Source organism: Centroberyx affinis, unplaced genomic scaffold, assembly GCF_046629955.1.
Source record: "Centroberyx affinis isolate AG114_WGS23_722 - 3 ecotype Tasmania unplaced genomic scaffold, CSIRO-AGI_Caff_v1 ptg003294l_1, whole genome shotgun sequence".
Classification (NCBI taxonomy): Eukaryota; Metazoa; Chordata; class Actinopteri; order Beryciformes; family Berycidae; genus Centroberyx; species Centroberyx affinis.
Genome location: NW_027281305.1, coordinates 1 through 62,644, shown reverse-complemented (window position 1 = coordinate 62,644; position 62,644 = coordinate 1). Strand labels below are relative to the sequence as shown.

Below are 62,644 nucleotides of genomic sequence, written 5' to 3'. Positions count from 1 at the left end.
TGAAAATATTGTGGAATATTACTTTAATCTAGGCTAAACAGTTATTCAAATAAAAATTTAATGCCATAACTTTAATGGCATAATTTACATTAAAAGCAAGGGTTAAGTGACATTGCGACATCATATCCTATGTATAGCGAAGTGTTTGGACACAGTCACTGTTTCTCTCTCTCTCTCTCTCTCTCTCTCTCTCTCTCTCTCTCTCTCTCTCTCTCTCTCTCTCTCTGTGGAAATGTGCCATCCAACCAACATCACAAAAACTAAAATCTAAAGTTTAGGGGGCAGAGAATGTCACAGTCTCAGAGCGATAGAGATAGGCCTCCTTTAATGAACACAGACTTCATAAATGAACTTCATATAAAAGTGACGAGGCGTCTGAATGTGGAATGAAATGTTAACAGTAAAGACACATCAGTGTTGCCGGTTGTTTGAAGTCGCCCTACAAAATTAATAACGACTCTGAACGCCCAGGCTTTGTCTTTGGAAGATAAGGAAATGCAGCTGAGAGTATGCGTGTCTGTGTCTGTGTGTGGTGTGTGTGAGAGAGAGAGGGGAGAGAGAGAGAGAGAGAGAGGGAAAAAGAGACAAGGGAAGAGAGAGAATTAGGGAGGGGCAAAAGAAAGACACAGACATTGTGAGTTAATGGTAATGTGCTGATGACCCTTTCAAAGACTTGTTGATTAGACAGGGCTACGTGTGTGTGTGTGTGTCTGTTTGTGAGTGTGTGTGGTGTGTGCTGGTACTGGAAACAAGTGAAAACAGAAAACACATATTCCCTAAATAAAAACATCAGAAAAGCATGCCATTATTTGCTTTGTAACTTAGAGTACATCACTATCAAGGGTTGCTTGAGTGCTGAAGTGCCCCTGAAAAAGGGCACCAAACACCATGTATATGCACCCAGTGTATATGAATGCTGGGCTTGAACCAGCCTGCTCCGAGGACAGGCACTGAGACATCTAACATCAGCTAAAGACTGTGATGCAGTGCAACAGGTGGCTGCTTACAGTATGTCACTGTGGTTGCAAAAGTCTTTTTGTAGTTAATTGTGCTGATTTGTGTGTTTAATTACATAACTTACTCACACATACAAAACAAATGCACACAAGCGTGCATATGCACACACACACACACACACACACACACACACACACACCTGCAAGTATACACACACAACATACATGTATTGATAGATACATACACCAAATTGCATATACAAATAAATTCATTACTAGATGTTCGGGAGGAGCACTTGTTTGTTCCATCTTCACTTGTTTGCTTGTTCATGTGTAACGCATTTTGCAATGCACAGTGCTTAAGGGACAATATATCCAACAGGCTGACATACAGATATCTTATATGAGCTGCTGAATATGTACTAATGCTGCACTGCCCTGACCACATTAGGACAAACTTGAAAAAAATAAAAATAAATAAATACTACTGGCCAGAAATCTGTTCAATTCCACTGGTGCATGATTCCATATAAACGCTTAAAATTACTTTGCAGGCTTTTGCACCGTCATAACTGTGCCATGCTGACAGCCTGGAGAGGAAGTATTTGCCATGATTGTTTTTACAGAACTATGATTATCATCTGAACGCTCCAAGCCAATCAAAGATGTCTGATTTCAGCTCACTGCTCATGCCATCCCCGGCTAAAATAGTGCCAGATTTGCAAGACTTGATGAGAACGCCTGGGTTGTAATGGAGCTGAACACCGTCTGTTTAGCAGATTAAAAAGCACAATCTAACATGGGTCAATACACCACCATAGCGATCGATATGAGACATGGATAACTAACCTCCCATGTGGTCCACCACAATCATGTTCCAATCTGATCTTTTGCTATTTATTAGTGAGCAATTTACACTTGCATATGAAAAGGAAAGCCAGTAGGCATGAAATAACTAGACTAATCATGCACAAGGTCAAAGTGGCTTTCAGGGGGTGGATATAAGAGGAATGTTTTTGTAGTGTAAAAAAGAGCAGAAGTCCAAAGCATTAGAGCAGTTGGGACCCAGAGTGCTGCTGATTTTCAAAACCACAGGAACGAAGTTGTGAACCACTGCATTAGGGAGAAGGTTTATGATGGTGTTTTGGCCCTTTAAGAGGGTCGTGTTCAGCTGCTTGTCTGAATTCAAGGAAACTATGGGGGTGAGAGTGGTATGCATGCAGAGAGAGCACAGCAAAAAAAAGCATGTTATTTGACAACAAGCAACACTTTCTTGAGATGCTGAGGTTGAGGTGTTGTTGTTTTGGACTAGACCCTCGGCTGACTGAATGTGTACATGCAGTGCTTGTTGTAATGTGCTAAGTGGATTTTATTTTGAAGCACAACTCCATGCTGGAGCCGTCACGTGTCCAGAATTCTTGTTGTGACTTTGCTTTGTTTGAGGATATGACACATTGGCTTATTCAGACAATTTTGATGCGTGTAGTGAGTCAAAGTGGAATTTAGTTGATTCCTGACAAACAGTGTTTTCTCCTAACGTTATCCCAATGCAGCTGGGCTAGTATATAGCCTTTCTGAGTATTACGTATACATTGGAAGCACTTGTGAATCCAGCAAGCTGACTTGCTGATATCATCCATAGTGGCAGTGTACTGGCATTCAGTTTGAGACATAATGAAGACTCCACAGGGCAGAAACATTGTCTGTTTTTAATATATAATAAAGTGTGAGGGGACTTCTATGCTTTTCAAGAGTTGAAAGACAAAGAATGTAAGTTGAAGTCAATCTTGTTTCCATGGTGTTTTTGATGATGTAATTGACCGTAATCCCCATTTCCTGGAAAGTATTCCAAAACATTTTTGTGATTTCTTTCCGTGAACAAACCTCTTCACCATGTCTTGGTGCACACTATGGCCATTTTGATTTTTTTTCACTCTTCTGGACAGTTTTTTCCCCATCTTTCATATCACCTTAGCTAAATTAGACTAAACTAGAAGGGCCCTGTGAAGGTCCCCACTGGGCTGGACTAATGGGCCATGTGCATAGAGCATGACAGCCTCCTAGATTAAACCCTTTGTCCAAAGCATGTCAGCCTCAGAGGTTAGACCATGTGCCTAAAACATGTCAACCTGCTGGACTGATGTCTTTCAGTCTTCTCAGCCTGAAGAAAGCTTAGACTCTTTTGAAGTTTGATTCCGAGGAAGAATATTACCAAAATGATTTGCATCCAAAAGCAACCAATAAGTGTAGTTGAGCTAATTTTGGTCTTGGCATGTCTATTTGTTGAGTGAAATTCCAACTGAGATGCACTGTAATTTACTGTATTTTGGTGTGGAATTGTCAAGACATTGTACCAGTAATATTAAACCCCTTATTTTCCACATTCCTGTGTCAGCTACTTCCTGTTTTGCCATAGTCTAGACTCTAGAGTAAACTAATCACATACACAATAACATGGGTTGGATGTTAGAGGAAAAGGGGAGGATTGAGTGTGGATATCTTTCCAGGAGGCATCTCTCAGCACATATGTTGAGCCCATGACACCCCCAGAAGGCTCAACAGTAATTTCCAGCATCCTGAAACCTCCCCTCTATACCTGCTCTCAGGACTGACCAGACCTGCCCTCACCCACACTACCCCTTCACTACCCTGCACCTAATGCCCACATCGGCTTACATTTACACTCCAAGCCTGGTCGAACAAAGTTTTGTGAAATGAGCATGGTGTCTTAAAATGCAAATATGTTCTATGTGCATGAAAAGTGAGGAAAAATATGTTTTCCCACCACCAAAGGATTACATGGAGGAGACAAGAATAGAAACAGGTGGTAGTTTGACATTGAAATAGCATGTGGGAAGTGAGAGTGTTGTGGCTGGTGTGGTGGATGAGTGTAAACATTTGCCTTCAGTGACAACCTGGGTTCTACTGGGTTTTCTACTGTGAGTGAACTTCTTCTGAATTTCCTAACCTTAAAAACCCTAACCTTAATCAAATTGTTTAAGTTGCCTAACCTTAACCAAAGTTTTAGTTGCCTAAACCTAACCTTAGCCCAAGTTGTTTTACTTGACTAAACCTAACCATTTGCTAACTTTTTAACGTGGCAAATGGAGGAATGTAATGTTCTCGTAATTCGTGTCCACAATATTTAATCTGTGTTTCAGAGTTTGTGATTTTTTGAGACTGTTGTATACTCCATATCCTCTTTCCTTACAGCTCAAAGCCCCAGGTGGCTCCTAAGCCCTTTTTTTATATCTCTCCAAAATTACAAAATAGATTACCAAGTGCAGTTGGTAACAACAGTTAATGAAATATAATGTAGCACAGCACAGATATCACCATCCCTGATAAATTTACAGGATCTCCAATATCTTTTTCATGCTCAGTGGAATCCACAATGAGCCGTTCTCATATTGGCACATGCATGTCTGACTGAAACTGGTACAAGCTACGCTGTCTCACTCTCTGTTTCTCTGCTCCACGCTCTGTCTCTCTTTACTTTTTCCCTTCCCTCTCTCTTTCTGCCTCTTTGTCCCCCAATCCCAAATGGTGTACACAATATTTCAATATAAGCAAGTATAATAATATGAGTAATCTAAGATAATAAAAAGCCACCCTTAGAATGTTGACTGACTCCTGATTGGATGCTGCAGTTCTGTGCCTTAGATGAAGCTCAAACAGCAGAATCAAATGTTGTAAATTAAACTTTGCAGACTCTCTCTCTCTCTCTCTCTCTCTCTACGTCTGAGGAATGAGGCGTGTGTTCAGAGATGTGGGAAGATGTGTGTGAGTGGGTGGGTGTGTGGGTGTGTGTGTGTGGAAGGGGGGTTATTGCATCACTCATATCTGCAAGTTACGTTTTTCAAAGTAAGTTGAACTACAAAGTAACTCTATCCTTTTTCTTTCCTTCCTCTCATGATTCCAGGCAAGGCTGCTTTGCTGATAAAGTGCATGAACCTATTCACTATCTTATGTATAGTGAAAACAACTGATAACCAACTGGTTATATTTTATATTCTCATGATCATGTCTGTATAATGATGGAAATGTACCCTTGTTTATTGTTGACACCAATTGTCCCGAAAAGGTTTATTTAAATGCCAAAAATCTGATTTAATATTGAAACACCACATTCTGCTTGATTCAACTATTGGATGATTATAACTTTAGACTGACAAATCAGATTCCACACTACACTCAGCTGTTTTTTTTCCCTTTTCCAATGCACTCAATTAGATTGTATTCTATTTCATATTATTTTAACTATTTAATCTATTTTACTCTTGCCTACAATACTTTACATTGTTTAATTCTGATCTGTTCACTATTTTATCAGCCTCTATTCAATGCTATTGTATTCTACTTTGGTCATTTCTACTCTGCTCTTCCCTACTCTACTCAACGATACTCTAGCCTACTGTACTCTAGTCTCTCAAAAAGTTTAAACAGCCCTGTACTAAATCCTTTCTTACATAGGTTAGCCGCCCTTTCTGTGTTTCTTCCCAGCTTCACACCACAAAGGAAAGCCTGGTGAGCGAGTCTGCCAGCAAATGGGCCGGTAGAAGATTGGCGTGGTGAGGCTGTGTCAACACCAGGACTGCAGGGGGAGAGGAGGAGAGATTTGTTCGTGATATCACCTCCACTCAGGCCCCGAGGAGGAGAGCGAGAGAGACTGCCGAGTGCTAGACAGAGAGAGCTGGAGGTTGCAGGGGAGAGAAAGTGAGGGAAAGAAAAAAACAAGACAGAGAAAATGGGTGGGGTGTGGGGGGGGGGGGGAGGTGTAGAGAGACAGAAAAATAGAGAGAGGGAGAGGGAAGAGACAGAGCGAGAGAGGTAAATTGACTTTGAAGAGGTTAAACTCTGAGTCTATGCCCAGAAGAGACTGATTATGATAAGGAGAAGAGTGGAGAGAGAGGAGACACAGATTTCATTAAGAGGAATGGGAGGAGAGAGGCATGGGGAGGGGAGCTCGTTGTTTTGTTTTTTTTTCTTTCTTTCTTTTTTTTTACCTGCGTTGTTAGACACGCTAATTAGGTTAGCAGCTAATTAGTTTGTTTTGATTCACCAAGTCACCTTGACCAAGTCACCTTGACCTAAGGTTTGGCCTATTGGCTACTAACTGAATAGACACACACTGTCAGGCAGACAAACACACACAAAGACAGACATGCACACACACTCACACAAACGCGCGTACACACACACACACAGACAAAGACACGCAAAGAAAAACACACATGTGCATGCACACACACACAAATGCATGCATATTCACACACACCATAGGGACTGCTGTATAAGTAGCTAGCAGACAGTTATATTGGATTTGTAGGGGGTCAGGTCCAATGAAATTAATCAAGTTCTCATCCACAAGTATAAAAACTCTCTCTCTCTCCCTGTATGTCTGTGTTTTGGTCGCTCTCTCTCTACCCCTCCCTCACTGTCTCTCTCACCCTGTCTACCTGTCTGTGTGTGTATGTCTGTCTCTCTGTCTTTGTAAGTCTCTCTCTCTCTCTCTCTCTCTCTCTCTCTCACACACATACACACACACACATGCCTTAGAGTCTTACAGGTGTTACATTACTGTAATAATAAGTTTATAACTTTTTAAGTATAATCAGATTATGCCATATTGTAATTGAAATCAGATTACACATTATTGTAACTGAACTGCAACCAGATTGTATTACACTGTGAAAGACAGTTAGCAGCCTGCCGCTCAATTAGTTTATGACTTTATCCTGGAGGAAGAGAAGGAGAGGCAGAGAGAGAGACAAAAAGTACATGGATGTTTTGGGTTGTTTTTTTTTACATTTATTTAAAGGAATAATTCACCCAAAAATGAAAATTCAGTCATTATCTACTCACCCCCATGCCGATGGAAAGTCGGGTGAAGTTTCTTAGTCCACAAAACAGTCCTGGAGCTTCACAGCAAAACAGCGTTGCAGCATTCTCCTAAACAACTGAAGCTGTTCTTAAAAGCAGGTCTTAAAATGTAAAAAAAAACAACCAAAAAAAAAAAGTAAAATGGCTCCACAGCTCGTCCGGCGTAATCCAAGTCTCCAGAAGCCGTCATTTACACCCATTTTTTTGCCAAAATCTTCATTGTAGCCGCTGTGCCCAAAGCCGCGTTCACGTTACCATGCACCCCATCTGAAGTGGGTGCACGAGCTCAAAGGTGCGTACATGCGCCCGGACTGCACGGAGGGATTCAACAGAGGAGTTGAGATCCATACGAAGAGCGATTAGCCACAGCCGTCTTTCTGGGTCATGTAGTGGTAGTTTGTGAAAAGTCACCGATGCGTCCCGCGATGAAGAACGCACACAAAATCTCACACACTTCTCTCTGTTGAAACATCCAGGAAAAGAACACACTCGAACCATTGTTTTATACATTGGCGCTATAGAGACAGTGCATAAAATAGGCCACGTGGGGGAAATCACTGCACCGCTCCCCATTCACTTTGTGTGACTGAGTGCACATCATTGTCATTATTGCCCAAATTAAACATGCCTAAAAGCAGTTGTGTGGTGGGCTTCACATCCAACAAACTTAAAAACCACGAATTACAGTTTTTTGTGTTCCCGAGCAAAACAAGGAGCCGTTAAGAAGAAAAATGTGGATCCAGACCGTAAGGAGAGAGGCGCTGACAGTGGCTCATGGTAGAAGAGGGGGAAACTTTGGGACCCCAAGAGTAAATACACTTATAATGTGGCCAGTATTTTGTCACTGGTAAGTAAGTTACCAGTAATTATCTAATTATATTCTTGTAAGATAACCTGTATGTTAAAATGTGTTTAAAAGCTACCATGCTGTCCTAACATTAGGTTGCTATTAAGCTAACATTACTGAGCCAGTTCCTCTCTATAAAACAGATGAGTTGTGTTCATGTGTGGGTCTCAGGATATTTTGCTCTGTATTGACTGTCAGTCCAGGGTGCAAAAGTAATGAGAAATCTCACTGACTTGTTAGCTAACATAAGATAGTTAACTTAGCAACAATCCACTTTAACAACCAATGTCACGTCAGCTTCGCTCAAACGTATAGTCTGAAAAGCATAGCTGTATTTCAGATTTTTAAATATTAAGTGAAATTATTCAAGGTCAATTTATTATTATTTATTATTAGGTAAATCTCGAAGTATTTCACTTCAGGTCACTGTGTGGGATAATTTATCCAGCTTTATTGGAGTAATGAAAAAGGACATTGATTAAGTTAATTTTTTCAATGTACATTTCCCTCTCTGTTGGAGGCAGTGTGCCGAAATAATTCTTTGACATACTTGTCTACTCGAAAACAGGAAAAACCTTGTCAGGCTGTCCATATCTGAAAAGATTTCCTCCCGATCGCCGCTTTTGCCGGTTCGTTAGCGATTGTTTTCCCCCACAGTGGGCGTGGCTTTCGAAGTATGAAGCGCTCCACAGTGTCTCTATTGAAAGACAACGGTTAGGCAACAGATCAAAGACCGAAAATGTAACGTTAGATCTGACAGAGGCACTTGTTGCTGCAACTTTAGCTGAGCTCTCTCTGTTGTGTGCGACACTAGCTTCTGGGTAGCAGTGTAAACACAGAGGTATGGAGAGATCGCGAGTTCTCGTTGATCTTGTCTAACGGCGCATGTACGTGCCTTCGAGCTTGTGGACCCACTTCAGACAGGGTGCGCGTTAACGCGGAACGTGGCTTTGAGCTCAGCAGCTACAGTGAAGATTTCAGCTAAAAAAAGGGTGTAAATGACGTCTGTTCAAGTCAACTTGGCATCTCTGGGATTCCGGAGACTTGGATTACGCTGGACGAGCTGTATGGAGGTATTTTATGATTTTTTTTTCGGTCGTTTTTTTTACGTTTTAAGACAAGTCCCCAGCAGGTTTGGTTGTAGGAGAATGCTCCAATGCTGTTTTGCTGTGAAGCTCCAGGACTGTTTTGTAGACTAAGAAATTTCACCCGACTTTCCGGCATGGGGATGAGTAGATAATGACTGAATTTTCATTTTTGGGTGAACTATTCCTTTAAACACCACATTCTGGTTGATTCAACTATTGGATGATTATATCTTTAGACTGACAAATCAGATTCAACACTACACACAATCGGTCAATCACAATCTTTGTTGCCTAATACTCTTCATTGATCAATTCTAATCTGTTTCACTATTTTATCAGGCTCTATTCTATTGCATTCAACTCTCTGCTCTTTTGCAGGGGAAGTCGACTGACACCCTGCTTCACATTCTTACAGTCCCAAACATTCAACATCACCATTCACTTTCCCCACCCACCTAAGGAAGAAAAAGAAAGAAAGAAGAAAGAAAGAACCATTCTATCTCTTTCCTATTTCACACACCATGTCTAACTGTTTAGGCGTTGACTTTAGAAGAGGCCGATCCTGAGCATACTGTTGCCTCCAATCATTAAGGCAAAGTGCTACATCAGCCATCTTGGACTCTTAACAAGGAAGCTGGTTGGTCGAGGCCTCTATAACCCTTACAGCACAAAAACACATAAATATACACCCACAGCTCTCTCTCTCTCTCTCTCTCTCTCTCTCTCCTTCTCTCTCTCTCACACACACACACACACACACACACACACACACACACAGTGTACTCTCTCTCTCACACACACACAAGTGAAGGTGCACACATGCATGCATATACATACAACATCATTTTGATATTGTGTCTGATAGATAATATATAAAAACATACATACACCGCATACATAACAGAACATAAATATACATCAGCACACACACACACACACACACACTAAGACTCATACATATACACAGCATTTTTAACACACAAATACACAGATCCATGCCTGCATGCACATAAACATGCATACATAACAAGCTAGCAAAATCACATGTGCATGTTTCACACACACATTCATACAAACACTTACAGACACACCCAGACTGGTGTAATGGTGCATGCTGTGTACAAGTGAAGGCTAGCTTGATGATTCAGAGGAACAGCCGGGATGAAGATGCTGGAGTTGTTGACTGCAGGGTTGTGTGTGTGTGTGTGTGTGTGTGTGTATGTGAGGCTGGGGACTGATGCTCTTTACCACTGAACTATGGCATTAGATCATTACATAGCTCCCTAACAGCATTTCAGAACATCAAACATATTTACTAGGGTGAAAAAACCTCTGAAACAGTATTTAGATCATATGAAACTTAAAGTAAATCTAATACAAATCACATTCTCTGAGAACATGTAGGCCATGTAACACAAACTCTTTATTGACAGTGAAAGAGAGATCATCCCTTTCACCTTCAGACACTTTTCTCTTTCAGATAGATCGACTGAGCTTTGGTTACAAGGACGGAGGCCTGCAAGTGCAAAACAAAACCACATTTCACAAATCAAATTACCAAATCAGAAAACAGAATAACATTTCACAAAACAAAATTACAAATCAAAGAACAAATTAACAAATCAGAAAACACATTAACATGTCATGAAACAAATTTAGATCTCAAAAAAACAATTTAACAAATCAGGAAACATAACTGCATTTCACAAAACCAGTTAACAAATTAGAAAATTATTCCAGAAAACAAAGGGTACAAGCTTTATCATCGCTGCTTGTTTCAAGTGCATTTTCAGTGTACACAGACATATTAATGTTGTGAAAAGTCAAAAGCATATGACTAATGACATCATATAACTGTCCATCATACAAATATCCTTGAGTTATTGCCATCTCATCAGTTGTTGTCACGCTCATTTTGACTACAGGCATCTGGCAGCAATGGACCAAAAATTGTAAACAAAGCAAGACATGACAACATGGCTGCATGACACTTATTTTCTGCCCAGTCAGCAATGGCAAAGCTTGCACCTTCCCTTTCCATTTTCTGAAACGTTAAATTGTTTTGTGATTTTTTTGTAAAATGTTTTGTAAAATTCCAGGCCACCGTACAGCTTAACAAGGGTTTTTATTGTATATGGGTTTTGAGTGTGTAAAATGTTTGTTTTATACCATCAATGTTTTCAAATACTGAAGCCAGACAGACCCATTTTTTGGAGAGATGCCAAAAGCTGTTTTCCAAGCCAATTTCTTCAAAACATGCACATGTACCTAAAATTCATAAGGCCAAATTATATCTGGAATTGGGTATGGGGCTTTAACTAAACACTAACACAGTTATCAAGCTACGTATTGGTGCCACTGCTGTGTCAAGATATGCACAGACCTGCACATATGGTATAATGCTCCTTTTCCTGTATTATTGCCTAATTAAAACACAAACACACACACAAACACAGCTGTATGAAGCCAGCAGCTCGCAGACTGCGAATCAACTTTCAGCCTGGATGGACGACAAGAGAGACCATTCCTTCTGATTTCACTCTTTAATTCCCTTACTCTTTCTCTCACTCCATCCCTCCCTTTTTACTCTCCTCTGTCTTAATTTGTTTTGCTAACAAACTCTCTCTCACACACACACACACACACACACACACACTGTTTCTCCTCTTTTCTCCAACACCTCTTCCATCAGCTCTCCCTCCCTCTCCAAGTCCATACCTCTCTCCCTCTCCACAATATTACTCCCCTTGTCTCTCTCTCCCTCACCATCCCTCCCACTCTTGTTCTGTGATCTCTCTCCCTCGCTAATCATTCTTTCCATCCCTAAATCCTTCCCTCCTTTCTCTCCTTCCTTCCTACCTTCCTACCTTCCTAATTTGTATTGCTGGGAGAATTCCTCTCTCTCGTCTCATTCTCTTTACCTCATTATCCCTTTCTCTCTACCCTATCTACCTCCTTCCCTTCCTCACACCTTTTTCATTCCTCTCTACTTCTTCCCACCCCCCTCTGTTTTCACTTACCACCCTTCTCACATCATTGCTCCCTCCATCCAACTATCCCTTTCTTCTTTCTTTCTTTTGTTCATTCTCTCTGATCTACTAAGACGGCAGACAGGGCATTTGTGCCTGAAATCATGGGTTGATCTGTGTGCGCCGTTTTTGCGGTTTGGTCCCTTACAAAAAAGACACATGTGAAATCTTCCATTTCACATGTCACCCTTACAAAAAAGTCACATGTGAAATCTTCCATTTCACATGTGGTTTTTTCCACATATATAGAAGTGAATCACATGTGAAACACCAACATGTAAAACACACGTGTCCAAAAACCACATGTGGTTCAAGATCACATGTGGACAAGCACATGCTGAATCACATGCTTTTAAGATTACATGTGGGAATATTCACATATGGTTTGAATCACATGTGAAAAACCAAAACACGTGTCCAAAAACCACATGTGGTTCAAGATCACATGTGGGAACACTCACATGTGGTTTTCCACATGTGATTTCCACGTGGTTTTTCTGCATATGCATTTGTGGGTGTTCCAAGGCTGGGGCGCAAAATAAAGGGAGGGATTTATGGAAATTGGCAGTGGACGTGATTTATCAAGAGGCGGTGGCCGTTAACACCTGCTGATTGCGCACGGAATTTAAGACCTAGAAAAAGCATGTCTTATCATTTCGCGCATAGGATAGCTCTGCTGAAACTGTCTCTGGAGCCGGCTCTAAGATCAAAGTGACACAGTCATCTACACAGCATAACATGCAGTCATTAGATCGCAGGGTTTAAACGAGTATGCTGACTTAAAAATGTACAATTTCAGCCTCATTGACAGACAACATGCAGACTATTACCTAAATATATAAAAAAACAAAGTTGCATGCTCTTCTCTGGATTTGCTGACACTTATTATGAGCCAATATCTCTGCGACATTGCCTTGATGAAAACATTGCAGCTAAAACAATTGCACCCGCAATTGTTTTTGCGCTGCGCCGGGAATTGCGACATGTTAGTAGATCCGGGCCTAAGTGCTTTATAAACATGCAACAGAATTTTAAACTCAATTCTTTGGCACACAGGAAGCCAATGAAGTGATCTCAGCACTGGAGTGATGTGGTCTATTTCTTAGTCCTTGTTAGAACCCTGGCAGCAGCATTCTGGATGAGCTGCAGTTGTCTAATATCTTTTTTAGAGAGACCTGTAAAGACACTGTTACAGTAGTCAAGCCTAGTAAAAATAAATGCATGAACAAGTTTTTCAAAGTCCTGCTTGGACATGAATTTTTTAATTCTTGCAATATTTTTAAGGTGATAGTAAGCAGATTTTGTAATTGTCTTGATGTGGCTATTGAAGTTTAGGTCAGAGTCCATAATTACACCAAGATTTCTGACTTGGTTTTTAGTCTACAGTGAGAGGGATTCAAGGTGAGCAGTGACTTTAAGTCTCTCCTCTTTGGCACCAAAAACAATTATTTCAGTTTTATCTTTATTTAGTTGCGGAAGTTGTGGCACATCCAGTCATTGATTTGTTCAATGCACTTATTTAGTGAGTCTATTGGACCATAGTCATCTGTTGATAAAGCTATGTAGATATGAGTGTCATCTGCGTAATTATGATAGGAAATACTGTTTTGCATAATTTGAGCTAGTGGCAGCATGTAGAGATTGAACAGAAGAGGCCCAAGGATCAACCCCTGGGGAACTCCACATGCCATTTTTGTTCGCTCAGATATGCAGTTACCAATAGATACAAAGTAATCTCTGTCTTGTAAGTAAGATTTAAACCAGTTTAGGACTGTGCCAGACAACCCTACCCATTTTTCCAGTCTGCCTACCAGTATGTCATGGTCTACTGTATCAAACACAGCACTAAGGTCCAATAAAACTAGAACTGAGATTTTTCTGCAGTCCGTATTAAAATGAATATAATTTAAAACCTTTACTAGAGCAGTCTCAGTGCGGTGGGACAGAAATCCCGATATCAAGATATCAAGAGTATTGTTGGAGGTTAGGAAACTGTTAAGTTGCAGGAAGACAACGTTTTTTATTATTTTACTTAGAAAAGGCAGATTCGATATGGGCCTGTAATTACTAATTATTGAGGCATCAAGATTATTCTTTTTCAGAAGAGGCTTAGTAACTGCAGTTTTCAAGGCCTTAGGGAAATCACCTGATAAAAGGGAACTGTTGACTATCTGCAGTAAATCTGATGCAATACAATCAAACACATTCTTAAAAAGACTTGTCGGTAGATTATCAAGGCAGCAGGTAGAAGACTTTAGATGCAACACAACTTCTTCTAGTGTTTTATAATCAACTGGATTAAACTGTGACATGTTAGCTAGATTTGTTTTGTGTAAATACAAAGGTGACAGAAATTTTACTTGAAATGGAGGTACTGACTTCCAGTGTTGGGAATAACGCGTTACAAAGTAACTTTTGGCAGTAACTAGTAATGTAACGAATTACTTTTTCAAATTAATAACGCAATTACAATTACTGAAATTTAAATGGGCTCGTTACTCATTACTGGATTATCTGGTTTATGATCATCCGACTTTACGTGGCGCAAGTGAATCAAAAGACTACCAACCTCCCTGGAGACTTTATTTCTCAAAAGCGACGAGTGACAAATCTGGAGACTTTTTCTGACCATGGGAAGCAATGTTAATGTGTTGAATCCCAAAGCATTTGGCAATAAATTGGTATGGCTGATGCCGGTTTGCTCTACTTGCTTGTCTAATCCAGAGAGTCTGATGATCACAGCGCTTCCCACAGCAGGGGCTGTAGGATAGGGTCCGCTTGTAATTGTTTCCGGCGTACGCCGAAACTGGCCCGGGTGGGCGGGTGGGCGGAGTCAGCACTTATATTAAAACGGGCTACTCCGCGGCGTGCATAACAAGTGCAGCATTATATATTGATATGCAAATTATCGTATGACATCATCTGCAGCCAATAGCTACTTTCCTTGGAAAAGAGTTGGCAACACTGCTACCGGTCCGGTAACTTAGGCTACAATAAATACGCCTATCAAAACATATCTATTGTGTTTTTTTGTTCCACTACTTACTTTTCATCATAGTGATAATGGGTACAATGATAGATAAAATTTGACAGTTGTCTTGTCCCACACTGTGCCACAGCAACACTAAAATAATATAGCTATGTGTAATAAGAGAATTGAAGCAGACATTAAAAAGTAACGCAAAAGTTACTTTCCCTAGTAACTAATTACTTTTATTATGCAGTAATTGGTAAAGTAATTAAATTACTTTTTGAGAGAAGTAACTAGTAACTGTAACTAATTACTAATTTTCAGTAACTTGCCCAACACTGCTGACTTCTTGTCTAATCTTCTGAATCTTTTCAGTAAAAAAGGAGGCAAAGTCATTGAGGCAAAGTGGAGAGCAGTTCAAGGACTTCTGTCACTTGGGGGTTAGTCAGCCTATCCACAGTGGAGAATAAGACACATGCATTATTAATATTTTTGTGGATGAGGTCAGAAAAAAATGATTGTCTAGCTCTCTTCGATTCCAAACTGTAGATGCGTAGTTTTTCTTTGCAAATGTCGTGATGAACCTTGAGTTTTGTTTTCGTTCAGCTTTCCGGCACTCTATTTTTTGGAGCTTTACTGAAGTGGCATTTCTCCATGGTGCCTTTCTCTTATCAGAGATCGCTTTAACTTTTGCAGGTGCTATGGCGTCAATGATATTTGTAATTTTCAAATTAAAATTATCCACAAGATCACTGACAGAGGCCAAAGTGAGAGCAGGTGACGTAGAGAAAGCCTGAATAAATGATGTACTAGTTTTCTCATTGATATACCGTCTCGAGATTACACCTGTCCTGGTATGGATCTCAGCAGTGACAGTCATCTCAAAGAAAACACAGTTGTGGTCAGAGAGAGCAACATCAGTAACCACAACCTTAGAGATATTAAGACCTTTTGACATAATTAAGTCCAGTGTGTGGCCCTTGCAGTGGGTGGGCCCTGACACATGCTGAATCAGTCAAAAATTGTCCAGAGTATAATGCAGTTCTCTGGCACTACTGTCCTTAGTGTTATCAATATGAATGTTAAAATCACCAATGATAACCAGACAGTCAAAGTCAATACATATGATAGACAGCAGCTGCGTGAAGTCATCAAAAAAGTTGACAGAGTATTTCGGTGGCCTGTAAACAGTTAAAAGTAAAACACGAGAGGATGGTTTCAGTACAAGAGCAAGATATTCAAAGGTCGCAAACTTTCCAAATAATATCTGCCTGCACTGGAAAACATTATTATAAAGGGCTTATTTTGGTCTAACCAAGTTTCAGTTAAAAACATAAAATCTAATTGGCGTTCTATTATAAAATCATTAATTAAAAGTGACTTGCCTGCTAAAGACCTGACATTCAATAAGGCCAAGTTTAGTGTGTTAACAACATTCTCTGGACTGAGATCTGAGTAGATTGCAGCTTGTGAGAGATTGTGATAAGGTTTCTGAGACAGGCACCAGATGGTCTGTGTACATTTCTCAAAGTGCTATAGTGACTGTAGGAACTATGATGTGTTTGACCATGAACAGTCTGAGGGGGGTCAGGGCCCAATTTTGAGCACCGGACCGGAGCGACGTTTCAGCTGCAGCTAAACTAAGCTAAGCTGCTAAGTTTCTCCATGATTCATCCAGAAGAGTTGAATCTAACACAAAAAACAACTAGCTTTACAATATAATGTCGGAGCAGACATGTGCCGCCACTATTACAACTTATGAGGCTGAATATAATGCTGTGGAATCATACAAAACTGTGTGGAGGAGAGGGCTGTGACAGCGTCAGCCGAGAGAGACGCGCCTGCAGCCGGAGGAGGCTGAACACGGACTAGACATCATATTCACAGCAGTGAATATGATGTCTAGGCCTTTAAGTAACGTTAGTGGAATTAGGTAAATGAACCGTGTCACAGTGCTTCAGTGCATAGAATTGAACACATGCCGTGGGTATTGGATCTGTGCTTGTTTTAATACTTAATAAAGCAAAGCATAGCAAAATATTTTTCAAACACACACATCTCCATGGAATACACTACTACATTTAGTTTGCCATCTCATAAAATTTGGTTTTGATGTTGTTGTTGTTGACAAAGTCGGCAACAAAGCACATGATGACCGAGTTCAACTGACACCATTAAACTAGAATAAGCTGTGCTAAGAAAGAAAGAAAGAAAGAAAGAAAGAAAGAAAGAAAGAAAGAAAGAAAGAAAGAAAGAAAGAAAGAAAGAAAATTAAAATTTGAGTTAAGGAGATCCTCCCATGTCCTAAAGATATGTACCAAGAAATTCTGGTAACCCCTTCATTTTACAGGTCCCTAACAACGTATGAACTATTTCTAATTAGACACTAACAAGAAAAACTATCACACAGTAACGTGGCTAATAATTTTACAACAACATATTTGCTTTCATATGTATTTACATAGTACCAGACCTGTAAAGTGAAGCGGGTGTAATCGGACAATAAATCATACAATGTGACCATGTTTATTTTCTTTATTGGCATATAAATGGTACATTTAAACAGGACAGCAGCTAGCAATTATATATGAACGCAAATATGTTATAATTATTATATTATATATTATATTTAATATGGTATAATTATTAGCCACGTTACTGTGTAATAGTTTTTTTTGTTAACGTCTAATTAGAAATAGTTCATATGTTATTAGGGACCTGTAAAATGAAGGGTTGCCGAAATTCCTTCATATGATTAACAAGTGCTCTAAAATCAGATGAATCCAAGTGATGAAAAAAGATTAAAATAAAGACAAGCAAGAGGAGAAAATCATTAGTTACAAGGTTTTCTCACGACTGCAGCGAATGACTGTTTTCCTAGAGCAGTGAGAGAAAATTCAGAGCCACGATTGTTTGCTTATGAAAATTAAAAGACAAACTGAATTAAGTACTTGAGGGTGAAGAGGAGAGAGGGAAGAGGAGAGGTGAAACGAGTTTCTCCGTCTCGCTGCATTTCTTACTCTTCAAAGAAAGTCTGGAAAGTTTGTGGAGTGACTGAGGGAGAGAGAGAGTGTGAGATACTGGGAAAGGGCCAGACTGTGGGCGGGAGTGAGTGTGTGTGTGTCAAGGTTGAGCCAATTCACATACAGTTCAATACATTCTGAAAGTGAAATGTATTCTCTTGTTGATGATAGACCATTCATTCTCAAGTATTTCAGTGAAGTCAGGATCTATTGACCTATTTAAGGGCAAGTACAGATTCTGCATAGTCCCACAATGCATTTGTGGTGGTGATGTATAGTTCTTTCTGAATACGCGAAGAGGTTTGTGGGAGTGGTGTGAAAATGCACCGCTAAGGTGTGAAAGTTATTTTCACAATAATGCATAACTGTTACTTCCTTTAGTTAATTTGCTACTGCTCAATAAAGAATAGGCTTCATTTACATGATTTATTAATTGCTGTAAACCATGATGGAGTTTGACAGGCGTTAAGGGTCTAATCTTGACTGACCTGACCTGAATTTGACCAAGGTACTGTGGCAAAAGATTTATGGGAAAAAAGGTTTTAGGTTTTTGGAATTTGGAGACAATCCACCTCGTCAATTTGTGTGAATGTGTGGGTTTGTGTAAGAAGAATAAGCATAAAAGAAAAGGAGTAATATAGGTAGATATCAAGCAAGGCATAAACAGAGAAAGAGAGACACTAGACCAGAGCTAACAACACTACAAAATAACATGTGAGGCATGTGCACCCTAGACAGGTATGTCACAATCTGTAAAATATCCTTTATCCAACTGATTCAAAAATAACATACCACTACATTTTAATGCATGCTGGGGAAAACCCCCCCAATATAATTCCAAACTCAGAGAGACAGAGAGAGGGAGAGAAGGAAAGACAAACAGACAGACAGAAAGAGGTGAGTGAACAAGAGAACAAAGCAGAACAAAGAAGCTGATGCCATCTGGCTTGTTATTCTTCATTGCAGCTGTTACACACACACACACACACACACACACACACACACACACAACACATATATTCTCTCCCTCTGTGTACACCCCCTCTATCTCTCTCTGCAGGACACCAACAATATTTTAATGTGATTCTGTCCAGAGATGAGCAGAAAGTGAGATATGTCACTTTGGGACTTAATAGAATTGCAAATGACAGTCAGAGCAGACCGAAACAGACCAGGGCCAGGCTCAGAGCTTGTTTGTGACTTGATTGTACACACAGTACTGTATGACCTGTGCAGATGCTCTTTTATAAAATAGATAGTTTGTGTCCTCACTTCTGATTGGCTTAGTCACTTCTGAAGCCGTTAGAAAACACCTGATAAACACACACCTGTGACCCTGTAACAGTAAATTTCAATATTCATGTGCTGAGCAAACACCACCACCCCGACAGGTGTTTTTTTAATTTTTTTTTTACCTTTATTTATTCAGGAAAGGTTGACTGAGAATGTTTGCTCTTTCCCAGCAACACCCCGCTTTACAATCACACAGTTAAACACATTCACACCTGGCTGCTGTCCAGTACAGCTATGCCGTCCGCTGTCAGCCTGTGAGCAGCTCTACTGCAGCAGTTTGGGGTCAAGAGTCTTGCTAAAGGGCACTTTGAAGGAGGAGTCCACATTACTCATTCACTTCGCCACCTTTCCCCACTTTCCCCACCTTTAACTAGCAACCTTTGAGTTACTTCCAGTTAGGTTATTATTGCACTCTTATGCCACTTAACAACCACTTTGTTTATCTACTGTTCAAGAACAATATTGGGCAGTGGAAGAATAAAATGTAATTATTTAATTATTGTTGACTAAAATATTTATTGAACATTTGCATTCTTATTTAATGGTCTGTTACAGACATTATATAAAAGCAATAAACCAACTCAAAGTAGGTTCACAACAACTTAAGGGGAACTTCCCCCCCTCATGTGTTGCCTCAATGCCTCTGAGCTGCTCTGAAACCACTGTGAATTGCTGCATTGAGCAGCTCATTGCTCAATCCTAAACTCAAATGAGAACGAGCGTGTCCTGGCCTTCTTCTCCGAGCTGAGATCCATTTGGCTTTTGTTTCTTCTCCCTTTGGCTTCAACCATGATGACTGCTGACCCTGCAAGTATACACACACACACACACACACACACATACACACACACTGTATATTGTAAGCTATTATGGTAGAGTAGTAGAGTTTGGTGGACATCCTTTACCAGTTTCCTTTAATGTAGGTACTATCCAGTCATAATCAGGTTCTCAAAGCTGTTAGGTGGCCATCAGTGTGTTTTCAACAAGGGTGTTATGTCAATATGTGTTATTGAAATGTGTTGTGTTGAACAGTAACACGAATATGTCTAGTCCCAAACTAGACTCATTGATGTGTTAAAAATGGAACATTGTTTTCCAAGAGTGCAAGCACAAGGGAGTTCAGCCATATGAAGGCACTGTAACGCATTATGTACAGTAATAACACCACACTATGTAATAACTCAACAAAATGTAATAAATTTTCACTTCATTATGTAATAACACTCGCATTTTGTAATAATCTGCCACATTTTGTAATACACAGCCTGAATGCAATATGTAATAAATTTCCCCGTATTTTGTAATAAATTATTACATATTGCGGTGGTTATTACAAAATACGGGAGTTGCACTTTTTTTTTGATGAAAATGTAAATAATATGGCGCATTATGTAATAACCAACCAAAATGGATGTCTTCATTCATAAAAATCGTTATAACATTATAACAACAATGTTTATTGTATGCATTCTAGCATGAATCATTCTGACTCAAAATTCATTTTAAAAAGATACTATTAGTTCAGTAGATTAGTGGTATCTTTCATTGGTCAAAACTACATTAAGTGTCACTGTATTCCTTAGCTTAATAGAAACTGTACTTGAGGGTTCATAGAGACATAGAAATGTGCACAACACTGAGTATTATACTGGCAGAAACATCTAAGTACTGGTATACACAAATGTCAGGAGACACACACACACACACAGAGCTCTGCCATTAAGCAATCAGGATTATGCAAATTTTATACAGAAAAAGAGACAAAAAATGGTTGCACAACAAAAGACCAATATGGAACAGTAAATTCTTTCAAATTCTTTATTCTGCCCAATTACGGTGTGTTTAGGCAAAGAACATGTACCATACTGTAGTGGTCAACAACACTATGGATGAACATTTAGACTATTAAGTATTATCTTTAATTATGTTTAAGTATTTAAGTAATTACGTGAAAAACAACCACAGCATATAGCCTAACAACACACTGATTTGCAGTGGATTTCTAATATACAAACAGTTCAGTTTTAACTTGCAAAAACTACTTATCAGGTAGCCACGATAGAAAGAAAGATGGTTATTACATAATGCACTGTATTATTACATTTTCATCATAAAAAGTGCAACTCCCGCATTTTGTAATAACCACCGCAATATGTAATAATTTATTACAAAATGCGGGGAAATTTATTACATATTGCGTTCAGGCTGTGTATTACAAAATGCGGCAGATTATTACAAAATGCGTTGTTACAGGCACCATTTGCAAAAATTGTGTGTGTGTGTGTGTGAGTGTGTGGAGGGTGGGGGGTGGGGGTGGGGGGGGGTAATTAAGGAGCTCACATCTCAAAGAAATTCAGCATCTGCCATGGTCTAGAGGATGCTGGGAGACCAGAGGGTGGCGGGTTAATAGAAACACAAGCATCTACTGCCATTAACACATCCTCAACACCTCTTGTGTTGAAACACCATAGCACCATATGTGTGTCATCCCAGTCTCCATTCATAGATGTGTTGGAAATGACACCTCCTTTTTCAAAGTGTACATTTTCAAAGCTTGTCATCTGAAAGCAGAATCGGCAAAGTATGTAAAATTAGGAAATACATGTACAGTATATACATACAGATATGTATGTGGTTTATTTAAGTCACAGTGACATATTGCTCTCTGTCCTCACAGCAGGATGGTACACATACAGTATGTGTCATGTCTTGCCCTGTCTTTCTGTCTTACTCCTTCTGAGACTGTCTATTGCTTATTGTGAAATATTTTTATTGTTTGCCTCACCGAAATTGAATGTGCTGCTGCTGTCTCAGTCAAATAAAGCTGAAATAAATAAAATTCTCTCTTTTTATCTGTGTCTGTGTCTGTCTGTCTCTCCCACTCCAGGCTCTGCTGCATCCCCTGTGTCTGACCTGCGAGGAAAAATGTTCACTCTATCCCAGAATGGAGGGATCATCCTCTACTCCCCAAATGCCATTCCACCTTCCCTCTCTCCCTCCTCCTCCTCCTCCTCTCCACTCCCTCCTTCTAACTCTAGCCTTGGAGTGTCAGTGTGTCTGCGCTACATAGCAGAAGACAAAGGCAGCCAATCAATATTCACCCTGAGTCCAAAGTCCAACCAAAGAGGGTACCCATTTATTTAGTTAGTTTGTTAGCCAGTCAGTTATTTGTTTAGCCTTTGTCTATCTGTCTATCTAATGATAGTGTTTCTCTGTCTGTCTGCTCTATCTATCTGTCTGCCTATCTTTCTGTCTATTCACCATCAAGCAGTCATCAGTGTGTTGTGTACCTCATGGTAGGCCAGTCAAGTAGAAAAAGGATTTGGTGTTTAATGTTTGTGAATCTTTAAAAGGTTTTGCATTTGATGGATAATCCAGTTTAGATTGGGAATTGGATGGTCACAATGCCCAAAGACAAGCAACAATATAGAAATATTATATTATACTGATTATGGTTAGCAGCAGCCATCTCAACTCCAAACTCCTACCACCAAGATAATTAATAGTTGTACATTTTGTTCATGAATCACTTTTTAAAAATCTCAGTGTCACAAGGTAAAAACGGCAAATAAAAACAAATTAAACACAGTACAAAAAATAAAATAAAATGCAGTGCTGTAAGTTATGAGAAATCAATCTCAGAATCAGAACAGATTAAAACTGAATCAGAGCTTCCCTCAGGCTCAGGAGTGGTGTGGCAGAGTAGCAAGCCCGATCAGAACTGTTGATTACTCTATTACATTTTGTTATTGATTTCTTTTCTTTTTTTTTTTTTACCCACAGATTATCGTTCTACTGTGATAGTAATGGCTACTTCATGACATTTCTGAATGACAGCCTTTACTTCGAGGCCTTTAGGACACTCTGGCCATCAGTCAGCGAGCCTGAGCCCTGGAGTGGTGTGTGTGTCACCGTGGATACAGCGAGGGGCGTGGCCCAGGTGTTTCAGGGCAGGGCTATTAGCGTCAGGAAGAGACTGCGCAGCGAGGTGAGGGGGTATTAGATATCAGAAACCAAACAGCCAACTCTTCAGATGTTGAGAAAACAAAAATGTTTCAGTTTCTTCATTTATCTAATCATTACCCGTGTGATTTTGTCTTTTTTCAATGTATTGTCAATGCTTTGGATTGGTCCCAGAGTTGTGAAATATATATATAAGTAGTTTAGTCTTCTAAACATATACCACAATAAGGACATATACTGTAAGAAGCAAGCAGCCATTACATTGAACTTGAATTATCCCTCACACATGCAATGGCTTTTAAAGCAGCAGCACACTATGGTTGTGGTGCTGAATGGACAGCAGCTATCTGTCCCATCTATGAGACTGGGAGAATGTAGGAAAAACACATCTTTACACTTACTTTACCTAACATGCACCCATTGTCTCTGTCTGACATCACCTCATGCAGCCTGCTGTTAGTTATGAATAAATGGAGGGTTGAACCGGGGAACTACTACGTTTATAAAGAATATTGTTAATGTATCCAAGCTATGAGTCAAATCTTAATCCATTTCTTTCTGACATATGACCCGCAAGAGCTCTCTTTAGCCATGATCCTGTTTTAGTCAAAAATTTACTAGCCGCATAATAGTCAACATTATGTATCTGTAGCTTGGCCATTCAGTATTGTTGACAGGCACACACAAGACATACACATAGTCACTCAGTGTATCTCTCTGTCTCACACACACACACTCACACTCACCTCCACAACCTGTTGGATGTGAGTGTTGTGAATGTTGCGCTGGTACACAAATGAGTGCGAGCCCATACCATCCTCTGTAGTCAGCAGCTCTAGGAATATAAACCAGTGCTCACAACTCCTCTGTGTGCATTGCATTTGTACCGTCTTGACTTGAGACTCCTCTCATGTCATGAGACTCCAATTAAATTTCGGTCAAACTCTACATGCTGCCTCCTGAGACTCTCTGTTGCTTTTCATATACAGACAGGCCTTCACAGAGCCAAAGCATTTTAATCACTGCCTTCCCACCCAATGATATATATAACTTTTAAACATCTTTGCACTGTAAATTAACCCCCCCCCCTCCCTCTCTCTCTTTCTCTCCTCACCTGTTTCCCTCCACTCTCCCTAGTACATATGGGATGGTGAGCAGTCCCTCTCCATCTCAAGATTTGAAGGCCAAATAACTGACGTCCAGATGTGGGACTACCCTCTGTCCAGCTGGGACATACGCAAATACATGACCAAACCTTATCACGTCAATGCATAAATGCATGAATCCAAATGCCTGAGCCTGAAGAGTTAAGAGTTAAATATTGCTTTGAAGGCATGTTTACGAGTATGTGTCTGTGTCTCTGTGTGTGTGTGTGTGTTCAGGTGTCCCAGTGGTTCTGTTCTCAGCTGGTCCCAGATCAGTTATTCATCCATCAAAGAAACAGCCTTATTGGAGGACGCCTATGGTGCACAGCGAAGTCGGCGAAATAAGCAACAGAACGTCAAAGCCAAGCCAATGGAAAAGCGGAGAAAGAGGAGATTTATGAATAAAGGGGAAAGATATGAGTGACAAATTCTGCATTAGGTTGTGATCACATAGGATACTTTTTTCTCACGCTCAAACGCAAGAGCAGCTGTGCACATCGCTAGCCTGACAGAGAGAGCAAGAAAACAATCTAATTAGCGTTACCTAGATAACCTGAAGTAACAAAGGGGATAACTTTGTTGGACAAGAGAAAGTTAGTGATTACTCTGCTTGGTCTTGAAGGAGAAGATGTGATGCCCATCCGGAAGCAGAGGATGTGGGTACATGACATCCAACAGAGCACAGAGAGTTATTTCATCTCATCCAAAAGCTCCGCCTAGATAAAGTGCCTGTTTCAAGGGCTATTTCCACCTGACAGTGGAGCAGTCCAACCAGCTTCTTCGGCTGGTGAAGCCATTAATCGAGCAGAGGGGGATACTTACATAATGCCAGCGTGGTTAAAGTTGAGACATGTTTAATTTGGGGTGTCCCAGAACACAAGGCAGATATTTTGGAGGAGACATAAGCGCCTATTATGACCAAACTATTCTAAGTAAGTAAGAAAAGGTTCAGGTGCGTTCAAAAAACTGTCCTATGTGATCACGGCCTCATACCCTATAAGCTATGAATAAAAAATAGTGATTAAGCTTAATGGTTCTCAATCTTCCTGGCTCATGACCCCATAAGACAAAGAGATCCTTTTTTTTCACATAAAAAATTGATAAAACACAGAAAATATAGATTGAGCAGGTGAGCTAAAAAGCCTTGAGGGGCTGAAAAATTAACATAAAAAAGAAAAGATTAACATAAAAAATTAACATAATGTAACTGATGAATCAACTCAATGAGTAGAAAAGTTGTGGCCTCTAATTTTTATTATCCCTTTTCAGAATATTTGACTTGATTATTAGAAGAAGCCTAGTGGTTGGAAATATTCATTATTCACAACAGTTTTAAACATGATTATATAAGTGTTTACTAGAAATCTTCAAAAATCATCTTGTTACCCCGATTGGGGTTCAAAAGGCCCAGTTTCAGAACCATTGTGCTATGCTATGTATAAAAATAATTTTTCATTTACTATAATCTCGTTGCATGTAATAATTTACTCCCCAACCCCCTACCCTTATCAAATGAATTGCACAGAAAATACCATTCTGTAATAAAAATTTAACAACACCTTTTCACTGAGATTGATGTCTTCTATTATTTGGATTGATGCCTCTTAGTCAAACAAATCCTTTCCTACATTTGGGATTTATAGGCATTTCCAGTCAAACAAGTTTCATTATAACTTAAATAAAGCAATGCCAGATTAATAAAGGCATCTCTTTTTCAAAAGGAAGAGTGTCCTGATCCTCATGTTGTTTTAAAGAACTCCTGACCACACTAGCAAAAAGCAGTACACACAGTAAACACTATAATTTGATGTTTCGTAACATGTACCCTAAAGGCACTCTTTTCTCTTATTTTTTCTATTGAGAACAACTCTATTGTGTCCCTTAGTAAGATGCCTGTATTCAGTTGCTCTGAAATTGGTTTGGTAAACTTTGGACAGCAAACTGGGCATTATTCATTTTCAATGGGAGATGGCAGTAAGACCTGACACCTACATTAGCTGAAAGGGCAGAGGGAACTGCATTTAAAGTTCAAATACAGTAGGCCATTTCAACTATTTTTGGTAGAGTTGTTCTCCGCCACAGATTTACAAACTGGATTTTTACTCTTTTTACTCAGACAACAAACAATGGCTGCTTCTTTTAATGTATTCTTTATTGCAGTTTGGAGGAATAGATTTAGAAAGATCATTGTGACTTCACATTAAGTTTGATGTTGAGTTCCCTATAATACAGTTCTGAATTACAGGAGCTTGTGATTATATATGTTGTGGACTAGCTACGCAGTAGCTACCTCAACTGAAACTGACCTGAATGGCTTTTTTTCACCACCACAATCTGAGCACAGCACTACCCTCAGGCCTGTATAGAGCTGCTGTTGTGCATAATAAATAGTCTGATACTCTTTTTTACCTTTATTTGTCCTTGATATACTGAGCATGTTTTTCAGTAATACTTTCCTTCACATTCATACAGCTACATATATTTACACCTGCCCAGTGGCATCACAATCTTACTGCTGGCTACTGAGCAGCTCCACTGACACAGCTGTGGGTCAAATGCCTTGCTGAAGAGCACATCAATGGTAGTTGTTAATGGGATGTAAGGGAGGGTGTTTATCACCAGATATTCCCAGCCAATCTACAGAGTTTAGTTCAACATTTCATTCATAAGTCCTCTTTTCCCTTGTGATTTTACAGTCTCGTAACAGCAGACAGACAAATATGTGAGAGTCGGCATAGCCCTGCCTCTCCATGTGTATCTACAGCGTGTAGTTATTATTACCATAGAGTCCATATGGCGAGCTAATTATGGTCTGGCATTGAATGTTTTGCTGACCCTTCTGTAGAACTAACTGTAACAATGCCTTCTGTGAAATCACCACGGTGATGTGAACAACATTCTACAGATCATGAGGTAAGATTGAGGTAACATGACTGCCACTGAAAACCTGCAACTGCCAAACTTTTATTTGATACGCCAGAAGGATTCTCTAAAAAGCAGGATTATCCACTGTGAAAATGGAATGTATTAAATGTTCGATAGTTTGAATAATTTGTCCAATTAAACTTGGATACTGGCTATTGTGGATGTGTGATTTCTTACTATGAACAGAAACAGATCATTGTCATTTTTACAGTGTTTTTGCTACCACGTAATCATGCTTTTCCAAATGAAGCCCAGGAAATGCCCCTTCTCTCTGCTCTAGCTCTGTGGTTGTTGTGTCTTATTATTGTGGTCTGTTCTCAAGCTTAACCACCTGATAGTGGGGGGAGATAACATCGCCATGTTGACCATATGGCCGGCTTATTATGGGCTGGCAGAGCATCTAAATGAGTCCAGAACCTGACAGAGACATTTCTATGCCCACACCATAGACACACATATGCACACACACACACACACACACACACACACACACACACACACACACACACACACACACACACACAGAGACACATTAACATGCAAACACATGGATACGCACAGGTGCAAACACACATATATATACAGACACATGCAAATGCACATGCACAAACTTAGGCATGTACACGAAACAAAAACTCATGTGTGCTCTCTCTCTCTCTGTCTCTCTCTCTCTCTCTCATACACACACACACTTTTGTAAACGGTTTGAAAAATCATGCAAGCATGTCCAATCAGCTAAATCCAAAGCCCTGTACTGACACCTAGTGGTGATGCAATGTGTGCTGGCAGACCAGATCAGCTTTTTACACACTCATCAAAGCAGTATATCTTTGTGTTGTAACAAAAGAACAATTGTTGAGACACAGCCAAAAAAGTATTATTACATGTTATAATGGTGTATGACCCATTAGAAGAAGGAAGGGAGGGGTGTCCTGGTGGCTCATTGGGCTAAGGACAAAGGTCCCCGTCCTGGGACCTTAGTCGCATGTTGCATGTCATCTTTCACCCTCTCTCCCAGTCCTTCCTGCCTCTCTTCATTGTGACTAAATAAAATAAAAAAATACCTGAAAAATCGTACAAAAAGTGACATATTCAGGACACTAAGGCAAAGAACCACCCTACATTTAAGTGTGAAATACTAAAACTGAGTTTTAAGAGGTTTTAACATGACAGGAGTGTACTATTGCCACACCAACACTAGTACACAGGAGTGTGCTGGTGTTGGTGTGGCTTTATATGGAGATAAGGTTTACAACCACAGGCTGAGAGGAAAACACATAAAACTTTTTTCATGCTTCAGTTGGGTCACAACTCCTAATAAACACTTTATGTAAACCCACACAAGTACACGCACACACACATGCGCGCGCACACGCACACGCACGCACACACACACACACACACACACACACACACACACACACACACACACACACACACACACACACACACACACACACACACACACACACAAATAGAGTTGGCATTGGTTAATTTAAAACCATTTTCACATTTGCTCCTCTTCATGATCTAGCCTTCTATTAGCACTGTTAGTGGCGCTACACTACAGTCAGGGATAGCACACATTACAGTTGGTAACTTGTGTGTGTGTGCTTGTAGCGAGGTAACAACAGTTGTGTGCAGCAGTGGAAGCAGAGTCCAGGTGTGTGTGAATGATCCTTGTACCTGTTTATTGCCCCCTTATAAAAATAGGATAAGCTGATGTCTTTGGTCACTGAGAAACTTTGATTAGTCACATGCACACGCACACACACACACACACACACACACACACACACACACACACACACGTCTTTCCCTCACGCAAACCTAGTTACCTGCCCATACCCGTCAACACACATACACACACCTTGGCCTACACAGCTTTCACACATTGTGAGGATGAACTTCTAAACACACACACACACACACCTGGGTGGACTATACCTGGCTGTCTAGATGCGTGTCTCAAGACAGTGATCACACAGACAGGAAGACGAAGAAACAAAGGGCAAACTGATTTCAAACTGATGCTGGACACAATTAGTTTCCAGTTGATTTCTAGTTGTTACATTTGAACCTACGATTTGAGACTTGTTTTACATCATTTCATTTGAAGAGACTTAAATACAACACAGATCTACAGTAAACATATTGGGATATCAAGGTACAGTTTCTGTTTTTTTGCTAGTGTTACTGTTTCAACATGATTTAGCAATTAGGCCAATATTGAACCAGAATCAAAACTGTTTTTCTTATATTCATCTTTAATTGTGAAATACATATTACACTGTAGGTAATCCAAAAGCAAAAATGACTACTTTCAGCTCACTGTTCAAATACTTTTGCCTCTGTCTGCATAGTGCGGCATAGACTCTACATAGGCCTATAAGGCTACAGTGGAGTAGACAACATGGAGGAACTGAAATACAGAGGGAAGAAGAGAGAGGGAAGACACAGGTAAGAACCGAAAGTTATTTCATTGCATTTCAGCTATATTTAAAAGTGGACAACAGTGATGGTAGAGAGATGGTAGACACAGGATAATACGTGACATAGGTCATGAGCTGAATTTGAATTTGAATGTACATGGTACGCACCGCGGCCCGCTGAGCCCAGCACCAACAGCTTGATCTTAATTAGCCTGCCAGATTAAATAAATAAAATAGAAAATAATCTGTCTTGCTGACACTTTCAGGCAGCATATATCCGTCTTCCTCTCTGCAGACCTTGTTCTTTTTTCTTCTGACCCATACTGCTTTTGTAGGGCTTTTTGTAGACTCGTCAAACACAATTGGCTCTAATTTTCAAATCATGAATCCTACAGTATTTTCTTTAGATTATCTGACTTTGCATGGAGTTGGGGATGGTGCGGAAGCACAACAGGTATACAGGTAATAGCTTCTTGAAAAATGTGAAAACCACCAGCGGTTTCTTCAGATGGTCCAATTTGGGCGCTTGTTCTAATCTTTCTTCAACCCAACTTTAGGTGGGATTGATAAAGAAAAGGTCAGATGTTTTTCTCCTGTCTGTGATTCACTTAGTTGTAGAAGTTAGGCTTATCTCTTATCTAAAACAACTTACAGTAAGTGCAAGCATTAGATGGTGAATTTAAATGCATGTATTTCCTGATGTAATAAAGAACCATAGCATAGGTTATTCTTTAACAGCTACACATTTTTCAAATTTGGAGATTTCCTGTACTAGAGAGGTAGAGTTAGAAAGGAACACACTCTCTGCACCATGCGACCGGCTTTGTAATGGCCAGCTGTTCCACTTCCTGTCCATAGGCACTCAATCAAAGTTTATTAATCTGTTCATCATTGTTAAGAAGGAAGTTAATTGCTTGCATGGTCATGGATATTATTATTAAATGTTCACCCAGTGATACGTGATAAAAATATTGTATCACCAGGTTTCTATTTGGTATAATTAACAGTGTGAGGAAGTTAATTTCCCCGATACTGTACTGTGCTTCTCTTTATTGCTGTGTCTGATATCACCCTGCAGATACTGATGGCAATTAAAGGGGAATGCTGCTCCATTTAAAATGTGAAATATATACTACAGTTTTAATTAGCCTACCATCTGTATACTGGTACACCAGAGGTGAATGTGTTTGTTTTGGGATTTGGGAAAAATCTTCAATAAAATTCATTTTATGGTCTATTATCCTTTACATGATGAGCTGAGAAGTATGTTTTATAGTAAAAGACTTAAATTCCCATTAATTTATTTTGGCTAGATGATTATGAAAAGCTTGAACTATGTTTCATAAAAGGGGGATTCTATGTGGCACAGTTTATCTGTAAAGCCTAAGAAAAATACTAGCTTACTTTTATTTATCAAACCTGCATTTGTCTAACAGTATGTTTGTGTTACTTAACTGCAGTGTGTGTATGTGTTGTAAGGTCACCAGTTTAAATCCATCAACTACCGCCATTGTTCTGGTGCCACAAGTAGAGGACTGGTTGTACTGGGAAGCTCTCAGGTGTAAATGTTTGTGTAAGTGTGTGAATGTGAAGCAAGGCGTGGCTGAAAAAGAGATTCCAGGCTCAGTCAATCTTCTTGTAGAAATAAAGGAAACATATATTTAACTGTCATCTCCTCTATCCAAATTTTGGATAGCAAAGATAACTGAAGCCACACAACTGTTAGTAATAATTACCGTACAGTACAACAACAGAGCCAATGTGACTGCGCAGTCAATAACAATAAATGTCAATAATTCTCTGTTGTCCAGTGAAAAAAATTGCATCTCCAAAATGTGAACTTTTCGTGAACTAAGAAAAACAGTCTTGTTTTTAGCTTGATCCCCATGCATTTTAGAGTTTATCCAATTGGGTGTGAAAAGGTTTCATAAACCCAACGGCTCTGAACCCACAGAGGAGCATTTAATACTACGATTCAATTTAAAACATGAGAATCACCAAAACTGTAGATACAAGGTTCTCACCTGACAGCAACAACATGTTATGTCCCAGTAAGTATTTAGGAGCATAAACAGCTTAACCCCAAGACTAGAAACCCAAAATCATTGACATGCATGCCGCCTGTTGAGTGTGTACTGTCATATTGATGCATTCTATAGTAACAGCATATAGGATGCTGTGGTATGTCATAGTGTGTGTGTGTGTGTGTGTGTGTGTGTGTGTGTGTGTGTATGCCATAGCATGCTGTAGTATTTTGTTATTAAGAAGGCTCTTTGGTCTGGGAGTAAAGTAAAACTGTTCTCTAGAAATCACTCACACAAAGCAGTTAATAATAAATTAATGAAAACCAATGTAAGGACACCTGTGACATATTTAAAACTTCTAGAAACTATGAAGAATCATCCTTATTTGGAACATCTTCAACTCATGTCGTTTTTAAAAAGTAATGTGAGATGTCCCATCCATAACTAGACACACTTGTGATTGATGCATCCATTTTAAGAGTGCTTGTAGAAAAGTGTGGTGAACCTCTTCCTGCTCTGACCTCGCCAGTTTACATAAGCTTCCTATCTATCTGACATTTAAACATCTATGAAAATGTCACATAAGCACCCGTCCTCCTGAAAACCGTTGATGTAACAATGACAGGGTGAGGAACACACACATAGGCAGTGTTGGGGAAGCTTTGAAAGCCTAGTTTTGCTAGAAGTTGAACTTGAGCAAAGCTACCATCACAAATATACTTTTGTTAAGTAAAGTTACAGAGAAAACGCAAAAAAAAAATCTGATTTCACAATTCGCTCCAGATGAAGCCCAGCACATACATTTAAATAACAATCGAGGATAAAAACACAGTAAAGTCAACGACTTTATTCCACTGTGGTCCTCTTAAGAACAATACATAAACAATGCATACATTACATAACAATGCATATATTACAGAAAAAAAAACACCTGTATACAAATGCAGATTATTGCACCAGTTTTTCCAAAAATATTTTTTTACTGACGATTTGAACTGTTGTTTTGATTCTGCGGTTTTTATTGACGCTGGTAGACCATTCCAAGTAACAGCTCCAGAGTAAGCAAAAGTGCTTTTTCCTATCAATGCCCTAAAACTATGGGTTATCACATCAGTGTCACTGGTTCTGGTCCTATAATTATGGGAGTCACTGACTCATGTGAAGTAGCCTCTAAAATAATTGGACGCAGTGTCAAAAATGACACTGTGAACCAGACTCAACTTCAACATGGCCACTCTATCCTCTACAGTGAGCCATCCAAGCTCTTTAAAATGTTGGGCCGTCAGGTGGGTGAGTGAGGGGAGTTTCAGTACCAGTCTGATAAACTTCTGGGCTGTTTGTAATCTATTGCATAGATTTTCTGGGTCTCTACAGGTCTATACAGGGTCTCTGTTTCTGTTGTAATCCTTAAGCAATTTATTCCTTTGATTAATAGCAGTAAGAATTTCATGATTAATCCAGGGTTCTGTCTTCTGTTTAATTCTGACAACTTTGGATGGGGCCACTTTGTTGATCACACTTATGTTGATGTGGCATGGGAAAAATATCCCATGCCACATCAACATCTGAACAGGCTAAAATTGGCTGCCATTCGCAGAGCTCTTCATGTAATATTTCTTTAGAATAATTTCTGAGTGATCTGAACTACTACCTGAGTGATCTGTTGAACTACTACCAAGGTCCTGCAAAATGTAGTTGAACTGCTAGTTATTTTACATGTAATGAAACTACTCCCTAACAGTGCACACAAGCATATGCACGCACGCACACACACACACACACGCACACTGTGGCCATGCTGCACACCTTAACTTGCTAATATTATTTGATGGTTGCTGCAGGGAGTGATGTCAATGTCAAAGACAGTGGTGGAAAGTAACTAAGTACATTTACTCAAGTACTGTACAATTTTAAAGTACTTGTACTTTACTTGAGTATTTCCATGTGATGCTACTGTATACTTCCACTCCACTACATTTCAGAGGGAAATATTGTACTTTTTACTGCACTACATTTATTTGACCGCTTTAGTTACTAGTTACTTTGCAGATTTAGATTATTAATACAAATTATAAATCAACTAATAAATGATGATATATTTTTATAGGTTAAGCTACCCAGCAGTATATAAAGTAATTCAAATTAGCTCCACCTTTACCAGCTGCAACATTAAAGTGATAACTTATAATTTATATTTAAACTGTGCAATACCGATATTTTGTGCAATAATTCAACTGTGCAATAATTATTTAATTATTTACACTGGTGTATATATTGGAGTATGATGCACATATTGTACATAATTCTTACTTCTCTTATTTCTATATTATTATTATTATTATTATTATTCTCATTGTTATATATTGTAGTATAATGCACATATTTTACATATTTCTTACTTTCTTATTTCTATTTTTCTTATAATTTCTTATAATTTCTCTATGCTTATATATATTCTCTTCTACAATGTGAGCAACTGCAACGTAACCCAATTTCCCCTCGGGATCAATAAAGTATTTCTGATTATGATTCTGAACACATTAATGCATCAATAATTATAGTCCAATAACATGATATATATGATTCTGAAATGGGCCATTCTGCATAATGACTACTTTTACTTTTGCAACTTTAAGTATATTTTGATGCTAATACTTTTGTACTTTGACTTAAGTAATATTTTGAATGCAGGACTTTTACTTGTAGCAAAGTATTTTTACACTGTGGTATTGCTACTTTTACTTAAGTCAAAGATCTGAATACTTCTTCCACCACTGGTCAAAGATCACAACGTGTAATCGATGCTGGAACCACACCCTACACCCTGATAATTATTGTACACTTGACATTAATGAGTCAGGAGTGGAGGATCGTAGAGAAGCTGACTAAAACTGAAAGGTCATTGGTTTGATCAGCATGGCCAACAGCAGAGTACATCGAAGGTTTTCTGATTGCTCAGTTAGCTAAGTGCGTACCATGTGTACCTGTGATGTCCCGGGTTCAAATTCGGGCCGGGACTCTTGTTGCATGTCACTCCCTCCTCTCTTCATCCCCCATTCTTTCTGTTTCTCTCCACTGTAAACTATTGAATAAAGATAAAGCAAAAAATACCCCAAATAATCAGATGGTGTCACTGACACTGTACTCTGCCCCCTTTGAGGAAATGCATGTGGTAGGAGTTCTGTTGTCCAGAAAAGCTATTACACTATAACCAAGCCATATAGTGTTTTCCAGGTTGTCCTATTCTTCCTTATAACCAACTGTTGGCCAGAGGTCACTGATAGAGAGCTTGGCTGGACTATGGATGTCATGCCTGTGTGTGTTTGTGTGTGTATGTGAGCAGAGATGATAGCTCATTAGCAATGGGTTCATCTACACACCCTGATAATAACATCATTGGTCTATCATTTTAATTATCATTATTATAACTGTGCTAACAGTAGACTGTAATAAACCAGTTGATGCGGTGTAGTGACGTCTTCCTGACTCCCACATGCTGGTGACATTTTAGGTTCACAAAGGTTTATCACCTTTGTCACGTACCATCCCCTCCTTCTCTGTCATATCTTTCCAGTCACTTTCCACTATATACTGTCTAGCAAAGCAGCAATCAGTTTGCAATAATCTGAGAAAAATAGACGCACATTAAGACACAGGGGTTGCAGGTTGGGGAAGCTCCTAATAGTGGGAGACTTGCTGGTTGATACCACAGAACCAACAGCTGATGTGTGCAGTGGCACCTAAATATCATGAATATGTCTACCAGCTTATTCTGAGGATAGATGGGAAACTGGTTAATGTTAGCTAAAGACAGTGTGACACAACCAGGGGGCAAGATGAAGTGTCTTTGAAGCAGAGCCTCGACACAGTGGGGGAATGCTGCAGCAGAGGACAGACCAAACATCCGTTAACGCAAATGTCATGAGGGGGTTCAATACTTCAGATGTAAAATCAAAATCAAAATTAAAATCTGGCAATAATATATAGACTTGGTTCACTTTTGGGTTTTACGTTTCATTGTCTCATACTCATACTCTAATGGTTCAAGGATTACTGTGATGATAGCTGAACCATTCAATGTGTGTGTGTGTGTGTGTGTGTGTGTGTGTGTGTGTGTGTGTGTGTGTGTGTGTGTGTCCTAGGGATACGTGGGATCCATTCCAGTTGAACCCTATAGGTGCTGAGAAGGAACGTAAGAGAACATGTTTCCAACTGGCCCAGTACCTGGTGGCTGTTATAGTGGGGCTGGCCGTCCTGACCAGCGCTGTTGTAGCTAAGGTATGATCATCTGTCTTTTAAGCTGTCAGCTCCTCATTCATCTCCGCAGTTGCTACTAGAGCTGAACAATTTAATTGAAAAACAAATCAAAATCAAAAAATTAACTTCTGCAATTTCTGCAATTAATTGCTTAAGAGAGGACTGTCCAAACTGGATTTCTGAACAAGATGTTTTAGTCCAGGTAATCTTTGGTGCATGAATCAATTACAATATTGGTGAATACCTTTCATCATACTCAAACTCAGTAAATCCTGCACACTGAAATCACTTTTCTTCAATTTTAAAGTTCTAAAAATGTATGATAAGAAAAACTTGTGATGATATGAATCACAGTTTAAATTGCAATTGCAATATTCTGTCAATCACAATTATAATTTTTGTCAATATTGTTCAGCCCTAGTTGCTACTTGCCATGCTGTTGTTGACTGGTTGTGCTGCTTTCTCCCTCCACCACCCAGCCTCCTCCTGGTCTGGTTCCTTATTAATCATGTACTTGTGATGGTACGTTTCTGTAGGCTTGTCCCTTGAATTATGTATTTTCCATATCTCAGTGATATGTGTCTGCTGGGTTCTGCTCTATAAACCCTGGAGGGGTTTGATTCGCTCCCTGCTGAATCTTTAGCATGCTGCTTGCATTCATACAGGGAGCAGAACCTGTACCGCCAAATACAACTGTGTAACCACTGGTACAATAATGGTTTTAACTTCATGATGAGAGTGTTCCTGTCTGAAATCTGAATTACTGTATAGCCTTTCCACCTCTCCCCATATAAAATTTAAAGTCTAAGCTTACTGGTACCGAAGCAAAAACAACGGTTTGATATCACTGATATCAAACAATGTCTAACTGTGCTAAGAGATGTACTGTGGTGGTAGTTAAAGTAGTAATCCACAAAATCCATTTTTTGTTTTGTGTTTTTTTTTTTCATTATTATTATGGTGACACCTTTGGCAATAATCGGTCATTATTGTGGTGGTTTTGCACGGCGCTTTCCAGAGATCACTTGTCAGTCAAACAGTGTGGTCAGTACTGTGATATTTTCCCTTGGATTATCTATTAGTAAGTTTGAGTTTTTGTAGGTGGTGCTCTTTTGTTTGTCTGTTCGGCCATGGTGGTGATCACTGCTCATGCTAACTACTGAGTTCTTCTATTTATTTCAAACAAACTGCTGCTGTGGCTGCTGGAAACGTAAAATGTAAAGACATGATGGTACTTCTGTTTAACTTTTATTTTGAAGTGGACAATAAGGGGAACAGATGGTTTTACAGTATAGTTGTCTGTTAACAGCAACAGTGTTTGGAGCTGTTCCTGTTTTTCACATTTTTCCAGGTTAGAAATAGGGGCATTTCTTAATGACAGGGAGAGTGATTGTAAGACACGATGTTACTGCTTTTTAAGAATAGCTTTTATTTTGAAGGGGATTGTCACAGGGTTAGCTGTGTAAGACGCAAGTTCCTGCATACACACTTGAAATTCATTAATTCTATTCATTACAACATGTTGGCACATAGAAGTGTTTGTTAATTGCTCAGCTTGTATGGTAAATGCATGCTTACCTTGGTTTGCAGCATTGAAGTTTTCAGTCACCTCTGGAGGCCGACCAGAAATGGCACATTTTGTGTTGCATTTGCACACACTCTTTGTACATGAACCCATATTTATTCATTTTGTATATTCCTTTTGAAATAGCAGAGACTTGTACAGCACTTGACCATGCTTCTTTTTAGGCCTGGAACTGCCAAACCAGAAATGGGCGATTCCAAATCATTTTCTAGACGGGTTCCCAGGGGATTGTGCCAAGTGTGGCAGAGTTAGAGGGGTGTCTCTATGGGTACTGTGGGGATCGGCTTATTTAAGCACCCTGAATATATAAAATGTGCTATAACAACTTGCTGTATTTGATAAATGATGATGTTCTATTTTGTATATTGCAAACCAGGTTTAAACCACACATTGAGTTAACTGATTAATTTGGTTTATCTGTGTAAGAGGAGCTACAGCCTTTTAAAAGCTGGAGATGAGACTCCTTGAGAGAGCTGTTTTCCTCCTGTATGTGACAGAAGTAACATGCTGTGTTATTATTGGGGGTGATGGGCATCACCTACAGTGGCAGATCTGAGTTTTGTTTGTTTATTTATTTGTTTGTTTCTTTGTTAGTTTATGTGTTTCCCCAATGCTGCACATAGACTTGCTGCTGTAAATAAACACTCAGTGGCTGAATCTGCTTAAGACTCCACTTGTTTTGTCTCCACTTGGTCAAGGTGGTGAAGTGGTTGTTTTGCAAAATGGTGAAGTTGACACAGTTAACTTTAATATCCACAAGACATCACACCTGTATCATTTGCTATAGCACTTAAGTGTTATAATTACATCACTTCATGTGCAGCGGGGTTTTTTTTCATGAAAGACCCCCGGTCTTTCATGAACTTGGTGTAGGTTGAATAACTAGTGTATTATATCAATTTGTAGCAAAAACAGACACTGACTTCAAAAGTTCAAAAGTAATTGTTTATACAGTGAGTCCAGGTCAACAGAGCTTACATCAGAGTGTCATCTAGTTTAATAGTTTATATCAAATCTGTTCAGATTATAACAACAGCCTTATCTCTCTCTGCCTGCCTATCCTTCAGGCAACATGCACAGCATTAGTGGTATTTATGGCAGAGCAGTGCCCAGAATACTTTATCAACTCTATCTTTGACTCTCTCTCTCTCTCTCTCTCTCTCTCTCTCTCTCTCTCTCTCTCTCTCTCTCTCTCTCTCTCTCTCTGTCTTTCTGTGTGTGTTTTGTTTGTGTGTATCTCTCCCTTTCTAGATCTTTCTCTCATTTCTCTTTCTCTCTAACTCTCTGTCTGGGTCTGTCTCTGTGTGGTTGTCTCTTTCCATCCTCTGTCTCACTCCTTGTTGCTCTCTCTCTTTCTCTGTATGTTGTATGTGTCTCTGTCTCTCTCCCCATTATATATGTGCATGTGTATATGTGCATGTGCTGACATTGTCTCTGCCTCTCTCTCCTTCTGCCTCTATTGCCTTTCAATTTTTCATCTTTTCATCTTTTTCACTCTCTGCCTGTCCTATTTCACTCTGTCTGTCTGTCTGTCTGTCTGTCTGTCTGTCTGTCTGTCTCTGTCTCTCTCTCTGATATGAATCATGGGTTTATGGTCACTCATAAAACAGAACTTCCTGAAATATACAGATCCATCCTTGTTAGTTGGAGGGTGAATGATGATAATAAAGCAATGCAGTTTCCTTAACAGTACCTACAGTAGGAGCTGGAGGCAGGGAGGCGTCAGCAGCTGCCATAAATTTTCATTGCTTTTACATGGAAACGTTCCTTTACACGGGACAAGAATTGCGGTCAAAACGAATGACGGCAAACAAGCCAAACACAGGGAATCTAACATCATAGTACAAAATCTCAAAATCTATCATGAATATTAGATACCTACTTGACCAAAAAGTAGCAATTCTTCTGATTTTCTCTGCAATAGCCACCGTGATTTCTCAACTGCTAGAGTAAATTTCTAATGGTGTGAGGTTCAGTGTGTGGACCCAAGGACAGTTTGTTCTCAGTGATACCGTTGGTCTTCTGTCTCATCTGTCCAAACCTTCTGCTTGTCTTTAACATATGTTTGGTCTCTGTCCAATCAGGGCTCTCTCTTGGTGCTGTCAACGCTGTCCAGTCCGTCCTCCATGCGAAGCCCAAAGGAAAGACAGTTTTACATGCTGATGTTGGTGTTTTGCCTTGTCTGTCCCAACTTCCTGGTGTTTATTAAGTCCTTGTGGAGATGTGCCTTCAAGAGCTTTGTTAAACCCAACTTGAGGACCATGGGATTTGTACGTTTTCATAAAACATATTCATTTATTATGTTACCTACTTGGCATTTAATTATGTTACCTAAGTATGTTATCTTAATCTTATCTTAATCTATATTAATTATGTTACATTTAACATATCACTGATAATTTATAATAAATGTGTTTTTTGTTAGTTGTGATTAAATGTGATTTGTTAGTTATCCAATTTTACAATGCCTATAATACTACCCTGCACATTAGGGCTTGGCAATGTCGGCAAAATATTATAGCACTATATTTTTTCTTATTTTTGAAGTTATAACAATATTTGATGGTAATGAAGTACAAATTCTACTTTGTTTTGCCTGACGGAGACTTTAGTGTCAAAACACAGCATTGAATAAAGTACTAAGAAATGAGCTGTAATCGTTTTTCCAGATCTGTGCCATCGAGTGCCTGGTGTCTCTAGGCACCTCTATCCTGGTGCTGATCGTCATGCCTCAGTTTGACGTGTTGACCAATCTCTTCATCAGCGGAGGAGTCTGCATTGTGTCCTCAATACTGCAGATAGTGTTCAGACTACAGAGAGAGACTTGGAGAATCGTGTTCCCAATTTGCTCGCTCGTTCTCGTAATTACTGGTAACTTTCTATGTGTTTACTGTCTGTCTGCTAGCCTGTCTGTCTGCCTGTCTCTCTCTTTCTCTTTCTCAACATAACTTAGGCATAGTATCTTCCTGGCTGACTGACTAAGCCTAACAGGCCTTCATGCTCAATTACAAACTGCTGGTTATATCTTTTTTTTTTGGATGACTGTTCATATCTATTCTAAGATCTATATCCACTCGGCATCTCCTCAACTGCCAATCATGTTGGCTCTTTGGCTTTCTTTCCATTGTTGCGTCTTGTTTCCTCCATGCTAATGCTGACTCAGCCAAGGGCTGCCCTTGGTGTCATAATTAGGCTAAGACATTTAAGATTCACTTATTATCATGGCAACACAAATTCCAATTTGAACATTCAAATACAAGTCACATGTAGGTTGCAAGCTTTGGGATCTGATTTTGTACCATATATCCATGTGGTCCAGATTGAAATTGTAAAAATGTGACTGTGCAGCTTTTTGCTGATCACACTGATTTTTAGTTTAGTTTCACTAACCAACTGACAAATTAATTAACCATCTAACTGACTTACTTCTCAACTACCTCACTTATTAACTAGCTTGCTATCAGACTGACTGACAATTGGTCTCTGCCTCCTGGGAGCTGCCTACTGCCGTCCGTCTGCCGTTGTTTCTGGACAGAGGGACTAATTTACAGCTAACTGTCCATCCAACCAACAGGTTACTGCCTCCTGGGAGCTGACTACTATGTCCGTGTGTCGTCATTTGTGGACAGACAGCAGGACGACTGTTTTATCTATGTTGGAGTTGGAATTTTCTCTTCGCTCCTAGTCTCCCTCTGCTGGTGGGAAAACCCCCTCCAAGCTACTAACAACATGCAGGTACGCCGCTTTAACTAACCACAATGAATGGAAAGTGTGCCTAATAGAACTGGTCAAACAATAAAGCCTCTTTGCATCTGTAATGGTCATGCATACAGTATGTAATCTGTATCTCATTATTTTGTCCACATAAACTGTATTTGTAGGTGAGGTATACAAATCGGGATTGCATCCAATTCACTAACTCTTCACAATACTAATTACCCCAAATGGGTCATACTAATCGACACAAACTACCACACAGAGCACAAAGAACCACAAAGACTACCACAATGTACAACCACGTTTCTATACCACTATAGTACATTTTTTGAGTAACAAAAAAACTTTTTGGATTACTATTACTTGCACTCAATTTTTATAAGTTTTACTCCTGCTTTTAATTACGTTTATTTCTTAAACATCAGAGTGGTGGTATACAAGGAGAACCTTCATTTACAGTAAATTACAATGATTTTTGACCTGAATCCAGTTGAAAGCTAAGATCAAATCCACTTGTGTTCTGAATATGTAGGTTAAGCGAGGGACCAGATAAAGGAAAGAGAGAGAGAGAGAGAGAGAGTGAGAGAGAGAGTCACAATCACAAGTCACAACACACAATCCTAAACAAATGCATGTTGCTGCTTTGAAGTGTGAGATCGGCTGAGAAGAAAGTGAAGAAGATGGAGGTTAATCACCAAAGTGGAAAGTACAGGGAGTCCTATGACCTCCAGTTCTGTGTCTACAAAGACAGCATTAAAAAACAGAAGGCTTGGGATGTTGTTGCTTCGGCTTCTTCTTGTAGCATGTTATAGTTATAACTTGTCTGCTCAGCCTATTTTCACAGGACATTTCACTTCTGTGTAGTGCAAGGCTGCTGGACCGTGTCCGTTCTGCTTCTGGTCTGAACAAGCCCCAATACTTTTCACACTTTTTCTATGAGGAATATTCCCTAAGAATCTCTGAGTCAATAAATCTCTGTACCCCCTTTCCACTTTCTTTTCTCTCTCTCTCTCTCTCTCTCTCTCTCTCTCTCTCTCTCTCTCTCTCTCTCTAGGAGGTGTTATCAGAACTGGATGGTTTCAGGGACTTTGTGTTTGTCATCACCAGCATACTGAGGATAGTGGTGATAGGTAATCAACAGCTGTTGTTGTTGTTGTTGTCTGGACATACCCTAGTCAAGACCATGCTGACGAAATTACACTTTACATATTACATTTTCTACATTTTATTACCAACACCCATCATCACTTGGATGACACTGGCCCCCTTTACACCTGGCATTAACATGCATCCTGGGTGATCAAATTGAAAATTGGTAAATGCACTCAAGACACATTGAAGATTCGATAACTCAAACCACCTGAGGTGGTCATAGACGCATTTGACCACATTAACAAAGTAGTGTAAACGCAATGTGTCTTCAATCAACATAGAGGAATAACGTAAACAGAAGCTTTATAACCATAAACTTCTTCCTCTTGTTACGGACGTAAACTAAGTAAACTAGCAGCCTTCTACTCTGCTGCATGATATGCATGCAGTCTATGACGCTCTCTTTTGAAAAATGAGAAAAACCACAGGCAAAAACTGCCTGCAAAAGTTTCTCTGCACTTGCTATTCCTAGGAGGTATGTGCAGAAGTGACGTGCGTGACAAGAGAAATCCGATCCCAATGTGGATGCATGTGAGGCAGGGGTAAATGTAATCCAGCTATCTGGACAAAATCAAGATGATACAAGATGCATGTTAATGCCAGGGTAAAGGGGGTGATATGTTATGCCATATTACATTGTAAACATCTAATTTCCCACAGTCACACTGGAGAACAGATTTCTTTTAACAAGTAGTTATTTCAGAGTTACAAATCTCTATATTTTATTTTATTTTTATAGGAGCAGTGTACCTGATCTACTATGCCCTGATTCAGGACTCTATCGTCTGGTCTGACTTTAACTTGCGAAATGATGACTGGGAATTACTGCAAATAGGACTGGTGCTGTTCTTCTTGCAGGTAAGAAGGTAGACAGGCAGATAGAAAGACAGATAGCTAGACAGCTATGGCCTCCTAGACATAACCTCTCCTCTCTCTCGTCTCAGGCGTTCTGTTCAGCATCATGCCATTGGTTTGGAGTGGTGGCCTGTAAGATCCATGCAGTCAGGATGAGTTTCGCTCTGCCAGTATGTTGCACAGGACCTGCAGTGCTGCTGTTGGGACTGATACTGTTCATAACCCAAGCAAAAGAACTGGATGGAGCAAAGCACACAAGCGTCATAGGTGAGTTTATTATCTTAATCTTATCCTAAAACTGAGATTTTCTCAGCGTTGGTGGAGGTTTGTACTGTAGTAAATTCCACTTAATTAAGTCTACTTTATTATAGCATAAAACATTTATACCCGTAAGTCATGTGGAAAGAAATGCGAACCGTCAAGTTGGTCATGTTGCCATATTTCGGACGGTAAAATTATTTAGCAGTGTTAATTTCATACTGTGGACAGGCAAACACATACACAAAGACACTTAATGACTACATCTCATCTCAGCAGACTTGTATTAATCAACTAATCATTAATGCCTTTATGTTATGTTTTTGCTTTCGTAGCATTCTGTGACAGCTTGGTCTATCTGAACAATAAGAACTCCACTCCGCTGGTCTTGTTAGAAATCACCAGGAGTATCTGTCGAACCTCGCTCAATAGGTCTGTATTTGTGTGTGTGTGTGTGTGTGTGTGTGTGTGTGTGTGTGTGTGTGTGCGTGCGTGTGTGTGTGTGGCATTTCCATACACTTTGTTGCCTCTTGTACATACAGTATGTGGACATGTGTGGATATTCAATATGATTTATATTAAGCTTTCTTGGCCTACAAATGTGTAAAATATCCTATAACTACATGCTGTATCTATGTAACCTATATACTATAGGTGAGGTCATTTTTTTAAGTCATAATTTATAGATTCGTATATTTATGATTGCTGTATTGATTGATTGCTTGATTGATTGATTGACAGCTCCTACCTGACATGGCCTTTTTCAATGTTGGCACTGGAGGGAGTGTGTATGTGGTCAGGCTTTGTCACATGTACTTACTACGTATGGAAGATCAAGGTATAGACACACATACACACAGCACACACACACAAACACACACACACACACACACACAGACACACACACACATATGCCCTCCGTACCCTCCACCTTCATGGTTTTAGGAAGTGTTTTTACTTCAAATATTTACCATAAGGTAAAACGCTAAGCTGATTTCATGCATTCACTTAATCTAAAGGTCTACCAATACAGCCAGGAGTCAAACATGGTATCACAACATCATACATGGCACATTCTATGACATTTTGGGACTACTGGTAGTTTCATAGATCATATGTCTGTAGAGTGTGTAGAGAGATGGATGTCCATCTCACTGTCTCTCACAGATAGACAGACAGAGAGACAGAAGGACAGACAGACAGACAGCTAAATGGCTGTAAATATTTGTCCCTCCACCTTTCAGGTTCAGCGTATAGAAAGAACCTCTCAGCTGTTTGTTCGGCGTCTGTATGAGTCGGCCTTCATCGACCTGTCCCTGCTACTCAACACCAAGATGAAGGTGGCCCGAGCCCGAAACCAAGAGAGGTGAGAGCGACCATTAAAAACTTCATAATACACAGGATGAAATATGTTTTGGTAGGCTTAGGGTAAGCAGGTGTATGGCGAAACCACACTAGGGCCCCTAATTTGGAGATTTCAAGTGCAGTGATCGCACCTTTAAAACCATAATTAACTCATTAACTCAAAGTTTTCTTCTGTATAATGGAACATGTATAAGAAGATGGTGGCCTCCATGACATGAAGAATTGAAGTCTTGGTTCTCTAGATTCTAGCTTTGAGAGAACTCGTTCACAAATGTTCCTCTCCTCTCCTCTCCTCTCCTCTCCAGCCATGATGACTTAGAGAACTGTGTGATCTATCTGTGTGCCACCATGTGGCATGAGACCTATGATGAAATGCTCAAGATCCTCACCTCCATGTTCAGGTTAGAAATACTCTCATTACAGAAACTTAATCCCACCAACGTCACATGCATGTGGGCTCAGTTCTCAAGTTTATTATTCTAAATATTTGTGCCATTAAAAACACTTTGTGTAATGCAATCACAACAGAAATCATGTTCTCTCTTTACTTCATTCTTTCATAAACAAGGAAATATGAGAAATGACTTTGATGCTTTGATGGTTAGTACAAGAGAACATAAGGCGTCTCTCCAGTAATGGATGGGCGTCTCTAATTTCATCGTCTAATTGTTGCCTTGTTTCAGGTTGGACCGGTATCGAGGAGATCCTAAGGAAAATCATAAGGATTGTTTTGACTTTGAGTGTCACATTTATGTGGACGATTCCTTTACGATTGAAAAGGACACGGGAAAGAGGCTGGTTAACATTTATGTTAATGACTTGATCCAGGTTGTCATAGAGGTTTATAGGTAAGATTATCTATCTATCTATCTATCTATCTATCTATCTATCTATCTATCTATCTATCTATCCATCCATCATCCATCCATCTAACCATCCATCCATCCTTCCATCCAGGGTGTTTACCAACAAAGAACCAGATGACGTGACGATCAGTGAGACTCCCTACGGAGGCAGGCTGATATTTGTTATGCCAGAAGGCAACATGCTCTACATTCACCTGAAAGACAAAGCACTCATCAGGAACAAGAAAAGATGGTCTCAGGTATGGAGGGGTGGAGAGAGGGGAGTGTTTGTGTTTGTACACCTGCCTGTGTGTGTGTGTGTGTGTGTGTGTGTGTGTGTGTGTGTGTGTGTGTGTGTGTGTGTGTGTGTGTGTGTGTGTGTGTGTGTGTGTGTGTGTGTGAATCCTGAGGGCATCATGCTCTGCATCCTCCTCAACGACAACCCCAACCTAAGTGTTGCACTCAAAAGCCAAAATAATAACAGACAGGATACACTATTGCTATTATAAACTAGATTAACAAACTAGAAGACAACAGCACCAAAAATATTTGTCCTAAAGAATCATGTGACCGTAGTCATGAAAATTATCCCTTTTTATATTCTGATAATATATATTTTTCATGGAATTCTCAAGTATCATAACATTAGATTCCATGCTCTTCCTGGTTTGACACAGTTGACCTGAAAAGTCAACTGTGTTAAAGTTTTTGCAGGACAGTGATGAGATTCTGATGTACCCATGTCTTCAACGGTTGGTTTCTGTCAAACACACTTTGTTTTTCAGATAATGTACCTGTATTATCTGCTGGGCTGGAAGGGCTACATCGTCAAGAACCCCCAGAAGATCACAGTAAGAGCTAAGACTCCGACTGGTGTCTGACGTGTGTGTGTGTGTGTGTGTGTGTGTGTGTGTGTGTGTGTGTTGTTTTCTGTATAAAATGCATACATATTAGTGATTTATCTGTGTGTTCTATCCAGCGGCAGAATAACCCATCCAGAACCAGTTTGATCTCTATGGACGGTGAGAGCTACCTCTTGCCTCAGTATGACAACGACACCAAGAGAAAACACATCTCAGACGAGAACACTTACATCATGGCTCTGGACGGAGACACTGACTTCCAACCTAAAGCCTTGATTCTGCTAGTAGACAGGTTAGTTAGACTGACTGACTGATGACAATACTTCTATCATGCCTCTGGATGGAGAGACCTTGTCTTCCATCCTAAATCACTGATAATAGACTATTAATTAATAAATTAACTAGCTATGTAACTACTTCAGTATCTATCTCACTGGCTAATGGAGGACAACATGTATATCATGGCTCTGGATGGAGACACTGACTTTCATCCTAAAGCAGTGATTCTGACTTAATTGATTCTGGTTAATTAACTAATTAAACTAACTGACTGACTGACTTAATGACAATAGTTGATGGCCCTCGATGGCCTTCTGAATTTCATCTTTAATCACTGATCTTTATAATGGATAATTCATCAGTTAGTTAGTTATATAGTTATAATATCTCAGACAACAACACTTATGTACCTGGATGGAAACTTCAACCTTAAAGCCTTGATGTTCCTGGTTGATCCATCCACCTTTATTAAGATGGGCTGATAGGTTGGTTAACTAATTCATTTGATTAGTCATTTATTTGCACAGCCAATCAGTTAATTAGTACAGCCAGTGTTGTCAGTTTGTTACTCAGTCAGGCAGTTAGGAAGTTTGTTAGTCAGTTACTAAAAGTACTCATTAAAAATGTATTTTCATTGGCAGGTTGAGGATGTATGACAATGTAGGCGCAGCCTGTGGCAGAATACACCCTACTGGCATGGGTGAGTAAACATTTATGAAATTTTTAATTGAAACTAAAAAAAATTATTTTATTTAGATTTTAAATAATACTTAATACAAATGGTAAAGACAATGAATGATGGTGTATTTTGGCTGCATTCCTTTTCTCCTCCTCTTCTCTTTTTCATTCTTCTCCATCGCCATCTCTATGACACTCTGGGGCTGCCTGCTTACCAACCTACCTGTCTACCGTCCCAGGTCCCATGGTGTGGTACCAGAAGTTCGAGTACGCAGTCGGACACTGGCTGCAGAAGACAGCGGAGCATGTGTTTGGTTCTGTGCTGTGCAGTCCAGGATGTTTTAGTCTGTTTCGAGGCTCGGCCTTAATGGATGACAATGTAATGAAGAGATATACAACAACCGCAACGAGAGCTGGCGAATATGTGCAATATGATCAAGGTTGGTGACACACTTCTTTGAAATACTCTTGCCTCTTTACCTCTCTTCTTTTGACTTCATGTCCATTTCTCTCCTTTCTTTTCCTCTGTGTGTGTCCTTTTGTAGGGGAAGATCGCTGGCTGTGTACTTTGTTACTTCAACAAGGATGGCGTGTCGAATACAACGCTGCATCAGATGCATACACCAACTCACCACAGGAGTTCAAAGAGTTTTACAACCAGAGGCGACGATGGGGACCCTCTACACTCGCGAATACACTGGACCTACTGCACAGGTGAGTAGGTGGAGTTCATCATTGTTGTCATTTATTATCATCATCAATGATAGTGTAGTAATAGTAGAAGAAGTAGTACCATTTGTTTGTTTGGTTGGTTGATTGATTGGTTGATTGGTATACAGGGAAAAGGGAATAAGGTATAGGAAATATTACTTTTTAAATGTAAAAAGTAATACATTTGATAACAAAATAATAAAATATATAATGCTTACTTGCACAAGTGAACACTATATGTGGGGGGACAGAGCTTTACCCTGTATGATTCTCATCCATCTGTGGATGGTGAGGTTTTTGACCAAGAGGAGAATCTATGATTCTGCCTTAGGCAGTGAGATCTGACGTAAATATAAGATCAAGAGTAGAATTAGGGAGGACAGGCGATAAGAAAATTCAAGAAAAACATATGGGTTCACTCACAATGTGCATCTAAAAGTGGGAGTATTTGTTGTGTTCTTTTTTCTTTCTATTTTACTTGATTTGATTCTTTTAATGCAATGCATTTTGCTTGTTCTTTTATATGAATTTTATCTTTTTATCTGTCTTTTATCTGCCTTCTATTGATGTAAAGCACTTTGAGCTGCATGTTGTGTATGAAAGGTGCTATACAAATAAAGGTTATTATTATTATTATTATTATTATTTATAAGGTATTCTGATCCCATTTCTAATTGTGATTCTAATTCTGATTTTATTTTATTTTCATATCTCCAGGCTGTATAGCCCCAACCAGATGTTTGCTATGATAATATGATATGATTATAAATATTATATATATAAATGTTACTATGGTTGTGACTTGAATCCCAGTGGACCAGAGACAGTGAAGAGAAACACCTCCATCTCCAGGCTTTACATCTTCTACCAGATGTTCACTGTTGGCTCCTCTATCCTCGGACCTGCTTCTGTGTCTCTAATGATAGCAGGTAGGTTCAGTTCTGGTCTATTCCTCTACTATCTGATTTTCACTGCGGGGTCATCTATGCTTGGACTTATGTCCCTAATGATTGCAGAGGGGCTGATTGATTCTTCCCTTCTGCTCTGTTCTGTTCTGTCTATTCTGTTCCATCTTGTCTCATCTCCTCTTATCTGCTCTCCTCTTCTCCTACTTTTTCATTTATCTGTATGTAATTATCGTCTGCGTCATCAATCAGGTCAAATTCCTGCTGCATCTACATGAAGTTGGTGAGTGACAATGATTATTTTGATTTTCCTCTGTCCTCTTTCCTTTTACGTGAACTAGTTGATAGCTGTTTATATAATGCTCTTTTACGTCCCTTTGGGAGGGGAACCTCCTTAGGTTTCCCTCAGCAGTTTGTGAATTGCTTCACTAAGCATTCAGGCTACCTACAGTAGCATGACATGGCTAATAACTGTTGAGTCACGCTAGCAATGATTCAATTTATGACAGTCGTACAAGGAAATAACCAGTTCATTCCCAGAATGTCTGAGAAAAGGCAGGAAAAGTAAACCAGTCTTTCTTCCCTCAGAAGCTACCTTCAGTGTGGTGCGCCCTTGAGCAGCTGTAACTGTAGCTCCTCTAAAATAGATTGTCCTCTTACTGCTTTATAGAGGAAATGTCAAGTTTATTTATACAGCCCCTCATTATGGTTACAGTCTCAAAGGGTCTGTTTCCAAAAAAAAAAAATCCCACAAAAGGAACAGGGCCTTAGCCAGCCCCAAAATTTTACTGAGGATAATTGAAGTTGGGGTCTGGGGGTACTTGGTATTTTAGGTCAGTAGTGTCCTGTAGCGACCTGGCAGTAGGCCTAACTCAGGAATGCCAATACCAGCACACTTGGCTGTCACTGCTGCATATCGACCGCAAAATGTGAAGAATTGGTTATTTTGGATTGCTAATGAAAGATTGGTAGCATTGCTAGCCTTGCTAGCTGTCCTAAATGACTGATATTTTGCATTGGTACTCAGCGGAAATGTTTGTATCGACATTTTAAACATACTAACAAGCTAATAGAAACAAAAATCAATTGCTAATTTCTTGTGTCCTAACAACTTAGAAATCGTTATTTTGTTGGGCATCTACGAGCCGGGGAGGAGCGTATCCAACATGTTGATCTATACACTGGTTGGTGCGTAACAATGCGCCCATTTTGTCAGATCAAGAAACCCTTAAAAACTAATTTGACTGCTGGAAATGTATCTGAGGGCATGTCATCAGTTGGCTCAGCAGCAGCTACATCCACGCTTGGGAAGAAACCCTCATCCAGGAGAGTCAAGTGTGCAGTGTGTGCCGAGAGTGGGCAAACAAAGATTAAATGTTGATACCAGGGGCGCCCTGGTGGCTCACCGAGTAGGGCGCATACCATTTGGCTCAGGCCTTCCCGCGGCGACCCGGGTTCGAATCCGACCCGTGGTCCTTTGCTGCATGTCCTCCCTTCGCTCTCTCCCATACCTTCCTGTCTCTCTCTCACTATATCTCTCAAATAAAGCATAAAATGCCAAAAAAATAAAATCTTAAATGTTGATACCAAGTGGAACATAAACAAAATAGACAGAATAAGCACAATAAGCAGAATATTCAGCGCTGGGGTGAATGTCAGGATCTGGCGTGGGGACATCAGCACTGTGTTGGTCATCATAAGGCATACTGGCCAGCTGCAGTCACAGTTTGAAAAGAAAAGAGATAGGAGGTGCATCCAGAAACACAGCAGACACAGCTCACATGCTCAACAGGATTGCACACAGATAGGTTGTTTTAATTCCAATACTCAGTGATTTCTGTAAGGGCACACAACAGAGAACATCTAGCCCCTATCAAGCATAGTATAGTTCCTTTGACTTATTTCCTCGTTAACGTTAGCTAGATAAGGTTAATGTAGTGCCACAGTTGGCAACGTTACCTTCTCTCTCTCCAGCTTTCATGTAATGTGTTACAAGTGTCATTAGTGGCCAAGTTCAAGTGGGAAACCATCTGTTTCACAGCTTACCGGCGGTCCGTCCAGCCTGCCCTCTCGGCTCCCTGCCTCACAAAATGTGTTTCAACCAAACTCAAGTGTGCTTTAAAAAAGCCAGTCTAGACATTCTCAAAAACTGACTCACAGATACTAAGTGTTGGATGTCGCAGAATTTTCTACAACTAAATGAAACCAAATCAGAAATATTCTAGTAGTCTAGTAATTTTAGTAATAGTCATTTTTATGTGTTCTTTTAGCTTTTGTAAAGAGCTTTGTAACTGTGTTTACCAGTGGCGGCTGGTGAAAAATATTCTAGGTGGGGCTGTGCTATATTCAGTCAGTTTCAGTAACCATAACATTACAATGTAACACAAACTCCAGGATACCAGTGCTCTGTGAAATAGTCAGTAATTATTTAATGCCAATATTAAAAACTTGAGGCATTCTCATACAAAAACATAAAAAGCATATTGCACAAACATATTGCTGGATGACTTATGCTAAGGTCAACTACAATATATACAAAGAAAAATGGGGTCAGGGGAACTGGTTATCAAAAGGCATTCTGGGAAGTGTAGGAAATCACTAACTGAACTAGAAGTAGACAAGGCAGGTTGAGGGAAAGTGGGTACACCAGTGGTTCTCAATGTGGGGTCCGGGGACCACCAGGGGTCCTTGAGGGTGTTCCAGGGGGTCCTCAGCATATTGATGAATTGTTAAGTTGTAAACTTCACCATTCTTTCATTTACAAGAAGTTAACACAATTAGAGTATGTAGAAGAAAAGATTTTGATCATAGTTTCTCTGTTATCTCTCTACCTACAATACAGATAGTCATGGGATCCTGGACAAAATCATATCTAGCAATAAAAATATTCTCAGATTTGGGTCCGAGAGACAAAATCTCATCAAATGGGGGTCCGTGGCCTTATTGTGGACTAAACTAGGGGTCCTTGATATGGAAAAGGTTGAGAATCTCTGGGGTACACCAAAAAAGTTAATTAAAACACTTCATCACAAAATAATTCCTGGAATGCATTGAACATAAATATCTACAAATATACATATGATATATAACAGGATTGGATTTTTCCTTTAACACCGCGTGCGCTCTCTGTTGTGCAAAGAACCCTCAACCCTCATAACAGCTTTTTATCTGTTTGTGCTCTCTGACTGCACTCTATCTTATAGACCTACAATATGCATACTAACACACACTGTTGACTGTCATTAGGCTTGTGAGGTGTTTCATGATCAAGATTTCATGACTACATTAAGGTTTTATGTAACAAGCTCAACTATTGCCCTGTATACGAAGGCTGACACAGATAGGTTATTAGACTGTGTGTGTGTGTGTGTGTGTGTGTGTGTCTGACATCTTATTTGTACAGGAATTTTGCCCTTCTGTCCTTCTGAGTGGCAAACCTCTCAATGACCCTGTTATTGAAGTCAGGAATGTTTCTGATCAGTTTCTTTTCCATGGAGAGCATAGCCAGAGCATTCAGGCGATCCTGTGTCATGGTGTTCCTCAGGATCATCATGATGATCGTAAACACTGTTTACGATCATCATGATGATTAGGATTATTATAGCTGTCTATATATCTATCTACCTGCCTGCTGTAGGTCCAGCTACTGTATCTGTGCTTTATTTATTCCACTCTCTCTCCCTCTCAGGTGCTTTCCAGTTTGTCTTTAAGATCCCTGGTACACTTTCCATCATCATCTCAGTCATCCCTCCGGTGTTCTACATGCTCGTCTGCTTTATCGCCAAGCCGAACACCCAAATAACCATCGCCGCCATTATGAGTGTGCTGTACGCATTCCTCATGACTGCATCGTTGTTTTCTATCATTGGTGGGTAAAAACACACATGCAACCACGTGATTGTCATTAGAGTCTGAGGAGATTTTCTCTGGATTTTTTAGTGTTTTATTTGTGAGAGGGGTTGATGGATGTAGGGATGGATGGAGGAGACAGGGAGGATTTGCTTATAGTGGTCAAACCCAACACCCAAATAGCCATCTCTGCTTCTACTATTGGTTAGGGACAGGACGGTATGGTTATATCACGATACGAGAGAGGAGTGGAGAGGGGAGGAAAGGGAGTGATGGCTTAGTGAGGAGAGGGGGGTGAAGGGGAAGGGGGGGTTAAGGGAGGGAAGAGTAGGAGAAAAGAAATAGAAGCAAACTCTCTGAGATACAGTAACATTCTGTGACTTCATGTTGTCTCACAAAATGTCGTTTTTATTTCCCAACTTTGCATGACATGTTGTTTTTCCCCAAACATCCCAACACACACACACACACACACACACACACACACACACACACACACACACACACACACACACACACACACACACTCCTTCTAGGTGATATGGTGATACAGGGCACCTTCCTGACCCCCACTGGCGTCTTTTTGGTTTCAATGACAATCATGTACCTGGTGACAGCATTACTACACCCAGAGGAGTTTGGTATGATTATATTATCATTATATATTATATATTATTATATCATGTTTTCATGTTATGTTATGTTATGTTATGTTATATTATGTTATGTTATGTTATGTTATGTTATGTTATGTTATGTTATGTTATGTTATGTTATGTTATGTTATATGTTAGTGTTATGTTATGTTATGTTATGTTATGTTATGTTATGTTATGTTATGTTATGTTATGTTATGTTAGGATAGTGTTATGTAATGTTATGATATGATAGTGTTATGTTATGTTATGATAGTGTTATGTAATGTTATGTTATGATAGCGTTATGTTATGTTATGTTATGTTATGTTATGTTATGTTATGTTATGTTATGTTATGTTATGTTATGTTATGTTACGTTACGTTACGTTACGTTATGTTATGTTATGTTATGTTATGTTATGTTATGTTATGTTATGTTATGTTATGTTATTTTCTCCACCAGGGATGATTGTCTATGGTCTGATGTACTTCATCTGTATTCCCAGTGGCTACCTTCTGTTGACCATCTACTCACTGGTTAACATGCACATAGTGTCCTGGGGCACCAGGGAATCCAACAAGTAATAAATTACATTATTCTCATTATTAGTAGGAGCAGGAGAAATAGAAGGAGGAGGAAATATACAAAGTAGTTGGAGGAAGAGCGGTAACATAAAGTAGCAGTATGGAGCAGTAGTGGTGGTGGTAGTGTTACTATTATCCAGTAATTTGATATTTTAAATGTAATTTAAAATATTATATATAATATAAATTTAAATTTAAAATGACTTTAAGTATGGATTCACTGGTCAACATGTACATAATCTCATGGGACACCAGGGAATGGATGAATTATTTGATACATTTCATGATTATTACCATTTCCAGAGTGTTATTGGTATTAGTGTGAACTATGAATTCACAGGTCATCATGCACACAGTATCTTTGAATAGGAACATCTAATCAGTAATATAAATCAAGTATTTCATAATTTAAATCTGATAAATTTGACAGTCATATAGAGTTAGAGCAGAGAGAATCCGTTGTGATTGATTGTGAATTTTTTTTATCCATTTATCTAACAGTCTATCCATCTTACTGTCTGTCTTTCAACCTGTCTATGTTTTTCTGTCTGTCTGTCAGGGGAGGAGGAGAAGTGAAGAAATCCCAGAATGTTCTGTGTGACAAAAACTGTAAACTCTGCTGCTGGGACATGAAGATACAGGTACTGTTAGATAGATAGATAGATAGATAGATAGATAGATAGATAGATAGACAGATAGATAGATGGATAGATAGATAGATAGACAGATAGATAGATAGATAGATAGATAGATAGATAGATAGATAGATAGAGTGCTATACAAAGACAGACGCAGCAGATCACTATGCTATGCTATTCTACTGTTCCTTCTTTTCCTCCATAGGTAACCCAGGAAACAGAGAATCTGATGATTCAGCAGATCACTAGCCAGATTGCACAGCAAGCCTCTTCCGTTCCCATCACCAACCAGGAAGTAATTCCACAGACAGTCCCAAAACTGGAGGCTCAGTCCGGACCGGACACCACCAAAGAAGAGGCTGGGGGAGGGGCTAAAAACCCTCCAACAGACAGAAAGAGAGGGCAAGGGCAAAAAGACAAGGACTTGGCTTCTATTGGCAGGTATTCTTTCTTTCTTTCTTTCTTTCTTTCTATGATTCTGTCTATCATTCAGTTATTCAATAAGTCAGAAAGTTATTCAATCAAGTCAGTCCCCCCCCCCCCCCCACACACACACACATAAACACACCTACACATGATTCTAACATTAAACATAATAACCCTAAGAAAAAATGTTAAAATGTTCTTGTTTAGTGGTAAAATATCAATCCTAATTTTAGGATTTGTGAATTTGTTCATTTCTTTGTGTGTGTTCTTGTGTGTGTATGTGTGTGCGTGTGCGTGTGTGTAGTGAGAGTGTTGACAGTGTTGGAAAACAGAGGATATCACAGAGCACATACGATGAAGATGATGATGATGATGATGATGATGACGATTACCATTTCATTGGTGACCTGGAGGAGAGGGTGGAGCTTCCTGCCAGTGGTGAGAGGCACAAAATGCAAAGTTTGAGATTAAAGCTACAATATACAGCTTTTCTTCTTGAAAGGCAGGAAGGGTATTGTTAGCCCCGCCCCCTCCTCCCCCTCCGTTGGTCAAGTTCTTTCAACACTTGTCACTCGTCTTGATGAGCTGTCAACCTTGAAATGGCATCTAGTCTCATGATGAAAAAGTGAATGAGCCATGGATCTATCTTTATTTGCGTATTTGTTCATCAGCCACAAGCAGTATCTCAGAATCTACTGGCCCATTTTGATGAAGTTTGAGTGAATGATGCCTCTTGCCTCTGAAATCCAGTATTTACAAAATTGCACTGATTTGATTAAGGGAGAGCAGAGATGTGGTGATGGGAAAATACAAACATATTTCCTGCCTTGCTTGAGCTGTCATGAAATGTTATACATAATATGCAATTTTTCAAGAAGACCTATAAGCTGCTAAAAACACAGTGCTTCGCAACAATATGTTTACTGTGGGCTTGTTTATTCATTTGATTTGCCAATGAAAATCAGAAACACATGAAGAAGCCTGTTAACTATTTTTGTTCTTTAATCATGATGATGATGATGATGATGGTGTGTGTGTGTGTGTGTGTCTGCGTGCGCTTGCCGCTGTGTATGTATGTAGACTGGGTGCAACCGGTGAAAGCAGAGTTTTTGAAGAAGCTGACCTACGCTAACCTGAAGAGAAACCTACAAGAACAAATTCGGTAAGTGCTTAATGTTTGGCGTTAAGTTACTCAATTTTGGGAAATTTTGATGTTTTATTACAAATTTCCACCAGCTTTACCAGCTTTACGAGAGCTGAAGGGCAAATTTAGAAACCTTTTCCCAATATTTTGACAGGATAAACTGTAAAAAAACAAGATGATGATTTTAATTATATCAGTGTGTGTGCGTGTGTGTGTGTGTGTATAGTATGTGTGTCTATATGTTTGTATACTTTATGTTCCATGTTGGCCTCAAAACACTCATGTTACACCATTGTTACAGTGTCAGATAAATCGCTGTAATTGCAATTGTAATTATACGTGTTCCTTTCTTGTCCTTAGGTACACACTCCGTAACAAACAAGAGGATGATGTGTGTGAGGAGTTGGTCTTGATGCTAACAGACACTCTCAATGGAGAACTAAATGCTGTGGGGCCTGAAGACATTCTGACAGACAGCCAGCTGGAGGAGTTACAGTATGCACTAACCGAGCAGGTAATAATAATAATAGTACTACTACTAATAATAATAATAATACAGTTTTGAAAGTTTGACTAATGTCAATCAGTCACCTAACCTTCATTCAACCATTTTAAATAATTACAGGCCGATTTCTAAGTTGCCTTTTATCTCCAAAATTATGGAGAAAGCAACTCTTAGAAAGTATGGAAAGTAATAACATTTTTTAAGGATTTCACTCAGGTTTTTGCCAGTACCATAGCACTGAAACTGCCCTTCTTAAGGTTTTAAAATCTCCTGAAGAATGCAGATGCAGGCGAGTGCTGCTAGACCCAAGTGTAGCATTGGACACAATTTATCACAAAATTCTCACTACTAGACAGAGGCAATGGGTTGGTGTCCAGGGTGTCCGCGGGGTCTTAAAAAGTATTAAAAGGTAATAAATCAATTTAGTGAAAATTAAGGCCCTTAAAAAGTATTAAAAAGTCTTAATCGCCATTTTATGAGGTATTCAATTTTGTAGCTGTTTTTTCAATGTGAATAGCCTATTTGTCCAAAGAGTTTGTGTGCTAAAAGTTTGCGTGAACCTGGAAGTTAAGAGACGCCCTCTTGTGCACCGGGTGAATTTGGGATTCTTCTGTGTAGGCTGTCACTAAGTGGAAAGTACTATGGAAAGTGAATGGGAAAGAGAGCAAAGCATGCAAAGACCACAGAGATTTTTGTTAATGACCGTGTTGTGCGTGTGTGTGTGTGTGTGTGTGCGTGCGTGCGTGTGTGTGTGCGTGTGTGTGTGAGCTTGTTACTGTTATTACTTTTAATAAACCTTGCCTTTGGGTTAGTCACTCAATTTATTCTCTTGAGCTTTGTTCCCTCCCGGCCTATCTGAATTGTGTTGTATTGATACAGTGGTCCATAGAAGTTATCGCAAACTAAGACTGTTTAGTTTTGCAATCTCAAAATCAATGTATAGTAAATGTAAGTTAAATGTGTGTCGCTGATGTAACCGGTTACAGCTCGAAGTGGCATTGAGGTCTTAAAATATATTGAAAAGGTCTTAAAAAAGGTCTTAAAAGGTATTGAATTTAACTTCAGGATTCCTGCATATACCCTGGTGTCTCTGGGACTGTCCTGGAATGGTTCTCATCTTACCTGTCAAACTTTTACAGTATATCCTCTTGTCTCGATTACTGTAACACCTTATTTACTCGCCTTAACCAACAGGCTGTGGTTCGGCTCCAGGTTGTACAAAATGCTGCAGCAAGACTCTTGACTGGGACTAAGAAAAGGGACCACATTGCTCCTATTCTGACATCCTTACATTGGTTGCCTGTCAGTTTTAGAATTAATTTTAAGATTTTATTGATAACGTTAACCGCTCATCAAGGCCTTGCTCCCGTATACATTTCAGACCTTTTAGTAAGGCTGGGCTCGCTTGGCTGCTCCGTTTCGTCTAGGCTAAAGACAAAAGGTGATGGGGCGTTCGCTGTCAGGGCCTCTAGGCTTTTGAATGTCCTGCCTGAGGAGGTTATACTGGATAAATCACTGTCCTGCTTCAAATCACTTCTCAAGACCCATTTGTACAAAAAAGCCTTTTCATAATTTTACTTGCATGCCTTATACTGAATTGAATCATTTTATCATCATAACATACTGACTAATTCTATTTCCCAGGCTTTTCATCCTATGAAAACCAAAGTTAGGAGATACTGAAGAGGAGGAATAATTGAATGAATGAATAATTCACTGTCTCTATCCCCCAGGCTCGTCGTATCCTGAAGACCAATCGAACGGAGAGATTAGAGAAGAGGGTTAAGAGAGCCATTGAGAAAACACTCATCGCCCCGCAGGTGGAAAAACTAGATGAGGTAAGATGTACATTCAGCTCCTTTGGGTCTTTGAGGAGCAAACACATTTTTAAAGAGGATTTTCCAAGTGAAAGGGGAAAACAGCTGGCCAGGGACTATCTAGTGTCAGCCTGGGAGCTGGGTATCATTTCTCATACAGATACCAGAACACTGAATTCAATTCATATACCAAATATAACAAAGATACTTTGTAAGATACTTTGTGTGAAAGCATTTTAGCATTGTGATTTTTCATAAACTCAACTATTTGCTTGTGCAAATAAATATCTTACCTCATGTTGTTACTGTACTTACAAACAATTGGCACTGAGAAGAACAACCATAAGAAAAAAAATATGAAATCGGTTTTTTTCTGTGTTCATTTCTTTATACATTAAGTAGAGATTAACATGAAATATTGAAAGTTGACACATCTTGACTTTTTTGGTGCTCAGTAGAATTGCTGCAATTTGAACAATACCAGTAAAGTATTACTGGCAGCAGTGCAGTGTGAGGAGCTCTGTCCCCAAATGCTGTGATAGAATATCAACCAGCTATGACAGTTTTGTATTGATTTGAATAAATCCTAAAATTATTTTTGTGTGTTTCTGTGTGTGTGCATTTCTCTGTGTGTGTGTGTTTGTGTGTCTGTGTGTGTGTGTGTGTGTGTGTGTGTGTTTAGGCTGAGAATGACTTCTGGGTAAAGCTACTAGACCGCTATTTGAAACCTATCGTTGACACTAAAGCACATCAGGACGAGGTCACCAGAGAACTGAAATCACTGCGCAACAAGGTCAGCTATCTGCGTGTGTGTGTGACAAAACAAAAAAAACATGCCTCTTTATTGTTTATATCTTGTATTATTGCAAAAGTATTAGGACAGATTAACATTTTTAATGAAGTCACCATATGAATATAAATAATATAAATATCCATATAAATATTAATCTGTATTGTGAGGGAATCTAGGTAGAGGCAAGAAAAGGTGAATGTCAAACAGAAAATGTACTTTTATTGCCAGCTTTCACAATACAGATCAAAGCCTGAGGAAAAATAAACTTAAAGAAAAGTCATTTGAGGAGTCACTATAGTAGTTTCCTTCACTGCTTTCTGGAGAGAGACCACAGAGAGCAGTTCCTCCAACAACGGCTGGCTGAGGCTGCTTCAGGTCGGAGCCCAGCATTCAGTCCAAGCAGCTTCAGCTGTGCCAGACTGGGGCAGCAGCTCGTTAGAGCGACCCCACACAGCTGAGCAGCCTCGGTCAGTGGCTCTGTCCTGGGTGCTGAACTGTGGGAGGGGGCTGCTGTTATGGTACTGCAGGTCTCCAGGTACAGTGCAGCCTCAGGTCCTGTAGCAGCCCCTTGCTGCCCTTCACAGTATATTGTCAAAAAGTCTTAATGTGCACTGACTTTTTTTCTTTTTTTATAAACAGCTCTTGATTCTGGTCAGGTTCCTGCTTTTTTGCATTTTAAAATGTGAGAACTCAGCTATCACTCCACTAAATTATTCTAGATAGATAGATAGATAGATAGATAGATACTTTATTGTCCACTTTTGTGGAAATTTGCTTCATCATGGTTGTAGTAAAAAGCTAGCTAAATAAATAAATAAGCATTCATCAAAGCATACTTGAATCCTCATGATCCTGCTACAGATCTACAGGATAGACATGAATGAATTTAATGTTTTTTCCCCTATTAATTTTCCTATTGGACCCTACAAACTCGATACCTCTAGTCCAGTGTTCCCCAATCCAGTGCTCATGTATCCCCTGTCCTGCAAGGTTTTGTTCCAGCTCTACTCTTGCACACCTGATCTAGTTAAGGGCTACACACTTTCATGCTAGCCCTGTTCAGGTAGATCTGTCTGTACTGCTCAACCAATCAGCATTAAGCCCCGACTTGGATCAGGTGTGCAAGAATAGAGCTGGAACAAAACTTTTCACCGGGTCAGGAGTTACTTGAGGACTGGAATGGGAAACACTGCTGCAGTCCATGTAATCCCCCCTCCATTTCTCCCTCATGCTTTATTTATGTCTCTCAAATAACCTTTTACCTTGTGTTCCAATCAGCTAATAGGTAAGGCTTAGGGCCCTCAGCAGGCCAAAAAAAAATCCCCAGATTCTTTGCACCTAAGGTCTACAAAATCTAACGAGAGCTAAAATGCCTCAGCACAATTCACCTTGTTGTCAAAAACTCTTTGTTGCCATGGCAACAGGTATCTGTCCTCTGTGTCTCCACTCTGGACTGTTTGGATGCTTTTATTCTGCTCTGTGCTGTTGATGGTTCTACACACGTTTGTGTTTTAATAAGTTTAAGTATGTTAAGTTTGTTGTGACACAGCATTGAATACACTCTAAACTAATTTGATGTTTGTTTGTTTTTTGTGTTTTTTTCTATATCTCCACTAACCAGGATTCATACAGACAATATTAAATCAAATTCAAGGACTTTCAATTACTTTTCCCAACACTGTTTTTCCAGTCATAAGGACTCCACACAAAAGCAGGAAACATTTCCCTAAACATTACTACGTTTTAACAACTATCAGTGCTTTAAATCATTGGTTCACATGCTTTGAAGTTTTCCAGAATATGTCGGTCTTCGGTCGTTTTGACTTGCATTCTGTCAAACACTGCAAACATTTTATTTATCTATTTCAAGGGCTTTTTAAGCATTATCTCACATACGAGGTTGATTTTTCCAGGTATTCCAGTACTTCAATTTTGAAAAGTTAAATTCAAGGACTTTACGCACTTTAAGGACCTTGTGCGAACCCTGACTAACAGTAATGAAATTTAAAGAAACAAACACAAGGTTATTATGATCATACTCTCTGTTTATACAGAGATGTGTTTTGATTATTTCCCCGTTCCCATACTGTGTTGGGTTTTTCTGCCTCTGCGATGTATGTAACATTTGTGTCTGATAGTCTTATCTGGATTGTTCTTTGTTTAGTTTCTTTTGTGTGTTTTTTTTTTTTTTCTTGGTCCCCTTTTCCCCTTACCCTTCGAGAGGTCCTTTTGTCCTTTTGCTAGGCCGTCATTGTAAATAAGAATTTGATCTTAATTGACCTGCCTGGTTAAATAAAAAAAAAAAAAAAAAAAAAAAAAATGTCAGTAGTGTGGAGCCTACTAAAGACATAGGAGTAACATTTGGCTGCCATCTTAAGTTAATGCTATGGGAAAGTGAATCACCAGTGCAGCTTTTATTGTGCCTGAAATGTTGGAACAAAGGAAGAACATGACCACAGTTCATCAAACTGGGCATCAGGTGCCTGAGCAGGGAGTGGGGCTTAGGGATTATTGCTTTGGAATGGGACAGAGCCTCAATTTGTCCCCCCCCCCCCCCCTACAGGCGGTCTTCCTGTATTTCATCATCAACGTGCTTTGGGTGGTAGCTACCTTCTTCCTGCAGGCCATCGGAAATGATGTCATCAGCATCAAGATCCCTAAATACTATCCAAATGGAACTGAATCTGGAGAATTCCTCAAGGTGAGGCTAGAAGGACAGACAGATAGGCCATGATACATGTGCTGCAGGGATAGAAATGGTTAAAGGGAATTTCAGTCAGTAATCTATTATTCCTACTGCTAATAATAATAATCATCATCATCATGTTGACAGGTGGAGCCTCTCAGTTTGATGTTCCTGTTGTCTTTTGCTGTTCTTCTCTTCATCCAGTTCCTGGCCATGTTATATCACAGGTATACACACACACATACACACACACACACACACACACACACACACACGCTCGCACACACACACACACACACACACACACACACACACACACACACTATGTGTTTTTGCAAACCATGTTGGTCCAAGGTGTAGACAGAACCAGGATGTGTTCCAGGTCACACACACTGTATTCTCGTCACTTTTCTTTCAGTTTTAACTAATCAGACCTGTATTTCACAGCTTTATTGAGACATGTATCTCAATAAAATATTAAAAACTTACTGAGTATTTGTAGAACTTTCAAATA

At 39.5% G+C, this 62,644-nt stretch overlaps 1 protein-coding gene across 1 annotated transcript; it reads left to right on the top strand.

The window, feature by feature from the left end:
* Positions 1-29,536: 29,536 nt before the first annotated feature.
* chs1 (chitin synthase 1) lies at positions 29,537-62,358 on the top strand (the record flags this gene model as incomplete). The annotated part of the gene is made up of 32 exons (XM_071538565.1): positions 29,537-29,583; positions 35,722-35,857; positions 39,506-39,691; positions 40,091-40,292; positions 40,996-41,156; positions 42,193-42,268; positions 43,030-43,148; positions 43,235-43,412; positions 43,739-43,835; positions 44,145-44,241; positions 44,648-44,769; positions 45,074-45,169; positions 45,452-45,616; positions 45,726-45,873; positions 46,399-46,464; positions 46,593-46,768; positions 47,397-47,455; positions 47,673-47,873; positions 47,979-48,147; positions 48,958-49,073; positions 52,738-52,917; positions 53,435-53,539; positions 54,000-54,117; positions 54,681-54,762; positions 54,965-55,200; positions 55,490-55,623; positions 56,266-56,347; positions 56,690-56,843; positions 58,568-58,672; positions 59,334-59,444; positions 62,008-62,145; positions 62,278-62,358. Coding segments are annotated over exons 1-32 (4,143 nt in total), but the record flags the coding sequence as incomplete, so codon positions are not given.
* Positions 62,359-62,644: the final 286 nt, after the last annotated feature.